The sequence below is a fragment of the Xiphophorus couchianus genome, chromosome 7, assembly GCF_001444195.1.
Source record: "Xiphophorus couchianus chromosome 7, X_couchianus-1.0, whole genome shotgun sequence".
Taxonomy (NCBI): domain Eukaryota; kingdom Metazoa; phylum Chordata; class Actinopteri; order Cyprinodontiformes; family Poeciliidae; genus Xiphophorus; species Xiphophorus couchianus.
In genome coordinates, this window is record NC_040234.1 from 5590324 (window position 1) to 5662412 (window position 72089).

Sequence of the window (72089 nt, forward strand, 5' to 3'; positions counted from 1 at the left end):
ATTCCCATCAGAAAACTCCCTTGAAGTGCTTAAATAGTCATTTTTAAAAGCCCAATTAGACAGTAGACATTAGTGGTTACTAAGTGAAGACTGATTTGCATTTGAAGAGTTGATATTTTTCTTCACAGTCCGTTTAATAGAACTGTGCTCAAACATGCAGCAACAAGTTATTTGAGGAAATTCAAAGGAAATACGTGACGATGCATATGGACATAGATGTGTGCTTTTAATTTTAGTGGAGAAAATCATTGAATGCTTAAAGATAATCAAGAGCAACATTCAAAAAGGAAACCAGAGTGAGTTCATTAGAATTGGTGCATGAAGTAGCTCAAATTTGCTTCGTTTAATTCGTACTGAATCTCTCAAACGTCTCAAAGGCCTTCTTTGAGTTGTGACAGGTGTCTCTTGACCCGGAGAGCCGGTCGTTTGAGAATAAACGGCATGCAGTCACCTCTGTGGCGTGTTGTTCGGTTAAATGTTACCCTGAATAAAAACGTTGGCCTACATTACGATGCTCTTCACCTCGTATTTAGCCGTTTTAAGCTTCGTTTACGACGACAAATATAAGCCAAAGCTGTGCGCTGACTCATAGTGAGGGCGACCGGGAGTTTTCCTGAAGAATTTTTAATTTTGCTAGGTGTGATGTTTACAGCTTCATCATTAAATCCAGCCTAATAAAGAGCTGCTGCCCACATTTCTGTTTTACAGCCCTTTAAAATACAGAGTTAATTTGGTTTTTTTGTTGGCAGTGACATTAAAACATGAACACGGGTTTTTTTAAAGGCCTCCATTTCATTGTTCGTTCAAATGCCCCGCGGTCAAGAATTAAACACACGGCGGAGGATGAAGTTTATGATGTGGCACCTGAATCCTTGTTGAAGGTCAGCCGTTGGGCTTTGCAGGAACATTTCTGTTCAGCACCTCCAGCAGGCCTCACTGTCATAAATCCACAGTCTCCCTCCCCAGGACAGGGTGGGAACTACCAGGAACGTCAGGACAGGAACGTCGACGGCTTCCCAAACTGCCGCCACATCCCAGACCGTCTCTTGGCTCGGGACCTGAACGCCTCCCTTTAGGCTTGTGAAGCGGAACCAGCCTAAATCAAACGTGTCCTCTGTGCGTGGTGATCACGGACGCAGCGCGGCTTTAAACGTGACATGAATCTATGAAAAACCTGACCGCACATTACTGCGTTTTATAGCGGCTGCAGTATGCACACGGATGGCTCGCTCAGCCACACAGGATTTATTTGTTACAAATGAAGCTGTGTGAGAAAACTTCAGACTCTGTTTATTTGGGGAATAAAGCATGTCACCGCTTACCACTGAGTTACATCCTGTCGGGGTTTCACGACATATAAAAGTAATCCACCTGGTCCGGGTCGGAATTAAAGCGGGGAGGAAATTTGTATCGAAACACCAAAAATGTTCTTTATAAATTTAAGCGATGGTCAGAACAGCGCGCTCCCTCTTCCTCCTTTTCTTCTTCTTCCCCTCCAGTTGGCCTGTGGCATCGGCGAAGAACATCACATCCTCTTTGCTCTCGATCTCCCGTTGGAGGAACTGGAGGGCGGCGCTGTTAAAGCCCAGCACATCCTGAAGCAACAGGATTAGAAAATCAAACATGTTGCAGAGAGAAAAAAAACGATTGGTTTTGGTGCCGATCAAAACCAATCGACCTGCTCTCTATGCAGACGATATGTTGAATTATATTGTAGTTGTAAAATCATAATCTGCCTTCAACTTCAAGGTTCTTTTTTGGAGTTAGAAAAGCTGAAAACTTTAAATTCAGACTTCAATGACTGATTTTAAATTCTGGAAACTGGTCATTACCCATTAAAAATCAAATTCCTTCTGGAAGGCCTGTTAAAGTTTGACCTTTTTAGACATAGAGAGGTAAAACTCTAAAGACATAAAACTCTTTTATGTCTTTAGAAGACATAAAAGACAAAGCGTAAAGTCTTTGTGCCGTTAAAGGTACGTTGTTTCTTGATTAATTTCAATCTAAATTATTCACAATTAAGTGCTAAAATAGTCTCTGTAATGTCTGTTGCTGCACTTGATGTAAAGGACTAAGATGTATGATAAATACAAGTAAAAGATTGGGCTGTGATCACTTTTCATGTCTTACAATTTTAACAAAATATCTTAAAGTTAAATTAAAGGTAATTTCATGAAACCAAAGGAAAACAGGGAGGTAAAAAAAACCAAACCATGTAGCTTTAAAGCCACAGGATGCGTCTCTACGCAGATGATGACGTACTCTGATTTGGCAGACTTTGGAGAGCGTATTGGTCTTCAGCTCGTCGATGATGGACACCAACATCTGGTTACTGGTGATCTGACCAAAATGGATCCTGAAAGCAAACAATCAACTGTAGCTGCAATTGCAATTAAAACGAAAATTCAGAAATGTTGATATGAAAAATGTGGAATATAGCAATATTGGGGCAATACGTGGATTTGATTGAAATATAAAAAGATTTTGTCTCTGTAGAAGTGTTTTCTGGTTTTTTTTAAAGTGCATTTCAAAGACTCACATTTGAAAAGGTTGATGGAAACGGCAAAAATTCAAAATAACTTCCTCAATTTCACAAAAAAAACAGTTAACTTAAGAAAAAGTTAAGTTAAAAGACCATGTCTTAGGAACATACATTTTTTTTGTATTACTCTGTTTTGTCCTTGGATGCCTAAAAATAAATAAATAATTAAAGAAAGACTTAACGACCTTCAGAAAGCCTGTAATGAAGGTTACTATCTGCTTAAAGTGATTCCAAGAATGTCTCAAAAGCTGGAGGCAAACATGTCTACAAGTTACTGCATCTGCTGGGTAGATAAAGTTAGTAATTACAACAAAACAAGAAGATTACTCAAAATTAGACTACATGTGAAATCAGCAAGGTAGTGAAATGTCACACAAATCCACCGTAAATTGACACATTTGTTGTTTTCTCGGTCAAACGGCTCGGTCTCACTTGAGAAGGAAGAACAGGCAGCGGCAGACGAGCTCCACCTCCAGGCCCTGCTGGATGTAGGTGTTGAAAAGCTTCAGCAGCTCAGGGACGTAAGGAAACGGCAGCACCAGCAGAGAAATCTCCAGCTCACTGGTGATCACCACAGAGGAAAAACTGATAGTAATAGTGTAAATAAACGAGAGGAATGGTTCTGTTCATTTATTTTTATTTTGTTTTACCTGGATCTGACTTTTCTTATGACATCTAAAACGTAGCGGGACGGCTGCAAGAGAGGAAAGAGTGAGACATCAAGGTTACTATCTGCATAAATTCATTGTTCTTCCTTTTGCATTTAGAAATTTACTTACAGTAACGTTTCCAAAGGCAACGAGGATAGGGTTGGCTTCCGGAGGAGGCAACTGAAAAACGAGCCAGTCAGATGTTTTTAGTATCGGTCACAACTTGGCTCAGCTGTTCTGGAACAGGATATGTGAGCATCTGACACAAAAAGGAGGAAACAAGTTCTTACCTCTTTCCCAGCCTTCTCGCAGAAATACTTGTGCTCCTCCGACTTCCTGGTTTCTTCTCGGTAAAGCTCCAGAGCCTCCATGATTCGCTCCGCCTGTAGGCAAGTGGTCCCCGGTTACCGTCCCCGTTTAGATTTAGAGATGCTAACGGAGCAGAAGGCGACTTACAGCTTTCACCGTCTCGATGCTCTTCTTCCCAGCTGGTGCCGCCTCGCCCTCCGTCTCTCCTGGTACCTGCAGACGGAGCGGCGTTAATCCACGGCTCGCTGCCCTCAGACAGCAACAAACGGCCTTTCTTTATGAAAAGGCCGTTTGAAAAGGCTGACTTGAGAGGAAATCGGTACTACAGCCCTGATTAGCATTCGGCAGAGAGCAAGATTACACTGAACATCAGGAAAAGAGAAACTGTTTTACTTATGGTTAATATTAAATTAACTATACCCGGATTTTTAGCTGTTTGAGCTAAAACTAGAGATGCAAGTTATCGACTGAGTTAATCTAATGTTGATTTATCTTATCGATTGACAAACAATTTATTGATAAAACCCCCCTGAGTTTTCTGTTTTTTCAAGAGGGCCGGCCGTCTTTTCATAACATACAGGGCTAAATTTTTCATAAAAAGCTGATGCTGCTCTGTCATGCAGCAGTTTGGCTGAATCAGAGCTACTAAGTTGATAACTTAATAGAATAGAATAGAAGTACTTTATTCATCCCAGCAGGGAAATTACTTTGCAGTTACAGCATAGAGACAAGACACAATAACAACTACCACTGAGTAGTAGAAAATGCTGTTAATATAAAAAACAACTTAAGAGCAGTCCTTGCAAAGATTCAAAAAAATGCAGATATGTATATGTAAATATATGTACAGCAAGTGTGCCACAGTGCAGTTGCGCAAAATTGGACTGATTAGTGCAGAACAATGATTTAGCTTTTATTGTACAGTGAGATGGCATGTGGCAGGAAGGATTTCCTGTATCTGTCCCTACAACAGCGGAGCTGGAGCAGCCTATGTGAGAAGGTGCTCCGCTGTCTGTCCACTATGTGGTGGAGAGGATGCTGTTTATTGTCCATAACAGACAGAACCTTCTTCAGGAGCTCGTTGAGTGTTTATATTTCAAAACAAAACCGCATAAAGTGCATTTTGCTTCCATACTGGACTCTGTTTGGACCATTTGTCTTTCCTGTTCTGGTATGGCCCCGCCATCTTTATTTCTTATCAACTGGCTCCACTGAAGGATGACCATTGGCGCCCTCTTCTGGATGGCAGCTAAACTACAACGCTAAGAACATGTCTAAGTTGTTAGTTAATGAATTGGAACTAGTTTTAGTCTAATAAACCATTAATTGTCAATTAATTGTAAGTTGATGAATAGCAATATAATGTTATTTTAGCTAAGGGGAGATGAAAAAAAAACAATCAAGTTTGGAAACTTAAAAACGGTGGCGCTCACCACAGGTGCATTTCCTTTGGCCAAGCTCTCTTCAAATTCAGCTTCTCTCTCCTGTAAACGCAAACAGAGTAAATACAGACGCAGAGACGCTGAATGCCGGGCAGGCCCCATCGGCGCTCCCAGCTCACCGTCTCCCGCTCCTCCTCCAGGATGATGGGCTCCCTGGTCCGCTCCCACAGACGCAGGGACTTGTCGTGAGACGAAGACACCAGGTGATCTCCGTTGGGGCTGATGGCCAGACACCAGACCTCACGATGGTGACCCTGAAACCCAAACGGAGCAGGTCAGAGTCGGGGCCGTTAAGCGGAGCCGCCGCTTCGGAGGACAGAGTCACCTCCAGGGTCTGGATGTGCTCAAACTTGTCAGCGTCCCACTGCTTGATCTTCTTGTCCTTCCCGGCAGTGAAGAACAAATGAGTCTTGGGGACGAACTGGAGAAACATGACACTGGGGAGAGCAGAGAGGACACGGAGATGAGCAAATCTTTGAAATCTGCAACGCTTCGATTAAAGGCGAGGAAAAAACGAGACGATCGAGAAGGAAGAGCGCTGCTGTTCCAGTGAACTTGTGCTTGGTTTCCTACTGCGTGTGTCGGTCCGTACCTGTCGTCATGAGCGAACAAAGATCTGTGACAGTCGCCGAAATCCAAACCCCAGATCTTTACGTTCCTGTCTGCAGAGCCGGTGGCGATCAGAGCGCTGTCCTAGTTAAAGAAAGCAGAGTCAAGGGTCCAGCAACGAAAGCAGGAACAGATCAAACTGGAGTTAACGTTAGTAATGTTCTTGCGCTAAAAGCCCTTCGATGATTGGCTAAAAGTTTGCCAGAATTTTTACCATCTGGAGTGATTTGGGATTTTAAGTTTTATTTCCTTTGGATTTTTATTCTGTCAGATCTTTAACTCAACATCTAGTTGTTGTTGTTTTCTTTACTTGCTGTGTGTATGGCGCCACCCTCTGACCCGAGGTTAAGCCTGTGGCAAAAAGCACTCAACCAATTAACTGGATGATAAATTAAAATGAGCTCGATCATTTCCACCCAGATTATTAATATTTTTAAAGGGTAATTTGGTTTACAGAGACGTCATAATCCATTTTATTTATGGTTCTGGTTGTGTGTGTTCTCCATTTCCGTTTTATTTCTTGTTTTTCTTTGTGTTTTATTTTGGATATTTAATATTTGTCATCGTTCCAGTGGTAAGTGTTCATCACAAAATTCAAGTTTATTGGTCTTTCAGGAGGCGGCACTTGTTTTATCGATTATTGCCATTATTGATATATTACCTGAAAATGGTCTTATAACAATATTATCGTTTAGCGCATTAATTACTGGAATAATTTATCACCCAGCAAAGTTTGTTATCATGACAGACCTACTGTAACTGAGCTGTTTATTGACAATAGAGAGTTTTACTAAGCTGCATTAGCGTTGATGTTTATCAAGAAACATTACTTACTACTTCTCTACTGCAGGTTGGATATAATCACCATATCCATAAAAATAAAAATAAAAAACGCAACAAAAACAGATTGCTTTCACATTCACAGAGCTTCTGCAGCCTCACTCACTCACATGTGTGATGTCCAAACAAAGGACAGGCAGCTTGTGTCCATACAGAGACAAGAAGAACTGAAAGAGAAACAAGGACAACAGGCGGTTTGGTTGGTAAACACAATTTCCTCGTTTCTGGCGTATCAAACGCTCGTTGATGTGATCTCTTATGAATAAGAGAGGCCTACCTTCAGGGTGTCTGTGTAGAAGACCTTGACGGTGCAGTCCAACAAAGAGACGGCCAGCAGTCTGTCATCAGGAGAAAACTTCACACACAGAACGTCTTCCTCCAGCTGCAGCGTGCGAGTGTGTTTCACCGTCAGCCGCCTGGCAAAGAATTACAGAATAATCGCCGTCTTTAAAAGTCGCATCAGCCGAAAAACTGCAACTGGTGCAAAAGCCTATTAATAAGATCAAAAACATCTTCTCTAGTTAACTTTAATTCAGCTACTTATTTATTCTTTGTTCTGACATGTTTTTCTTCTCTCTTTCCCACTTTCTCGGTGGGAAGGAGACCCTGGAATAAACAAGGAATATCAGAAAGAAATGACAAATTAAATCAATCCAAGATTAAAAGTCAAAAAACTATCCTAACCCACAAATGTTTAGTGGGCTAGGATGTGTTCTGTCTTTGTCTTAAATGTATCCATTTTAATTTGTACAGCTTTATTTTATTGTTGTTTGTTCTTGTATCTAATTGGTTATTTTGTAGGTCAATACCTCAGTTTGCTAGTCTGTAAAGTTTGGATTTTATGCACCAATTTATAAAAGAAAGAACCTAATCTGCTGATTCCAAGTTTGGCCGAACCCAATTTATTTTTTTTTACCAAAAAAAAAAAAAAAAAAAAAGAATAAAAAAATCAGCAATAATGGAGTAACTATTGGAAACCGAGGCATGTGCAGAAGTGACCTGGTGAAGTGCATCCTTAAAACAAAAAGAAAAATAAAATGAAACATAATATCACCCAAGTCCCTTAAATTGTTTTATGCAAAGTGTATGTTGTTATTCAACATGGAACTCACTTCTGGTCCGTTCCTTTGTCTTTGACGAGCTCAAACTCCCAGAACTTTACCGTCTTATCAGCACTTCCGGAGATAATTCCCCTCTGCAAGACACACAGAAAAAAACAAATTACAGTAATTTACTATCAAGTAATCCGGACTCATACGGTGGCGCCCGAAGCAGAGTTCTCGCGGCGGTCCGGTTTACCTGATCCGGTGCCAGGCACAGTGACCACACAGCTCCACTGTGGGCGTCCACAGTTTCCAGAAGGCTTCCTGAGGCCAGCTCAAAGATCTGCAGCTTCCCATTCTGACGTGAGAGGAACAGAATCGCAGAGTTGAAGGAAAGGGACGAACTTTGGGGAGGCGTTGACGCTGGCCACGACCCACATGGAGTTCAAATACCTTCGTTCCCAGGATTATCTGTCTGTCTCCGGGCACAAAGAGCGAGCAGAGCGCGTATTCACACGCCATGGTGCGAATCACCTGCAGAGTTGACCTGTGACAAGAACCTCCAGTTTAGGGCAGAAACGATTAATTGGACTAATCGTGATCAATCGATTAGTGAAATAATCGTCAACTAATTTAGTAATCGATTAATCACTTGAGTATACAGACTCAGAAAAAGTCCATTTGCTTGAAAGAAACTCCTCTTTTAATGTATTTCTAATATAAAAAAGGTAGGGATGCAAGATATATCGTCAATGACGTCGGTATCAGCTGATATTAGTCATTTTTTAACATATTCAATAAATCAAACTGGGCCGATATGAACAACTGAGATTTTGTTCATCTTGTTGCCGTCTGATTCTGGTCTTTTTATTTCAAAGGTTTTGAAACACTAGAGAAATATTTGTAATATATACATATAATATAATATTGGTGAATATCGTTATCAGCTGTAATAACAATATTAATATTAAATATCAATATCTGCCCAAGTTTTCATATCAGTGCATCAAAAAAAAGCTAACGGTGCTAAATGAACAATCTGAATAACGTGCTAACGTTTCTTATCCGATTAGTCAACTATTCTGACGATTAATCGATGTAACTTTTTTCTTTAATTTGATTAATTGATTATTCTGACAATTTATACAATTTTTAAAAGTTGGCAAGTAGTTGGCAATAATAGATTACTACAATTAGACGTTAATCAGAGTCCTCCTCCAGTTAGAAGACTGATCCATAGAAATGAGAACTAGTTCCCGGGTTCTGCTTTCCAGTCGGAACCGTCACCTGTTCCAGACTTTGACCGTGTCTCCGGAGGCCGACAGGACGGCCAGGTTGTCGGAGCTGAAGGCCAGCGTGCGGACGTCGGTGCGGTGACCGCCCAGCGTGAGCCGGGCCGTCTTATTGGCCGCTGGGTTCTTGTCGGAAGTCTTCAGGCTGTAAGTCTCGACGGTGTTGTTCTGAAGCAGCAGCGCCACCTTCAGCTCTCCGCCGGCACACGACAGGACATCCACCCACCTGAGGAGAAAACACGGAAGTAACCGTAGCAATAAACGTGTAAATCCGGTCTAAACACTGTGATCGACATCATTTCCTCTCTTTGTGTCTCACCTGATCTTTGCAGAAGCCTTGATGTTCGTCAGTCTAATAATCTCGTCCTTCAGCGTTCTCTCCACCACCGGCTCTGCTGTCTGATCGCCTGCATCTTCCTGCGTTCTGCAGCAGGGGGCAGCAGCACACCGACAATCAGCATCTGATCTCAGATATCACATCCAAACCACCAAACTCACAGAAACTGACAGCAGCTTTTAAGCAAATAAAAAGATGAAAGATCAGTGAAAGTAGAACAAAGTACACAACTTTAATAATAAACCCTTTAACTACTTGTACATAAGTGTTATTTTGGTTAAACTGTATAATAGAAGGTAAGATAATGCAGTAAAGAGGTCACAAGACAAAGTATCTAGTTTTCCCACAATAAAATACCAAGCTCTGTATCTAAATCATCCTGTCTTTTTAATACTTTAGACAGGTCAGCCCAGGACTGTCCGTCACATCAATGGGTTTGTCTATGCAGAAATGTGTGGATTATCTGCTATGAAGTTGTACAGGTGTTCCTCAGGGATCCATCCTCACATCCCTGTTGTTTACCCCTCCAGATTCCACCTGTATGTTTTAATTGTAGCATTCACATTTGTACCTTGTTACTGTAATTTATACACATTGTTGATGCTCACTGAAAAATTATTTGGGTTAGCCTGCATTTATCGTAAAAGCTGCACAAGTCTGGAACTCCTTTTTGGCCGGACACTTATTTATTTAAATCTATCCATTATTTTGTTTTATTATTATTGTTATTATTATATTCAGTGTTTCCCCCAGTGTATTTAAATCTATCCATTATCTATCCCTGCTTGTCCGTGAAGAGACAAAGCGGGAGGAGAGCTGCAACCTAAACTATACCTTAGACATAATGTTAAAGTCTAAAATTAATCCATCAGCATCATCTGAGTTCCAGTCTTCTGACGTTAAACTTCCACATATTTACATGTCAGCCGTTCAAAGGAACGAGTCACAGCAGCATGTCTGATTGGAGCTCACTTGGCTGCTTTCTTCTTGGCTTTCTTCAGCTTCTTGTTCATTTTTCTCTGCACTTCCTCCTCAGACAGCACCGTGAACACTTCCAGTACCGCATCGTTTCCCTGGTCCAGAAGGGAGAGACACGTTGGTCATCGTCAACACAGGACGATGAAACCGTAAACACACCAACGGGCCGTTTGCCTAAACATTTTACAGCTTAAAATCTCAGACTTCTCCAGACTCAACTTTCCAGAGCTACCACTCCGTACATTCTAATAAATAAATAAAACAGTATAGAGTAATGGTAAATACATCGACAGCAGGCAAAAGGACGAGGGAGGAAGGATATGAGGAGATGGAGAGAAGAAAGGGAGGATGGAAGGCAACAAAAAATATTTAAAAGAGGAAGGACACAAGGAAGGGACAGAGGACAAAATAAAAGGAAGGATAGCGGTAAGGAAAGACAGATGGGCTCAATGAAGGGGAGTAACAAACAAAAGACAGATAAAGTAGAAAGGAATGAGAGACACGATGAAAAGAAGCGACAAATGAAAGAAGGGATGTAGGGGAAAAGTCTGCATGGACATAGAAATCTTTTTCCAAGCCTTTTTTCACACTTTTCCAGACGGGGATGTTATTGAAATCAAATAACATCATGTAAAATCACATAAAAGACATTGTTAAGAACGTCTTTTATAAAGACATCATTAAGAATAGGGTAACAGCATCACAGCTTCCTCTGATATTTCCCGCCAAAGCATTTTATTAAAATCAGAGAACAGAAGATCAAATAGTTAAAAAGAAGAAAAGAACATAATGAGTCCATTAGGATCAAAGCAAACAGCTTACAGACACTTTAAAGATGGAAGGAGCGTCCAGAGAATCCTTTACTCACATGGCAGGCGATGACTCTGGCCTTGGAGTCTGCTGTCAGCGAAACGACCCGATCTCTGGCTTCTCTCAGGATGGAGCCGGCCTTCTTACAGCTCAGGATGCGCTGAAGAGGAAACCGGAGCAAGACGGCACAATTACAAACAACGACTTCCTGTTTTTAAACCACAGGAACATTTAGGTATCTAACATGTAATACCGTCAGATGGACACGCTTTTACATATTTAACTAGGAATCCAGTATTTTCACTTCCAATATGGATCTGATACAGAATAACAGAGCTGAAGTGACTTAAAACATCATTTCTTTCTTTCTTATTTTTTTTTACGCAGACATAAATGGACTGAATTACAAATTTACGTGGTAACTGCATCCGTACAGCATGCTTACATAGCTTCACAAACCGGGTCAAACATGTAAAAACAAATCTTTCATTTGTTCAAGCAGAGAAATTATAACAATGCAATGCAAAATAAATAATAAGGAAACGGACAAAAACAATAGGTTGACATGTAAAAAAATAAACCGAATAAATAATAATAATAAAACATGACATCGCTCAGAGCACAAAACGTAGAATTAGAATGAGTAGATCTGCCCTTATGGATCGGGCACATTGTGACCAATACCAACATATGAACCGATACGGATATTAATATTGGATCGGTGCATGTTTTTTTTTTCACATTAAGAACAAATTAGAGTGTAAATATGTGAATATTTTCTTCCTTTTGTCGGGTTCCAAACACAAACTTCAATGTATTTGACAAGGATTTCCTGGGACAAATCGACTCAAAACGACCTCCGTACCTCTTCCACGCTCTCCGCCTCCTCCTCTTCTTCTTTACCATCATCATCCTCATCATCTTCCAGCAGAGTTTTCCCCTTCTTCACTCTGGGCTCACCCTCAGCCTTTCCCTAAGCGGGACATAAAGAGACGGAATGAGCGGATGAGGAACGAGGCTAATGGGCTGTTAAACGGCGCTCTGTTGGTTTTCGCTTATGCGCCGATGCGGGAAAGCTGGCGGGCGAAAGCAAATATGGCCTAAAACGTGGCATCTTCAGAGAAAAGACGGGTCCACAACATGTCACAGCTGCAGAGGCTCTGAGAAAAGATCCAGAGTGCTGTTTTTCCTTCTCATCAGTCAAACATTCAGCGGGTGGAAGGCTGCGTTCGTATCTGTTTCTAGGGGATAAAACCTCACCTCCTCCAGGCGGCGGATGTCCCAGGCACGGAGCTCGCTGTCGGCCGACCCCGTCAGCAGCCTGTTGTCCCGGTCCAACAGAACCATTCCCCACACCTGAGAGGAAGTCCACACCGTTACACTCACTCAGTGTTCAGGGATAACACAGCAGAGCCTCACCAACTAGATCCAGCTAGGATTGGTTAACGGTAATTGGTGCCTTCATTCAGACGCTTACATGAATTTCTTGAGTATTTTGGCTGCATTGCCTTTGAACTTCTCCCAGCAGTTTGACCCATTTGTGTCCAAGCCTTCAGTTCAGCTCTGATGTCTTATGATGCTGCTACAATATCTCCAAATGACGTTCTTTCCTCATGATGCCGTCTGCTTTCTGCAGCTAACACAACGAAGCTGCCACCCTCCATACTTCACACTTAGGATGAAGCAGACTTGCTAGTTTCTTTCCTCCACTGAAATGGTTGTTAAGGCTAAATTTAAGTTCTGTGCTTTGTGTGCGCATTTCCAAAACACAATTCAGTTTTTCAGCTGGTTTTGTACTAATGGCTTCTTCCCCTCAGAGCGGCTTTCCAGTCTGTGACTGTACACCAACAATTTCACTGTGGATAATCTCTCACCAGCCTCAACTAATATCTTCTCAATGTATTTTAGGGTCAATTTGCACATTTCATACCACGGCATGACGGCGTGACATTCACACGTTATTCATGCTTAAATTACAATTCAAGACGTGAACACTGGAATTTTCACGCATCTGGAAATTGTTGCCAAAGACGATCCAGATTTCTCGTCCTGATATCTGGGCTGCTTTTTCCCTGATGTCACACAATGGAAGTGTTTAAGGTGCTGCCGCCATTTAAGTTGAATATTGTGAATTAATCTACTAGAAGCTACCCTGGCTTTGGCAAATTGTTTAAAGTTCAGTATAAGTAAACTTCCGACTACGAAGAAAGTAACGGAAATTTACCGCCGACTAATTTCTGTTAACACAATCTTTTCTTGTGTCTCTTGTAAAATGCAAGTTATATTAATTTTACTATACTGTGAAACGTTTAAGTTGAAATACTGGAGGCAGAAGAAGAAGCGCTCACCTCGCTGCGATGGCCCACCATGGTCTTAAAGCAGTGCTGCGTGTCCAGATCCCACCACTTCACAAAGCTGTCCTTGGAGCTGGACGGCAGCACAGGTCACACGGAAACACAGTTTTACAAAGACTGTCGCACTTTTTCTAACATCATTACAACTCATTTCACTGGGAAGTGAAACCCTGACAGAAGTCAAATCCAGCATCCGTGTTTGAAAAAAGCTCAGTTTGTATCTGACTCAAGTGGAAATTCTTTGTCCACATGTTGTACGTTTACTTTTTAAAATCACTTGACTCTGTTACACATTTCTTTGAATCTGTGCATTCTGTTTTTAATAACTGCACAGCAGGGGTGGGTACTTATCTTAGTATTTATCATTATTGTGAAAAATTCCTTATAAGAGTTTTGATTTTATCATTAGAAATTGATACATTTCAACCAACGATGCTTTAGAAACTACTTAAGATTTTGAAAATTGACAGAAAATTTGAAAATATGACTAATTATTTGTAAATGTGTTATTGGAAGACATTAACAAAACCCAAACAGCAGCTAGAAGATCTTAAAAAAGGCAAACATAAAACCCCCCAGAGATAAACAATGCTTAGCGTGGTGGGTCACAAGTAAAGCCTGGTGGCCTGCCAGGCTTATAATACACTGGGGAAACCTTGGATTGAATACAGTTACCAAAACAAGTCTGTAACGAAGCAAAGAGTACATTTCTCTATCATCACTTCTATCGTAATCATGATAAAATAAAACAGTTACCATATCACCCCTGAGGGAGAATAACATTTATTTCTTTTTTCTATTCTATTCTAAAGAATCCATTTCTTTTAATATGGATTAAATTTTTGATAACTGTAATTCTAACTGGACAAAGTCAATAAGACTTTTATACGTTTACAGAACAAACTCCAACAGTTGTTTAAGCTCAGATTGACCAATGGGAGACATTTTGTTCCACCTGCAGCAGCAGCTAATGGCCGTTACCTTGACACCAGGAGGTTCTTATCTTTAAGGAACAAGGCCTGCGTGATGAAGTCCTTATGTCCCCTCAGCCGGTACAGTCCACACTCGTTGATGATGTCCCACACAATCACATCTGTGTCCTGAAGAGGCAAACGGGAAGCAGAGAGAAAAGCTGCAACCAATCAGCGAGAACCAGAATTCGACCTTGAAGCGCAAGCGAGACGAAAGCGGTTGCTGTGACTTGAGAAAGTCTTCGCTCTTCTTGAACGTCTTCACATGTCGTCAGGTTACAACCACAGACCTTACTGTGTTTCATTAGGACTTTATTGGACAGACCAACACAAAGTGCCTGTGACGTGGAAGTATAACGATACAGCTCTGAACACCGACTTCTGTGAACAGCATTTCAAATCTAGCAGAAGATTCTTACATTTATTTTCTTTGACTAGAGGGGGAGAGGGCTGCTGATTGAATACCATAATCAGGGAGCTTTCAAAACATATCTGAAATATTACAAAAGAATTTCATTCATTTAGTAATTACCTAAGTTACTGTTGTTCAAATGCAACATGCATTAACATTAAGGTCGTTTTAATAGGCCTGAACTAAAAATATATTCACCTTAACCTTCCTTATGTATCTTTCTTTTGCCTTTTCGCTTCCTCTACTTTTGACTAACCTATCCAGTTTTGCTTCACTCCCGAAAGCAGCGCAGCGCACAGTAGCTCGCTTCACAGGCAGGAGGTGGCAGTACTGGCTTTTCAAAAGAAAGTGAATTTTAACATTTCATGAGATGTATGTGAATTTCAAGCTGCTTATGATTATTACAGAGACTTCATCATTCATTTCACTTGTTGTTTCTGTTGTTTTGTTTATTTATTTTGGATATTTCAAATGTCTTCCAGTTCCAGAGTTAAATGTTCATTACAAATGTAATATTTATTGATCTTTGAGAATGTGTCCTTGCATTATAATACCATTATTACCATTATATGACTTGAAAATGGTCTCAAAACAACAATATTATCGCAAGAACTTTTGGGACAATTTATCGTCCAGCAACATTTGCTAGCGTCACAGGCCTAGGACATATTTATACATATATATTTATATATCATACGCTTGACATTGATTTAGCATAAATTAAAGAAGAAACTTCATTCTGAAGGTGTGTCGGCCTTTATTTTTTGCCGTGACAGTGCAAAAAAAAAAAAAAATTACATGCAAACATCACTAGATCAAATAAAAACAAGTCATTGTAGGCACCTCCGCCCAGTCTTTGTGATGACCCGTCATGTTAAATTACCATGAAATTTGACAAAATGTGACAAAAAGTGTCAAGTGTGACTCCACTGCAGCTTTCTGGTGTTAATCGTGTCAATGTTACCTTGGAGCCGGTGACGAGTCGCGCGCCCAGAGCGTCGTAGTTCATCGCCGTGACACCGGACTTGTGTCCGTTGAAGGAAATGTTGCTCTCCCCGCTCAGCAGGTTGAAGATCCGCACCATGCCGTCCTCGTAACCCACGGCAACGTGAACGCCGTCTGGAGACGGGCAGAGGAAGCTCACCTCGTGCTTCTGGCCCTGCAGGATCAGGACCTGGACAAGAAAGACGGCAAATTCTGTCTGAGTCGGCTGCGGACAATTTGTCAAATCCGAGCCACCGCCCAGAAGTCTCACCTTCTCTCCTTTTCGGACGTCCCAGATGAAGACGTGTTCGCACGCGGCCACGGCAACGTAGCGGCCCTTTTCCCCGCCACGAAGCGTGACGTAGGCGATGTTGGCCCGCTGGCTGCCGATGACGCCAAACACGGCGCTGGCGGCGTAGCGCAGGTACTGTTTGGTCAAACCCATGACCAGCAGCCAGAGACGGTGCTGGATCCTGCAGCACAGCAACACAGGAATCTTTATTTACTCACAGTCCAAAGACAACGACTCGGTGAGATCAGCATGGCTTCCACAGGTGGGTAACGTTAATGTTCTAACACCTAAAGCTAAGAAACACAAAAATAGAGCACTGTTCAATCCATTGTTTAAAAAAAATGGAAAGCTATGGCAAACTGACAGAAAAATGGCCACCCCATTAAACTGACAGGACATTACAAAAACATGCCACACTATTCAGATAACTTTTTGGCCCAAAAAAAAAAAAGAAGGTCAAAATCATTTATTATTCATTTAATAAGAATTAAATACTCTGTGTTGGTTTAAAATCCCCAAAACACACAATGAAGTTTAGGTTGTACTGTGAAGCCTGTTGATGCTGTGCTATGGGCAAGTTAGAAAACATTCAAGGGGTCTGAATACTTATTGTAAGCAATTTTCTAAATTGCCTGGAGTCATTTCAAATGACTTTATTTTGCAGTTAAGGTATCACTAACTTGTTTTAGGAGCCCTATTGTGGCTTTTAATATAATAAACACACAACATAAACCACACGCGTTTGCTTCACATGCTGAATCCTGTCTGTGGAAACTATTCCTCCACTGAGCGTTTCATGCTTTAGTTTCGGGCTACACAGTTCAGGCTTTTCCTGCTATGATATATTTATTTTTTATGTACATCCCTGTACATGATTTCAGTCGCCATGGTATGGGGGAGGGGGGCTTGTTTTGTTTCATGGGACACAGTACGTGTGGAGTTTGACCTTTTCCTTGCTTTAAACAACCAAAGGCCCGTTAAACTCCGCTCGCGCAAATGTATGGAGTACTATAAATCGAGTGCACCCTTACGGAGCCGTCTGTGCTTCTACACGCACGTGGCCGTGTTCAGTTTAAATGAGCTTATTAGAAACAACAGAAACATATAATTATGTATTTTAAAGCCTCAGACAACATTCATATCTCGCTATAGTACTTTTACGACGTGTCAGTCTGTGTTCTTACCTCTGAAATGCGGCGTAGAGCTGCTAACTTGTGTTTTTTTTTCCTCGACCCGCTGTTTCTGAGTCAGACCTAACGCATCAATCACAGATCGATTTCAAAACCTCTAAATGCTAATTTTTAGAACCACTTCTTTACTTATCTGGTACAGTAATTACACACAAATATTACAGTACACGAGGATTGATGATTCTAGACATACTGTGATGCAGAGGTTACCGTATTCGTGTGTGCTTTTATGGTTGTCAATTATGCTCGATCTTTTGCTTTTGCCTGCGACACCGGGACAAACTTTATGACGTCACCGTTGTGAGAAAATAAAGGAAATATATTTATCGCATGCTAGTTTTTGAGGACATATTTTATTCGTGAGTAGTTCTTGGCTTGGATTCGTAGCTATGCTGTGAAAAAAGTTACATTGTTTTCCCCACAAGTTCCAGTACAACTACAACGGAAGTGCTTGTGTGTACTGGTCAGCTGATTCACAACTGACTAACAAACGAGTCAAACACACGACAAATAAACACGATCTGTACCGGAAAGCGCATTGGTAATGTGAACAAAATAAAACACAGCGTTGATCAGCTATCAGTTTGTCACAAAATTCATGTCAATCCACTCTCTGTCTGCAATTCCTTATTAATCTCTGCTGCCCTACATGTCTTATTCTCCCTGTTTTTCACACACATTTATTTTTTCTTGCTTAAACTGAACTATCTTCTCCCATTCTTTAATGCAATGTATGTTTCTTTCCTGAGGTACCAAGGGGGAAAAAAACAAAAAGAAAACCTTTGCTGCATACTGCATACTTCTTTCTTCATATTCGTCTGCTTAGAAATATCTCCAGATATGAAAAGTCATAATACAAGAACTATAAAGTCAATCCAAATGCTTTTAAAGGGACAAGTTGAAGTTCAAAAGATCAAATTAAATGTTATAAATTACATTTCTGTAGAAATTATATGTTACAATAATTTAGCAGTATGGGAAATAGCTTTATTACAAAAAAATAAGATGATCTTTTTCTGTTTTTTTCCCCACAACCCTTGATGTTCTATGTATTTTCCAGACAGAAAATGTATTTGTTGAAAATATATTTCAACATAAACATATTGAAATATATTTATAGACGGAAAATATATTTAGACCGACAAATTTCACGGGGGAAATAAAAAAAAAAGATTGGAAATCAAAAATGAAAACAAACTCACTGGTTCTTTTTTGCGATTTGATCACTTTTAATTTGAAATTTCCAAACCGGATGTTATTGGTACGCTGCGGCTTCGCTGTACGTCGTAGCGTCATTCTGCTACTAACATGATTGCTAAGTGAGTGAACCATGGTGAAGGGGACTTTTTAGCTCAGTTTCTCTTGCTGTTGGAGTCAATTTCTTTAATAAAATGACGACTCAACGTAAAAACAGTCCCGCCTGAGCTTTTAAGGTATTGGTTAAATATTTCTATGCATTTTTATTATATATACTTTTTTTTTTTAGCGTGGACACGGTGTCTGCTGATTCAGCTGGACAGCAATGCTAAATGTTTCAGAAATATTGCTTTTTATCTCTGAATAATTAAGTGTAAACTACAGCATTTTGAGACAGTAATTAATTATTAATATTTACTAATATAGAGAGTTCTGATTGGTTCATTTACTTCGAGGCCTGCTCTCTCAAAAATTCATTACAGAAAATGGACACGAAGCTATAACCTTTTAGAAATGTAAGGATAAATTCCTGCTTTTTTGTTGTTGTTTTGTTTTTTTGGCTAATTTCTTTGGTATTGTATTAGCCTAGATTTAATTAGCTGTAATTGCAAAGTAACGTTGCAAATTAAATTTGATTGTAACCTAAAACCTTCCCTAATTGTAACTATTTTAAAAGACGCAAAACGACGACAACAATTAAAATGATAAAAATCTAGTAAAAAAAAAAAAAAATTAACCATAGCCTTTTGAATCCTCTCACATTTGTAACTTTTAAATATCAGGATGCGACGATGTGTATCAAAGTGAAAACGATCGGTGCTTTTCAACAAGTATTGCAAGTAAAATCCCCAAAAATAGTCGAATAAATTGGTGTTCGGCCTTCCCGGATCTTTAGGGATGTGCCTATACCAGAAATACTCGTCTAGTTTTCTTCTTCGCAATAATAGCTCAGGCTCCGTCAGGCTGGAAGGAGAGCTTCTTTAAAATCTATTTTCAAGTCCTCAGATTTTCAGTTGGGTTTATGGTCTGTGATCGATGCCATCACGCATCAGCTCTGTTTGGGTTGTTATTCTGATAAAAGGTGGACCTCCACCTCAGGCACAAATCATTTGTAATCTGTTAAGTGAGACTAGTCAACCCCGCAGCCATGTTTTTGGACTGTGGAAGGAAGCCGGAGTACCCAGAGAGAAATCAGCCATGCACACGGAGAATCGACCCCACAGCATGCCTTTTTCTTTCTTCTCGTCTTATAATAATCGGACGAGGCAGAAACTGAAAATAGTTTCTGATTTTCCAGCAACAAAATGCGCATCTCCCTCCTCCCTCCATTGTTTATGTTTCTGTTCAGCTGATAAATGTAGAAATGGCGGTCACTCCCCAAGGAGAGGAAATAAAATTACTAAAATAGTAACGCACAGTGATTTGGATAAGGCTGATTACTGGATTTGGAATGGTAACGTGTTAGATTACTCGTTACTGAAGGAAGTGGCCAGATGAGACAAAAGTGACGAGGCAGCACAGATGTGTACATGTAGAATTATTTTGAATGCAATTGCTGCTTTGCTTCATGCTTCAGTGCAACAAAACGGTGAAGGTCTTTGTTTTTTGTAAAGTAAGGATGAAAGGAAATTATTTTTATTGTTACAAAGATATTCCAAAATACCAGCACACTCACGGATATTTTTAAATCGCACAACTAAGAACAAAACTCGCAACAAAAGCGTCTCAAGTCACTTGAGTAGAAAACAGAGTCCACTTGTTGTGCAGTTTAATACGATTTTATATACAGAAACTCTGTAAAGCTCATCTGAGGCAAACAAATACAGACGATGCTTCAGTAGTTTGGATTATATTAATAAGTAGAGTCGTCCTTTAGATTTAGCAGATCAACAGAACTTGATCTGAGCAACACCTGCCCAGTGGTTACTGACGTCGGACCACTTTTTTCAGTAAGGAGTAATCTGACGCGTTGCTATTTCAAATCCAGTAGTCAGACTACAACTACTTATCGAAATCACTTTGCGTTACTATTTTCTTTTGTAATTTATTTCTATTTCCTCTGGGGGAGGGGAGAGAGGAGGGAGGGGGGGGTCTAAAATCCTATTTAGAGTTTTCCAGACAAAATCACGCACAAATTACAAAAGTTTTTTTTTGTATTGTTGTAACCTTTAAACAATCTCCTCTTCAGTTCAACCTTATAAGTGGAGACACTTTGTTGATGTTAACATTATAAAATAACTTACAATGAAGTTTTGTAAGATCAATGTAATTTTCACAGCGTTGTTGTTAGCAGCTGCTGAAAGTAACTAAAAAAGTTACTTTCAATGTAACTTAGTTACTTTCCAAATCAAGTTATCATTAATCTAACTAAGTTACTTTTTCAAGGAGTAATTAGTAATCCGATTAAAGTTACTTTTCCAAAGTAACTACGCCATCACTGGTCACACCAGATCACATTCTTCCAATTGCTTCAAGCTAGTCTTCTATCACTTTAATAAACAAGCATTCCCTCCCCACTCATATCAAACTTCATTTGACTATTTTCTTCTTTTTCTTGGTGCTGCGCCGTCAGGGTCAGGCATGCTCCACATTTTGGATCTGCTCTTATAAGATTTAATGCAGATCTTGGTTTAGAGTAGAAACATGTGTCCAATTGGTAAAATTAACAGTAACTACGTTTACATTCTTATTCCATATGACTCGTATTTAGGTTGTAATTTTTCATTCTTTTTAGTTTGATGGAGTGATAGAAATAGGGAAAAAAAAGAAGCACACGCAAACATTTTTAGCAAAAATGGATAGTTTAGGCCTTAAGGTAAAAGTTCTGGCAGTACAGGTGAAGATAAACGATTTAAGACTTATTTTAATGGACTTTGACGTTTAACAAAACAGGCATGTGGATCATAAGTCACTGAGCGGCGTGGTTAGCACTACGGTGACCGCTCCATGTGCTTCGCAGCTCCTCTGAGACGCCGCGCGAGCTTCTAGCGCCGGTCGGTGGGATGGATCCTCTGGGGGCTCGCTCCCAGTTTGTGGATATCCAGTCCCTTCCGGTGTGGCAACAGCAGCCGAGTGAGGAAGCCAAGGAGACGCCGCTGGACCAGGGGGACGGCCCGCTCGGCCACGAGGCCTTTCCCTCGCCCTTCCCTTTCAGACCGGACATCAACCGCAAGATCATCCTCTAGTGAGTCACTCCTGTGTTTCTTCACGCTCTCGCTGCAGAGTGCAGAAATACAAAAAATTCTTCTTCTTCTTTTTCCTTTAATATGAGCTGTTATGTTTTCCAGCCTCAGTTTAGGTCATTCTGTAAGAGCGAAAATACTCTTTATGGAGTTGTTGCTTCTATTTCTGAATCTGTTTACAGAGTAAAGTAAAAATATTCGTCCCCATAAACTTTTTCACCAGAGGCGCAGAAAGAAACAGATTCTATAGAGAATCACATTTCCATCTTAATGGGAATTCTGAATTCATTCAAAATACTCCGAAATCGATTTTTGTCCGCCTCATTTTTTGTAAAATTATATTTAGAATAATTTTTTGATAGTTGTTTTTTTATTATTGTTATTTAAGGAAAACAGACGGCTAAGTTAGCCTCATACTGATCATTTAAGTTACTGATGGAATTCGACACATAATGGAGCTATGTAAAATGATTTTAAATTAATGTTCTGTTTGTTTACGTCATCTTTTCCTCTGGTCAGTTAAAGACAAGAGGAAAAGAAACAGAATCTCTAAACTGTTGGAGAAGAAAAATTGGTTCCTGAATTAAAAGTCGTTTCTGGATAAAAAAATTTCAGAATCAAAAATCGTTGTAATCGAATCGTGACCCTAGATATCATAATCGAATCCAATCGAATAGCTAGACACCGAAAGATTCACATTAATATTTTTCACACTTTGTCATATTATAGACTCAATTTCTTTTATGAACTTATTAGTATTGTATAACAAAGGGAAACATAAAGCAAGACATCAGTATGAGATAGAAGAAAATGGAAGCATACATTTCAAAAATAAATTGGCAATAAAATGTTTTCTAGGTGTTTCTTCGATGACAAATTGTGAGAAGATATTTCAACCAGGCACTACGCAGTTGTTGTCGTTGGCCTGAATAATCTTGGAGACCAACACCAGCCACATCATCTGTCCTGTCAGCACTTTGATCCTGGGTCACGATTAGGCTTTTTTCACACTGACGTTATTGTTCAACCATCTCAATCCAGGCCTTTGTGATTGGACACAACGGAGCAGAAATCCTCACAAGAGGTTGATAGAGACATGCTTTTAACAGATTGGACTCGTCACGGTCGCTGAGCCACATTGCAAATGCAGATAACAGAAGTATCTGTATTGTCGCCATGTCTCTGGTAATGCTTAATATTAGCATTGTTTTAAAAGTGTTTTAGCATTTATATGCTGTATCAAAGAACAAATAATTAAGCAATTCATAAGGTTGAAAGATTTTCAGAAGCAAATGCAACAAATTCATAGGACCATTTCTACTGTTAATCTTGTTTTTGCATAACTCCTGCAGTTCTCTGTGACATGCTGAATACAAACTACTGGACCAAATTGTTTTCGTACCATGCACCTAGCGGATGTTTCGAAGTCAGTTCCAGCTTTTAAATCTTTGACAGGAAGACGCAGCATTTCGCAATCATTTGTAGCACTGCTCCAAAAATATTTTAGTCTTCCTGCCATGAACGGTCGCAGGGCTGATGTCACACTGAGTGTGAGAGAGGGATCTCTATAAACATGACTTCCTATTTTAAAAGCAAGGACAAGATGGTAGCAGTCAGGGCCGAGTGACATGGATTTTAAAATTTCATCATATTTTGTGGTATTTTTTAATTGTGATAAAAGTGACAATGAGCTGCTTACGACTTCTTTCTCAGTCCTGTTTAGGTAACGGTGTGGCTGCGGCTGCATGTCACAGCAAACTTAGCCCCATAAACAAAAATGGTGCTCTTTAAAAAAAGGAAAATAATTAAAAAGGTTTATTCAGGATACTTGTTACATAAGGAACTGATATTGTTTTCACTAAATTTGCAATATTGTATGAAATAAGTTTAAGTGGTTAAATAAAAAATCTGCAGAATGTGACATTTTTTATACTTGATTCATCATCAGAATAATCAGTATAATACTTGATTACTAAAATAATCATTAGCTGCAGTCGTTCATGTTATATTTTTGCTGCCAACGTGAGCGCACCGGGACCGATCTACGCAGCTTGCAGTGAGACTGATCTGGGCGCACAAGTCTATGTGGGTGAACAATAATTTGAGGCGTGTGCTTTGAAAGCTCTGGCTCAAAATGGGGATGTGTACTCGGCTCCGTTTGGGAGCGCGGAAACAACGCTGCTGCTCTGAGCGTCAGCAAGCCGGGTTCTGGCCAAAACATGAGATTAAATCAAACGGACCACTGGGACGGGCGTCACCAAGGAGAAACGGGAGATTCATCTTTTCCTCAAGTAAAAAAAAAGAAAAGAAGAAAAAACTACTTTTGTATTGAATCCATTGACAGGGTTTGGATACATTTATGATGATTTTTCACAAGCCTGACATTTTTGGTGGCCCCTGCGTGTACTGCGTGTGTGATTCCCCCATGGGCAGAACAACGGCGCCGTTTACCTTCAGACTTTCCTGGGATGTCCTGGAAATCTCGCTCTCTTGCTTGAGGTGCTTCCAAAGAAAACAATATTTCCTTTTCTGCAGCTGTTGCAGCTTTTGTGATTTATCGGATTTCATCGGAAATGGCTAACTTTGAGCTTTGGTAGCAACTTCCACACCAAAGAGTGTTGTCCTTAGTGCAATCCGACGACCTTGTCTACGTCGTTATCTGAAAAAAGACAGAAGAAATGTATAAGGGGCCAAACATTTTCCCACACTCCTACAGTTTGAGGCAGCCATTTCACCAATACTAACTCGATTAGATTATGCCAGAGTGTGTGTGAGAAGTGTAAAGTACCTCTCCATGTTTCACACAGACCGGTTTAGAATCAATGGACGATTCTAAACTTTAAAGACTTTAAGGACGACCGCATCATGTCCCCGGGGCCTGACTGACTTGCTGCCTGTTGCAGCAGCTTGTCTGTAGGAGCCTTGTTGTTGCAGCGGCCCCCACCAGGAGGAGGCACATTCCTGCTCCAGTAACATGACCAGAGTTCAGCAACCAGCGGCCCGCGGGCGGTGGCACCTTTTAGCTTGTGACCGCTTAAGATGAGCTTATGTGTCGCGGCTCTTTGTGAGGTCAACGGGACGGATTCCTCCTGCTGCTTACAACGACCGTTTGGAGAACACAGGGGGCCAGAGTGTGATTAGAAAACTGCAACATTTACACAAACGCTTAATCTCCACTGCTGTATTTGCAGGGTCTGTCAGCTCAATAGGTTTTCTCTATATGTTTGCCCCTGATTTACAAAGTAAGCAGTTAAATGAGGAATAGTTTACCTAATGAACTGTGTAGATGGTTGAATGCGACGTCATTAGTGATGACATTTGGCCTGTATGACACTTAACCTCTTTGGGGGGGTTTCTCTCTTTGGAGCTATTTACTGCTCAGAGTCAACACAGACCCACTGATTAATAATAAACGGGTCAGTTGTTCTCATACCTGTTTCTGTTAACTACTGTTCTCCTTTTGAGTAGCACCACTTTTTGAAGCCTGTTCTACCATTCCACGCTACAAAACAAGTAATAAAAGTATGTATGATTTGTGCTGATATCGTATCGGGTCAATATTGGTTAAAGATTTGTATCGGGACACCCCTAATAAAGTCATCATTGTGAGTGTACACATATATTTGAGCCTTGTAGTGTTTGTGGATTAGAGAAAGAAACACAATAAATGTGACATTGTGAACCTAACTTTAGACTGGAAAAATCAGTGAAAGTGTGTCTTTCACAGTCATCACTCGGTGGAAAAATAGCTGGGAAAATGCACCATTAAAAGCCCATACTTAACGTTGAGTTCATGTCCACTACGAAGGTGTGCAATCATTAAATCAGAACTGTTTGTACCTCTTGAAATCAATTTAGTATACCCCAGGCAAACTTGTTTTTTCTCCCTCTGCAATCATTTTTCAATCATGTTTAATAATCCTTTGGTCAGGATAGACTAAATCTTCACGCCTTGACTGTCTAAAGGAAGTCTAAACGACTGTTTCATTTTTTTTTCTTCTCTTCTCTGCGACAGCACCGGGGACGTTGCCCTGCTGAACTGCACTGCCATTGTGAACACCAGCAACGAGTCGCTGAACGACAAGAATCCAGTGTCGGACGGCATCCATCAGCTCGCCGGGCCTGAACTGAGGGAAGAACTCGTGAAACTCAAAGGTAGAGCCGAAGGGAAGAGCAACAGAGAGGATAAAAATAAATCAAGAGCCAGGAGACAAAGAGGCAAAAGTTTCATATGGAGATTTGTACCTATAGAGGCCAGGAGAGCTTATTTTAGTCATGTTAAGGTTTCATGTGATAGACCAACACAAAATAGATGCACTGATCTGATATTAATATTGTTATCGATCCCGATATTTTTAAAAATTCCAGATCAGGTATCGTTGAAAATGTGACTGATCCCTAAGGGCCGATCTATTCAGTCTAATTCTATGCTTTGTGCTCTGAGCGACGGCATGCTTTATTATTTATTTTACATTGGGTGTTATACTCCTAATTGCAGTGACTGAACAGATTAAAGTTGTGTTATTTTTACATGTTTCACCAGGCTTGTGAAGCTATTGGTGTATTTAATTGTGTTGTACTGGTGCAGAGTTATCAAATAGTAAGAATAATTATTTATTTCTGTGTATTTTTTTAAAAAAAAGAACCTTTTAAGCCAATTTAGCACTGCTTTCCTGTATCAGATCGTTATCGGCCGATACCAAACCTCAGATATCGGTGTCGGTATCAGAAGTGAGAACAGTGAATCCCTGTATTTTTGTGAAGCAGAAGTTCTACCTGGTGTATTTTGTGTGCAGGATGTCGGACAGGCGAGGCCAAGCTGACCAAAGGCTTCAACCTGGCGGCACGGTTCATCATCCACACGGTGGGACCGAAGTACAAAGCCAAATACAGGACTGCAGCGGAGAGCTCTCTGTTCAGCTGCTACAGGAACGTCATGCAGCTGGCAGCGTAAGACCCAGCAGTTAAATCGGCCACTCAGTCCGTCTGATCCGGACCAGCTTCTTCACACCCGCAAACACACTCTCTGGTTCCATCTGGCTGGGAAACAACCCTGAGTGATGTCCAGTTCTTCACTTTTGTTGAACATTTCTTTCCTTACAGATGTGACCTGGTGCGATAAACATGCTTTTTTTCTTTCTTTTTTTTAAAGAAAGCAAATCTAGTTCTTCCAGAAACAATATAATTAAAGTGTTGGATCATTAATCAAATCTGCAGCTGTTTTGGCTTTTAAAGTCAAAGTGAAAGGACAATAAACTTAGAAAGTTTAGAAATTAGAACGTTAGAAAGTAAAAAGCTACTCAGACGTTTCCTCTTTTCAGAAAAACACAACCTTTTAAACTTAGCTAGTTTTAAAATCCCTTTAGTTTTTACTAAATGAGAATCTTAGGCTTTCTACACATGTAGCTGGATATTTATAAAAGTGAATATGTCTGCCACATTGTTTGAAAAAATAACATCATACACACTGGATTGGTTTAGGAAAAGTGTTCATCCACACAAACCCACTGAATTACACAACCGAACGTTGTTTTAAACATGCCAAACCCATAGGGGGCGGTGTAGTGCAAAGCTAAAACCTGTGCCAGTCAATCACAATCCTCCAAAACAACCACAACTTCCTGTTAGGAATGAAACATGGCGCCAGGAGATTAATTTGTGTGTCCAGACAGAGAGGTTAAACGACATTTTATTATTCTAACATTAGTAAAAGTCAAGACGGTGTCGATTTGGACGCCATCGATTGGGATATATGGAGGTTGAACAGCAGTGCGCCTCCATGTTGGGCCTGTAAAAACAGGCAAAAAGCATCTGGAGTGTCATGCAGCCTCTGAGTCTGCGGTTTCCAGTGTCCATGCAAATAAGGAGGATTTTCAAATTTCCACTTCAGTCGCAGTTTTTATGAACAATCGTTTTTATGACGGTAAACAGAGTTTACATGTGGATGAAAGGCCAAATCCCATAAAAATCATAAGACTTCCCAGATATCCAGCTGTGTGGACTAAGTCCCAAGTCTAACCATGCTGTATTCCTAATATTTGCCTGCTTACATTACATATCACTATCTTGAATTAAACATGTCCCTGAGGTTTGATTGCAATTCGATTTTTTTCTTTTGCAAACAAACCCATGAAAATGTTTTTGTTCTTTTCTTCTATCCCTCTCAGAGAACAGTCGATGGCGTCTGTCGGCTTCTGTGTGCTGACCACAACCAAAAGAGGCTATCCACTGGAGGACGCTGCACACATCGCTTTCAGTAAGGCCCATCAAGAGGCGTTTGTCTCTTAAGGCTCTGAGGAAAACGCAGACTCTTCTCTTCTTTTACTCTGTGCTAGCGTAACAGACATGTTGCGACAGAGGAAATGGAAAGTAAAAGTTTAAAAGGAACCACACCCAAGAACTACAACCACTACCTGCCAGCAGCAACAATACATTCCTCACTGGATTGAGTGAATCGGTGACAAGCTGCTGGTATTAGTTCTGTTAGCTGTCAAGGAAAGAAGTCATGTGACTTTGAGCTCAGTGGAAAGGAAAGAAAACATCTGGGTGCTAAAAGCTAACATGCTAGTCAACTCCACAATGAATGTTTTGTCTGCTTGTGGGGATCTAAATTAACTCAGACTGAAAATGTTCACAGCAGTGAAACACTGTTAGCTTAACGTTAGCAGTGTTTTCGTCAACAGTTTTTATGTCATTTTGAAGTATTGCATTAAAAAAGGTTGATTTAAAATGGTAAAATTCAAAATAACTTCCTCAATTTCACAAAAAACGTTTTTAACGCTAACTTGAGGTGGTTTTTTGGCTTTTCTGAAAAAGATTTGATTCGCTTAATGGGAGATGGAAACACATTTACCAAATAACCAAACGCTCCCTTTCACTGGTGAGCCTCTGCCTTACCAGGGGCACAAAACTCAGAGATGTGTGGTCATGCTAGCTTGTAACTGCTACCGTTATTACCGCGATGCATAGAGTCTACATTTGACAAAATCACGCCTTGTGCAGCCCAGTTGATTCGCTCCTAACCAGTAGATAGAAACACACCTTCTTTTTTCTTCTCAAAATTCTCATGAGAATTGGACAAAGAATTGGATGGGAACAGCAATTAGCAGTCTAGTTTCAGCCGAACAACATCTATGTTCCTAAGTAAAGCTAATGTTAGTTCACCTTGTTGGCAGTATTAATCTGGTAATTCAACTGCGACTCCTCAGGCCTCTCTAACCCCAACAAGAATGGCAGAAACTTTTAGATTTCATATCAGACTTTTGGACCGATTCCAAAAAAACATGTCGGCAAGTAACACAGTTTTCCTCAAAGCCTCTCTCTCCACTTCTAGTTGTGGTTTTTTGCAATTCTTCTAGGCGTTGCTTGGTCTGACCTCTAGGTATATTTGTCCAAACATCCATTACAACCAGAATTACTGATAGACTTTGTAACAGTTTCACTTTAAAACACCTATGTGAACAAGTATCAATGTATGTTGTGATGGGTATTTAACGATGGTGACCCAAGCTGCAACAAATGTTAAGTTTTGATGCGGGAGCTTCGTTTGGTGTACCGATCTCATCAATACGTCCAGTAACAACCGTGTTCTTTTGGTTTGCCGTGTTTACAGGAACAGTGCGCCGTTTCCTGGAGATCCATGGAAACAGCATCGACACGGTGGTGTTCGCAGTGTCGGACACAGAGGAGGTCGGTATCACACCGATACTTACCAACGCTACAGAATTATTCACTAACACTAGAAGAAAGTGCATTCAATAAAAATCTGTGTCAGAAATTGTGTTTGGTTTACGTTTAAATGTTCAAACACGGTGTCAGCATGTTGGAGTGACTCTGTAAATTATTGTTCATCGTTTTTGTTTTGGTTGAGGCAATGCTGCTGTTTTTTTTTTTTGACAATTATTCCTTCCATTTTTGGATGCTGTGCAGATGGTGGGATATTTGCTTTGTCTTTACCTTTTATATGATGCGTTTCCGTATCAACAAGGTGTTGGTTTTACAACTCGGAGTAGCAAATTAGCATGTCAAAAGCTGAAATAGTACCTGAACTTTGACCCCAAATCCAGGAAGAGTTGAAAAAGGAGGCTTCATGGAGGAAGTTTAAACCATCTCTTCCACTGATCATATCCTCAACTCCAACATCTCTCTGTTTGGTTTTTTAACCACACAGCCAGAAAGGAGCAGCAAAAGCAAATGAGGGGGATTAGCAGTTCAACTGACAGTGTCATCCAGGACAGTGTTTTTCAAAGTGGTCGTTCAGAGAACTGGAGGGAAGTTGAGAAAAGAAAATGCATCTGATAATTTTTATTATAAAATGTAATGTTTTTGAGTCATTATTATCAAATATTATGAAATGCTCCTCAAGCTAGCGTAGGAAGCGGAAAATGGAAAAGTTTCTGACAAGATAAAGATTCAGTCCCGACTGCTAGTCAGGGCCGACTGAAATCAGAAGATATGAGGCAAAATTTATGCTAAACAAATGCGATAATTGTTGAATTGCGAATGAAGGCGAGAAAAGCTCTCAGAAAGTTGTTTTGTACAGTTGTCTTCTACGTACTACTGTGTGATATTGTTTGGAAATTGAGCAGTTTGCAGGTCTTAATAGTCTTCAGTCAGAAGCCGCTTCAGATTTGATGTGAGACTGACTGCTACTGGTTCTCCTTCCTGTCCACGGCGTCACCATCTACGTTAACTCTCTAAAAATACTTGGATTATAAGAGTTACAACAACATTTAATTGCCCTTTTGGGATAAATCAAGTATTTTTGAATTGAAGCACTTTGTTAGAATCATCTTTTTTTCTAAAGGTGGTGAATAACATTAGACGATCTTACGAAAAACTCTTAACGGTTCTCTCTGAAATGTCTGTAAATACCTGAAAAAACTAAACAAAAAGCACTGAGATGAATGTGTTGTGTTTTTTAGTCTGTGCACAAGAAGCTTCTCCCGCTGTACTACCCTCGCTCCGAGGAAGAGGAGAGGCGCTGCCTTCCTCTCATCCCGGCTGACATTGGCAACTCGGAGGGCGAGCCCGTGGTTCCAGAGAGACAGATCCGCATCGCGGAGAAGCCAGGCAGCCTGGAAGGTACGTTCTCCCATCGTTGGAGGAGAACAATCCGCTTGGAAAAAAAACCAAAAAAAACGTTATTTTTCAGGCGGCCGGTATCAAGTTTGGGGAAACGAAATCAGATTAAACATTCGTTTCCTTTTGGCTTAAAAGTCAGCAAAACAAGCAGACGCATGCACCATTTGATATTTTTCTCGCTTCCAGTCTTCCCTCTCAAGAGAAACATTTTTTTTTTTATGTTACAGATGTAGGCTTTTTTTTATTTTGGGTTAAAAAAAACAACAAAAAAAAAACAGAAATTAGTGACAACATCAACAGCTAATGGGTTAGAAATGTTAGATGAAGTGTGGAAGCAATTTGTTGTCAGTCAGACAGTGGCAACAAATCTCACGCAGATGCAGCTGGAACCAAACCTCCTGTTTCCTGCATGAAGCCGAGTGAGCAGAAGTGAAGTCAGAACTGCGTTCATCGAAAACCGTAATTATCAGTAAGAGTCTAACTTTAGAAACCTGCATTTATGAAACTTTGAGGTTGAATATCCAGATCATTTGTGACCTTTGGACTTTTTTTTTTTTGTGGCTAAAAACCAAAATGTAGTCCAGTTCTTTTGGGCTCATCATCTTGTTCTTATAATCTCCTGAAGATAAAGTTCTGAGAAAGAGAACTCGGTTCTAAAATAGCTTTAATGATGGTTTAGCAGACAAGTGGAGATTATTTAAAGACAAGAAGCGCATAAGAGAGATATCTGAAAATGAGGATGTGTTTTTAGATACTCTATTCTAAAAATAAAAAAAAGTTCAATGAAAAGATGGAGAGATTCACTGATGGGGCTTTTTCTGGTTGGTAGCGTTTTCTGGTTGGTTTTTTTTGAGTAACGAGCCGCTAGTTCTGGATGAATTTCAACTTTTTTCTCCCAAGTCTTACCGCACACAGAAGAATAAATCTGCCGCAGATTTTTGGGTAGTTTGAGGTTTTTGAATCCAATAAAAATAAATCACAAGATTATACTCATCCATGAAAGCAACTCTATCTGGTTTTTATTAAAATAAAATATAAAAAAAAGTGCTTTAAAGTCTGTGTTGTTGGGTTATGGGTTTCTACACATAAAATTGTGGAGGTTTTAAGCTTTAATGCATTTAGTGATTGGAGGAAAAATATCAGATTATTCTGTATTATTCTGCAAATCACTGGTCAAAAGTGATCAAGATGAAACAGGCTGAATATTCTTTTAATTTCCTTTTGGGATCAATAAAGTTCTTTTGAATTTGAGCCTCTGACGTCGTCCTCCACTCACATAATTAACAGCATTTTATTGTTATTAGTAAAACATACAAATTTATTGGTATTAACAAAAGTTTTCTTACTGCAAACATTTTAAGATATTAAAGTTTTAAAAAAAGAGTTGATCCAAGGTTCTAGCGCCCCCTGTGGTCATAAACAAATACATGTCACAATTTTAGATTCTTCTTTCTTCTATGCTTTTATCTGTGAAACTATGCCAACATGAAAAATGTAGCAAAAACAACAGAAACAGAGCACATATATTTAGTTTAAGTACTAGATCCTTCACTTGCTTTATCTATAAGCAGAAAATAAGATAGAAATATAAACTTTAGCAACCAGGAATGTGGTGCGTTACAAATTTCAATGTTACATCATTTAGGACCCATCGCTAGACGGTTCTGATGCTACTAGCATCTTTGTTTTGTGGCAAATTGAATCTCACTGGTTAGCATTATTATTTACAAAGATTAAGGCGAAATATGACTTTGATTTTGATATGAGTTGTTTTTATGCAACGAGTCTGACTGGAGTAGATGTTGCGGGTTTGATTTGAGGGAGAGCAGAGCATGTTTGTAGCCGTGTAAGGTTTCTTTATGGGAGCAGCATCACAGTGGAATGAAACCCTCCTGCTCCTACTGAAACATTAGTTTTCAATTTTTCTCGACAGAATAGATCCCGATTATCCCAGGAAAAGTGCATATGCAGCTGTTTGCTCCTGACAGAAGCGAGTCAAAGAAGCACAAAATATCAGCCAAGCCCCCCGCTCCGCTCCGGCCTTCAAAGCTCCATGTACTCGGTAATCTGCGTGACCTCTGGAGCTGCACGCGCTCTAAATGTTAGGTTTCTGGGAGCTGGACTGTGAAAGCCAAAGCCATTGTGTCAGTCAGTGAGCTGGTGCGTTTTCCAACTTGAGTCTGTTGTCTCGATTGACCTGAGCTGTGATGTCTTCTGGCGCAGAGCTTCAAAGTTGGGAGATGTGGCTTCAGAAGATGGATCCAAAGCAAGCAGGCTTGCTGCAGAGGAAGCCCAACAACAGCCGCACACACACGCGCACACACACACACGGCTCTGTCAGCGCTGATCAAATGTTCGCATCACATGTGGCTGTGGGGGGAGGAGGGATTGAAGCGGTGCCTGGATGCTGTCAGCTGAGGTCATGACTCCGATGGCACACAAATAATGTCATGTGCATCTGTGTCTGTGTACTGCAATAAATGAGAACACACAAATATTCTGACATGAGTGAGGTAAGCAGGTTTGTGTTTTAGAAATAAACGGAAAACAGACTCTAGGTGGAAAGGAGTTTTGTTTCTGTGAGGAGCCTCATTTAGGTCCAACACAGGATCTGCGCATTCTTAAAAGACTTAAATAAAGTAAGAGCTTAAAATGTCTTAAATTTATTTATTTTTTTAAGTAAGATGGCTCTTGATGTGTTAATCACAGGTCTTAGATTTAATTTAGTATATTCTGTGCATTTTTTTTTTCTCATGGGAGTTTCCTGTCCGGCAAAACTTTGAGTCGCACTCAGTATGTCTCGAGATGATTGAGGCTACCGCTAACTCACTGCTAACATACGAAGTTTGTACATTTCTATGGAAATATAGGTCTTAAATTACATTCATAATGGTTCTTTAAAAGTATTAAATCCAGTTATCTAAAATTAAGGCCTTAAAATGTACTAAATTTTATTTTTTTAAAAAGGTGAATTTTGTCTTGATATGACTACTTAATCTGGTATATTCTATATTTATTAATTGTCATGTTACTTGTCTGTCAGGGAAAAGTTTGAGTTGCACTCTGACTGTGCGGTTGAGGCTATTGCTAACTTGCTGCTAACACACCCTCGCTAGCTAGATAGCAAATTTATCAGAAGTTGTCTGGACAAAGTTTGTACATTTCTGTGGAGATATGGGTCTTAAATGGCTGTTAAGTCTTGAATTTGAGTTGGTGAAACCTGCAGAAACCCTGCAATAGAACGGAGTATGACCTGTTTTTGTCCAGATGAGTATGAAGAGGAGAGCCTGGAGCTGGATTTGGGTCAGGTGGGGAATCACGCCTTCGCTCGGATGGAGGGCGACGTGGACAAGCAGAGGAAGCTGATCCTCCAGGGCCAGATGTCTGAGGCAGCCGTACAGAAACAGCACCAGAGAAAGTAAGAGTCCCAGCAAAGGAAACATTTTTGAAAAGCATGGCTCCAGCTAAACATATCCCATTAGGTAATAATGTAATAATAGAGATTTATGATCAATCTCTAGTTCTTGTAAATCTTAAGTCTGTCGATAACACAGATTATTCAGATTTCTTTGAAAAACTATAAATACCAGCTTTTCATAGTTTGGCTCGTCTTCTTGCCTTGACTGGTCATTAATCATTTGTATTATAATTGGAGGTGATGTCACACTGTGTGTGTAAGAAAGCATTTACTGTGAAACAGGTTGTTACTAATTTAAAACAGTGCTTGGTTAGCATTACTGTCTCTGTTCTCTTGAAATGCAACTCTTGTCTTAATTGTGAGATTTCCAAAAAGCTGCCAATATTCCCAAATTCAGACAGAGGTTGGAAACGCAAAAGAGTAAATTGGATAAACTTTGCTGTAATTTACACTGGCGGTTTTCTAGTAAGCTTTTCTCGCAGTCACTTTGCCTCTTCGCCACTCTGACAGAAGGTACCAAGTCGAGTACAAAGTGCCCAGCGGTGAAGAACGGCCGACAAGCTTCCTACTGTAGCAGCAACAACAAACCGTTGACGAGCTTTCACAGAAAAAGTTTCCCTTAAAATAGCTCCTTACACTGTTTGTAGTTTCTGTGACTTATTTGTAAGCACCTCTCGGATATCCTCCCACAATAACAACCTCCGCACTGAAGACTGTTATAGATGCGTGTGATGTATTTATGTGTGATGCGGAAAAAGCATTTCTGTTGCAGTTTGTGAAATACACCAATTTTGGTACGAGTGAAAACTCAGAAAAACTTTTTCTGCAAAACACAAGTTCTTTCAAAACTGCCATGTTTCCATTAAGCAAATCTATTTTTGTAATTTCAGTTCTATGGTTAATGGGAACAGAGCTATTAATGCACCAATCAGAAGAATCTTGGAGATTGGTTAAATACCAAGTAAAGCCTCTGATACTCAAAAATGAATTCGCACAAACAAACAGTTTGTTCTTTAATGTACGGTAGTAATATTAAGGGCCTACGCTTTACAGGACTGACAGAGATGATCATCTTTCATCTAGTGAAGTTTTTATTTCATGGCAAGTTTTTTGGGATATTTAATTGTTGAAATAAAACAAGGTTTATACTAAGTTAGCATGCTTTATAACCCTTGTAAAGAAATTGGCAAACAGAAAACTGGAAAATTGGCCTAAAAAAAAAAAAGTAAAAACAGATTGGTGCATTTCTCTACACATCTATACTTGTATTTTTTGCTACCATTACTTTACTGAGTGCAAAAGCAGGTGTAGAAAAGAAAGAATGCCTCAGAAGGAATCCCAGATGGACTTCCAGAGTTTTCAGCGTAACGTAGAACCATCAAACTGAGTGACCTGCCGCGTGGAGAGCTTTGATTTCCTCCAAACCGCAGCAGAGATGATTTGAAGCCGTCCAGCTTCAGCCACCGCTTCACAGAGAGCCTCAGTTTTACCAGATGTGACAGGAGGCTTATGTTTCTGTACAGGTGTTTAGTTGCATTACATTCGCTGTGTAACAAAAAGCAACCTTTTTTTCTTTCTGTCTGTCTGTGTGTGTGTGTTTGGGTCCTGCAGCTACAGTCGCTGGCTATGTCGAGCGAGAGCAGAGGATCTGTCAGACGTCGCTGCGCTGAAAGCCTTATATCAGACTGGTAGGTGGGGGAGGGCTACGTACAGCAGCAAAAATATCTACTGTGCAACATCCTTAGGCAGCCAATTATTATTTCATGTTTTGCATTTGAAGACTATTTAAACTGCTTCACGTTACAACTTCAAACCTCCATGTATTTTACCCAAATTGTATGTCGTAGACTAACACAAAGATGCCAAGTTTCTTGATTTGATGGGTGCTTTATCTTGGATTTTACAAACTGCACCCTGATTTTAACATTCCCACACATCAGTAAAGGGTTGTTTTTCTGCATGCTCTTTCTATAAACAGCTTTACATTCAGGTTGAACTGTTTGTGAGGTTCTTAAACTGGGGTCTAAAATGCCAAACAAGCTCTCAGATCGCTACTTATTTCAGAGTTTCACACAAAACACCTTCAGAAGTTTCCAACCTGAGAGAAGAATCACGTTTGGTGTAGATCCCTGAATATTTGATTGGGAAAAATTCAAGAGTTCTGGATTTTGAAACAAACGATTGAAGCTAAAACCTTAAATTGTCTCAGTATTGTGTGACTTAATGGTAGCAGGACTGGGCATGTCACGATAACACTGTTGTTTTTAGACCATTTTTAAAAATAATATATGGCATAATAATGAAAGACGAGTCAACTTTAATTCTGTACAGAACATTTAGCTGGGAGATATTTTACATATCCAAAATAAAACACGACAACAATAAGAAGGAAATAGAAACTACTTGCAACCAAAACCATACACAAAATGTATTATGGAGTCTCTGTAAATGGAATTACAAAGTAATACTAATAATCACAATGGAAATTATTAATCAGTTGATGAATTGCTTATTGTGACAGCCATAAGTAGGACCTGACGGGTCGACCTCAATTCAAATGGAAAGTTATCAAAAATACTGGAAGAGGATCTAGAAATGTAAGTTAATAGAAATATTGAATTTAGATATGTAAAATATAGGAGCCCTGAAAAAAACCCAAAAAACTAACACAAACATGATCCTTCTGCTTAAATTAAAATCATCTTGTTTGACATTTTTGTTGAATGGAAACGGAGCTCCGAATCCAGACAAAACCTCAGTTACTAAAGTGTCTTTCCTCTGCATGCTGTCAGTGAGCGGAGCGTCAGAAACCTGAGTGTGTGTTGAGTGTGTGTTCAGTGTGTGTTGTGGTCCAGAGCCTCTAATGTGGTTTTGTTAGAGATCGGCCGAGTTTGTTGTTTCTTCAGCTGTAAGGTGCAGCTGCTGTTCGTCACCAGGAGGAGGCAGTGTTGTTGTTGTTGTTGTACAGTCCTGCATCTGCTTGTAGGATTTCCTTTTCGACATGACATCTTTATTTACTTATTATTTTTGAACGAGGAAACATTTTAAATAAATATTTAATGGTTATAGTAGAAGCTGAATTTCTTTCACTTTTTATTGAGAAAGCAACCAAACAGCATAAAACGTTGCATTTCTGTGACATTTCAAAGAGCAGGAAGTCCAACTAGATGAAAACCAAATGATTGGAGGCATGTTGCTTCATCACGCTCTGTTTTTACTTTTCTAAGTGTCTTTTGTTTCGTTTCTTTTTTGTCGTCAAACCAGACTGACTTGTGGCGAATTCAGTGAGACTGCAGACGCGGTCGCTCTGCGACCCGAGAACAGAAAGCATGCATTCAAATTGGATTTAAGCAAACTCTGCTCTCCGAACAGTTTCAGATGTGTCATGAAGTTCAAGCATGAGGTCGGCGGTTTGATGTGCCTGATAACCGGGCCGGCCTGTTTTCGCGCTGACCGACTCTTGGCTTTTCCGCAGCGATGTTGTTACAGGCGCAGAACTTTTAATGTTCGCTCTTCTCTGGTTTAAAAAAAAAAGGGGGAAAAAAAGCCACATCCTATTATATTTTCTTGCCTCGTCTGTTTTCCTCTTCAGGAAAAAAACCCCAAACAAAAACAAAACGATCTAATAAATTACTTGAAATGCACCACATCAGGGATTTGGTGGCCAGTTTCTGATAACGTATTTCAGGAACGCTCTGAGCTGCTCATCCTGATTTCACTCAATTCTGAATCCTGTTAAAGAACTTCAAATAGCAAAATATTTGTTTATACCTTCTGGTTTAATGAATCCAGGAAGAGATAATACTATGAAATATAATACAAATGAATAGCCTGCTTCTCTCTGCTTCACTGAGAAGAGGTATTGGCACAAATAAATCTAACTATAGAGAAGCATGCAGTAGAGCTTGTTAACTCGTTTATTCCTTTTTGATAATATTAATCTTTTACAAGATATTAATCCTGTTTGTGCTAGATTCTTTTAAAATAAATCAGAGTTGTGTCTGATTTACCACCAGCCTGTGGTTTGAGAGAAAAAGGCTTCAATGTTTTATTATTGGTTGTAGTGCTAAATGATCTATTCATTTATTGAATTTATATAGAAGACTTAAAAAGCAAATGTTAACAGTTGACATAAATGTTAATTGTTTACCTTATAGACTGTGTTCAGCGTTATTATGTTAGCAATTAGCACAATTAGAGCATTTAGTATTTCTGATCTGTGCGTATTTCCTGTAAAGATCGTAGAACTTTAACGTGAACTGTGAGATCTCTATGGAAGAAATACAACCTTACTGGAATGATTGTGCATAGTGTGTAATTTGTTTTACTGTAAACTTGCTGTCCAAAGTATGCCTGCAGACAAACCAATCTGACGTCCTGATTGGTCTGAACGGCTCACCAGGAACTCGCCACATTTCCGGGCGAATTCTTGAAGGTAAAAACTTTACCAGCAAATTTCTTTAACATTTCTGTTTGTCTGTTAGGTGTGGACATATGCGGCAGGACGGTGATGGTGGTGGTTGGACGAAACATCCCAGTGACCCTCATTGACCTCGAAAAGGTTTCTTTAAAAGTCTTCTAAGCATTTTTGGGTCAGACTGGCCCAAACGTCTCTTCACTTCATGTTTTACAGAGCAGGGCTTTAAAAAATCCGTTTGTGTTTCCCGTTCAGGCCTTGCTGTACTTCATCCATGTGATGGATCACATCACAGTGAAGGAGTATGTGATCGTTTACTTCCACACGCTGACCGGAGAGCACAACCATCTGGACTCGGACTTCCTCAAAAACCTCTACGACGTCGTCGACATCAAGTCAGTCTGAACTTTTACTCTCCTGAGTCAAACTGAACTCAAGAGTTTCGATTCTTATTTTTTCTTGAGTCCTTGCTGGATCTGATCCGTCAACAGTTAGTAATGGCGTGATTATTCGTGGCTTTATAAACTAACTAGCTTCCAATCGAAGATGCTGGAGTTAAAACTGATCAATGAGTTTCTAGAGGTACATTTTTTGGCAGCAGTGCTACATTTTAAAGCACACAAACCTCATTAAGCTGAAAATAGTAGATGATTAAAACCACCAACAGACTTCAAAGACGTGGTAGCTGAGCCAGGCTGAGTTATGGAGACTGTAGCCAACTAGCTAACAGCTGTAATAAAAGAGATGCAGACTTTCCTTTAAGGGGTGTCTCACATAGAGCCAACAGTGCGTTTAACAGACTGAAATTTAAAGAGGAGTGGCAAAAACAAATGAGCTGGATTAGAGCTGCTTGCCAGAAACCGATGAAATGCTACTTTGAAACGCCGTCTCTGAAAATGTAACGGTTAGCATGTCATGACAGTCATGTATGACTAGAGCTGGACAATAAATCAATAACTATATATGTCACCATACACATGTAGTCAGTATCAATAGATAGAATATTCACTCAACTCCAATCCAGAACCGCGCTGCATTCTGGGAGACGTAGGCTGAGGAATAAGAAAGGTTTTAACGACATCAACTCACTCACTCCAACTCACTCACTCACTCTTTGGTTGCCTAGCAACAACCTGTTGAGTAACTGGCACGGCAGCCGTTTCAGGTTTCGCCGCCGTGCCTCGTAACTGCTGAAAAATAATTATCAATATTGATACGGAACCTTTAAATCGTGATGTGTTCGTCAGCCATATTGTGATATGTTTACAGACTGTTGCTGTCTTCAGTCAGAGGCTTTTTCTGATTTTTTGCAAAACTGACTGCTACTGGAGGTCCTTCCTGCCCACACTGTCACCATCCACAGGATCTGTAAATGAGTTGTGACAAAATGTGATTTTCCTTCGTTAAACTGAACTGATTTGATTAGTGTTGAACTGTTTCGTTTGAGAAGAACGACTTACTCTAAATTAAATGCACTTTTTGTTTTAAGACACCAAGCACAGCAAATGTTTCTCTTGGCTTTAATGATTTCTAGTTTTTTTTTTCTCTCTCTTACTTTCTGTCTTCATACTGAAGATCAGCTAAAAACAGTCAGAAAGTCTTAAATTATTCAGACTCTCCGAACGTGATTTGTTCTTTTTTTTCTGACATGTTGGGTTACAGACGTCTGAAATTCTGACTGACGGTGAGTTTTTGTTATTCTCACTGCTGCTCAGAGTTCATCACATGTGATTGACTTCTGTTTATCCACGTTTTTTTTTTTTTTTCAGCATTGGCCACTGTGCGCTTCCTTTTAATCTCAGTCACTCTGGCTTTTCAAGTTGTCTGTCAGAGTCTTTCTACTTCCTGATCTGGATTTGAGCCTCAGGATTTGGATGCTGTATTTTTTTTTTAAAGATATCGGTTCTGTTTAGCTGAATACTTCCAGCAATAATTGTGCTTGTCCCTTTGTTTAGTCCACATAATTAAAATGGTCTGTTTTATTCTTTAACTAAAATTAGGCTTATATTTACTCAAGATTTACCAGCGAAGTACCATTACTTTGGGTGGGGTCTTTTCTCTTTCTTCCTTTTCTAACACAAACTACCTTCACAGAAGTAAAATATGTACTCATATCCACACACAAACAAACTTCCTGCCATGATAACTTCAAGACGGCAACCTGTGGGAATCTCCATGCAGCCATTACACCTTCAGACACAACATGTTGCTGTCCTCTCAGCTTTCTATAAATGTTCGTTCGTTTGGTTTCACCAAATCTTTCTCATTCATTTTCTATCTGGCAACTTTTTTCCACTAGTTTCACTTGACGCTGCGCAACAAATTCACACGACGGACGACAGTTTTGTTTTTGTTTTGCCTTTTTTGTTTTATGCGAGCGGTCCATTCACACGGTGGAGAATTACGATGGCGGACGGGCCGGGTGCAGCTTTTGAGGCAGCCGTCACAGAGCACGAATGAAAACTCCTCCGTCCCACTTCCCCTTTCGGTGGAACGGGGAAAGCCCAGGCAGTCATTCACAATAACGACGAGAGTCGTCACGCCCTTTGCTGGTTCATCACGGACCTTGTTGAATGCAGGTGGAATGCAAATTATGAATATCTCCTGACATTTCTTTGCAACTTGTATTTATACATCCTACATGGCCGCACATAAGCTTCAGGTAGAGCTTATTTTGCTGTTTGAAAGTTTTTTTGAATGACAGAATGTAACATTTAGCTAGGAAAGCTACTTTCTTTTGGAGGTATTTTCATGATTCCCAGTTACCTAGCAGGCAGCAGACACATTTTAGCTTAACGTGACTTAAAGTAACTTATGTAACTTTGACATATTTGCTAAAACTCACTATGTCATGACAGGATAGTATGAGTGAAATCCCCTCACCTGAAAGGACGTGAACCTCTGACAAAGTGTCTGGGTTTATCATTACGAATGCGCTGCGGTCTTGGAGATTTGGCAAAAACTAATAGTGGAAAAGAGTTAAAAATAGTCAGTGGGGAAGCTGAAATGATGACACGCTTTATACAAAACATTTAGAATAGAGCCAAAACTCAAACAGAGTCTGGAAAAATATAAAAGATGGATAAATGCCTGTGGCCGACATCATAAGCAGTTGAATGCCACAGTGATCGACGGTATAACGACAACATGTTCGTCTGTATGGAGGGTTTTGTCAGCGTTACATAATACACTTTGTGGTTAAATCAGAAATTAAGGCATCGAGCCGGATCCAAAGCAATAAACGTGTGCTGTGGCTACAAATGGGTGCAGTGTCTTTGTAAAGCAGCAACTTCAGGCATGTGGCGCAAATATCCATGCACAGCCTGACATATGTGATCAAAACCGTCCAGATTTGCTCTTTTACGTACATAAAGTAACATTCACCTGCTTTTTACAAGCACACATCTACGCAGAGGAGGAGGCTTGGATACAGTGACAGAAAACATAGCTGGTCAAATATTTGGAAGATTAAAAATAATAATGAAATGGATGGCAAATATTGTCCAGCAATGCCAATTTTTGAGTAGCAGGACAACCTAATATTTCCAGCCAAAATCTTGTTATGGCGCAACACCGTTATGTCTGGATGCTCTGGGTCTAAAGGCCGGAAAATGAGCTGCAGATTATTGCCGCATGTTCCACAAATTTACGGCCTCACATGAAACGCGTTTTATTTTTGGCAAAACCAAATCAGTGCTCTTTATATGGAGTCTTTCAAGATCAGGCTCCTGGGCTTTAATGTCAATTTCTCCATGGTTTCCTGCAAAATAACTTTACGGACCCGATGCGTGGCTCATTCGGTTTCTCCCCCCTCCCATCTCCTTTGCCTTGTTGTTGACTGATGAGGCAAAAACGCCTCACCAAACAACAACGTGAGCTTCACTACCTTCACCGTACAACTTTGTTTTTCTGTCAGAGGTTTGCTCTACCCGGGTAGCGCTTCCGCATGGGTGGCGCGATCTTGCCTTGGCGCCATTTCAATTCTGTTAGCAGTTTTCTTTGGACCATAGAACAAGCGATTACATTCACTTTGTTCAGTGAGAACTGATGTGTAATGGGCAGAGCAGAAAAAGGTTTTGAGTCCTGGACTCCCGGTCACACAGGGAGAGTCCCTGTCCAGTCAATGACTTTCACACTGAGTGGTAGAGATCAGTGTGTGCCAGGGAATACACCCTCCTACATACCTGAGGGCTCGTTCCACCAGAGGGATTGTATTCCTCTTGGGTATTTCTTTGCTACTTCTACTTGGGCATCCCCACATACATCTGTAAGGCTCTACTGTCTGTCCCCGACTCATTCCCGTTGGTTCACTAAGAAGTTATTGTGGGGTCTTATCTCCGTTGCAGTCCTTGTGGTGATCGTGTGGTTTCGACTTTTCATCCCTCAGTCAACCCTCATGTTATCAGTTTGGTTCAAGAAATCTGGGAGTGGGCTGTTTCTCCTGTAGAGAGGGTTGAAAGAGATCGTGAGGTTAGCAGGTTAACCTGGTTCTCTGAAAACTGAATGAGATATCCTACGGCACTGACCTGCTTGTATTTGTCATGTAGACTAAGTAGGTAGAACTGGTGGTAGTTGAGTCTCCTTGATCGGTCACACCAGAAGTTATCTCCAATAGTAAGATATAAATTGGGGTTATTCTGGTTTATATAAATTCATCCATCATTTTACTTCCACTTTACAGTTACACAACAACTTTACCTTTGTGCATCACATGAAACGCTGCAAAATATGTTCAAGTTTGAGGTTTAATGTGACGCTTGAAAAGATCTTGAAGTATTTTTGCCAGGCATAGTAAGTGCAGATGTTTAATTGTTCAATTTTGCCCAATTTCAGTGAACACAAAGAGATAAACAATAAACACAGATGAACATTCAGCAGCTGAGCTCTGGGCACTGTCAGGTGTCAGATGTTGATTGTTAAACTTCTGGCATATCAGCGATTTCAAAGCCCCAGTTGTTGAGAGGAAGTCAAGAATGGTGCCTGTGTGTTGGTTTAATCTTAAAACGAAAACATGATTTTTTTCTCCCAACACCGAGGTAGCTACCACCTTAGCATCGGTTTGTGACCTCAGCGGTGCGTCTCTGCTGTTTGCAGACTCGGATACTGCAGAGAGTTATGCTTATCTCTGAAGGAAGATTAGAGCTCAGGGTCAACCTCCTGATTCCAGCGAATGGCTCAAGATGTCATGAAATGATGAATCAAGGCCAGCTAGGCGGAACAAAGGAATTCACCAAAGAGCTGTCTTGTGAGTCACGTTAATGAGAAAGATGTATGAGATTTTGGCTGATTGTCATTATGTTTGAGGGTTTTTACCAACTTTTCAGCAATTCAGCCTCAACGGCGGCCATGTTTGTTCTGTATCTGTTCTTATTGCTGCATTTGTCGATGACTGATCACTTTCTCTGACTCTTTCCCCTCCCTAAGTGCCCATGGTTACAAAAACATCGGCTGAGCTCACACGGCTGATTCCTGTTCTGGCCCGATATGTGGACACTTTTTGACTAAACATGTGTCTCTAATTGCTGGGAGAATTGGGAAGTCGCTTTAATTTTAAAATGACATAACTTGGTATTCGGACCTTGGCCAGAGGCTGTTATGTGGCGAAGCCTATTTTATATCCGTCTTTACTCATTTGTCACGCTTTTTTAACGAGCTATTGTACATTTTCAGTGAGTAACACAGACACTGTGGTCTCTGTGGGAAGGCTGCCGTTTTTCTACGACTGTGTGGTAATTGTTTCATCGCTGATGGACAGGTTGGAGCTGACTGTTGGGAAAATTTGTGGTTTTTGGACCTCGAACCCACACTTTTAGAAGTGCAGCTACAGTGACTTCACTTTGCACATGTTGTTTTCTTAATATATTAGTCATTATCTCATCCTTTCCACAGTCTCCAAGTTCACACTGATTCCTTTTCTCTTTTTTTTTCTTTAAAAGCGAGATACGTTATGCTGAATGAGACGGATTCTGTCTCATCTCTGCTGTTTTTTTTGCTGTGTTGCAGGTACAAAAAGAATCTGAGGGCCTTTTATTTTGTACATCCAACGTTTCGCTCAAAGGTAGGAGTCGTCGCCTTCATGGCACTTTTTCTTTAGCAGTTTGAACTTTCTGCAAAGCTTTCTAATTTGTCGATGCCTTACGGTGGAGGTGGTGTTGATTTGGAGGAAAGAATCTACAACGGTGTGATTTAAAAAAAACAACAACAAAAAGACAGATCATCTGTTACATTCATTAGTGCCAGGTTAAGATAGTTTTAAAGGTATGCAGGTTTTCTCTTTTAATAAACACTTAAATCACAACTACTAGAGCAACATTTTTAGTGACTGAAACACTGTTGTGTTTCTGCCCTGATGCTCAGACATGATGCCACTCGTAGCCTAGCAACGGTAGTTTTACTAAAAGAGACGGATGACACTTATTTAGTTTCTGCACAGTAACATCTTTTACTTTGCAGTGAAAAATATTTCCTATTTGTCATATTATTATAATTCTTGTATTATTTCAACCTTATTCTTGTAATACTATGATTTTATTCTCAAAATATTGACCTTATTCTGATGTTACTTCAACTTTATCCTCGTATTAGGACTTTATTTTTGTACAAGTTTATTCTTGTAAATATATAACTTTATTCTCATACTTTTATTTCATTTGATTTTTTTTTGTATGACCCTAATACGATGTCGTAATTTGGTCCAAGTCTGAGAAACAAACTTGAATCGTATAACATCTGCTTAAAAAAGTCTTCAAAGATTCTGCGCATTCAGAAGTTTTTCAGTTTAAGCTCAAGCGTAAAACAAAACTAAGTTTATTTAATTAATCAACACAATGGCAACAGCTAAATTTCACCTGTAATCCTGATATTGAGGAGCTGATATCGACCTTTATTAACTTAAATCATCTCTAAGTTGTGAGTAATGTCGTTCTTGAACAAAGTTTCACCTTTTTGCCAAATGTAGTTTTATTAGACAATCTGCACTACTTCCATTGCAATTAGATGCTTACCGCAGTCAACACACAAAATTTTATACTTCTAAATATTTGCCTTTTTGGCAAGAAACGTTCCAGTTTGAGTGGGTTCTGGTTTATGTTCGCTTCTTCATTGTTTAGAAGAACCGCAGTGCTTTTGCAGACGGCTAGGCTTTTGTTAGGATCATTAAAGGGTCATTAGATTTAATCGACTTCTGCTGTTTTCTTTAGAAAGCTGTATTTACTTTATCTTCTGTTATGGCGGGCTAACAATCTCAGTAGCTCCACAGAAACACGAATCCGTGACGCTGTTGTTGTCGTTGTGTCCACACACCGCGCAGGTCTCCACTTGGTTCTTCACCACCTTCAGCGTGTCGGGCCTGAAGGAGAAGGTCCGTTACCTGGACAACCTGCCGCAGCTCTTCACCTGCATCAAACCCGAGCAGATTGACATTCCTCCGTTCGTCCTGGAGTACGACGCACGAGTAAGAACGCGCGCCAAGACCGCTTCACACGGAGAAATGTGAATGTGGTCTTTATAAACTGTGTTAGAGGAAAACTCTATGGGTAATATTTTAAATATTAGTGCAGTCGTGTGAAAATCTATCTGCAACCTGTTTTTAATTTTTTCCCCAACACTTAAAACTGCAGTATGTAGATAATGTCAAAAAATGTTCTTGCATCTCTGTCAGTATGGTATTTTTGTAAAAAAAAAAAAAAAAAAAAAAGAGCTCCTCCATCATCTCCCACTAACAAGAAACAACCAATAAGAGCCAGGAGGCGGGTCTTAGCGCTGTCAATCACCCTTTTACTTCCTGCTCTCTGCTACACTGCTGCTAGCCTGTCTTGTTGTGAATGCTAAGGCTAGCTAGCATGACCACAGATAATGGCGGAAAAAACTGTTTTAAGTTGTTTCTCCGCCATTAGCACATTTAGCAGCTTACATTAGCTTGATTGACAGCACTAAGACCCGCCTCCTGGCTCTGATTGGTTGTTTTTGGTGCATTTCCTCAGACGGCAGTAGTATCCATCAGGAAGGAGGTGGAGGAGATTGATCTTTTCACAGATTATCTGTCTTATATCTTATTGTGATGAAATGGTGACAGTTTTAATAAATATGTTAAAAGAAACAACTTTTACTTTAAATAAAAGTTATATAGTTATATACTGTAGCTTTAAATAATTTTCAGATTAAATAAAAGTTTCATGTCAGACTGGCATTATTCAGTTAAATATTTTCAAAATGATGTTGTAATTATTATTATTTATTAAGGGGCAAAAAGCTATTCAAATCAACCTGGACCTCTGTGAAAAAATAAATACTTTGACTAGGACACAGTTTATTTTCCTATCCATTCAGAGGTGGACTACCTGATGTGCTTCAGATCATTGTCCTAATCCATAACCCAAATTAAGAAACAATGTTTTCATTATTTATAGCTGGTTGCTCCCCATCCATCATACTGCCACCACCGTGCTTGACTGTAGGCCTTCTGTTCTTTCCTGAAATGCTTGGTGGGTGATGACTGTTTGTACAAAGGGCCAGGTTGGTTTGGATAGAGTTCTCACCAATAAAAGTACATTTTGTGTTTGATTTAGCTCAATGACCTGAAATATTTAAACATGCTCAGAAATGTGGAAATCTGTACATTTACCAGCTCTTGTTGGTGTCTTACATCACCTTCAAAGCTTCTTTCTTTTCCTCCTCTCCGTTCTGTCCACATTCCTTCGGCTTGAAAATACAAACCACATTTTTTTTTTTTTTTTTTTTTCCTAAATGACCGATGATGGTAGTCAGAACTGGATCTGGTGATCGTCTGAACTGTTCAGAGGCTGCAAACTGAAACGCTTCGCATTCTAACCTGAAGTGATGAGACTGCTGCCCTGCTATCCTCCTCTCTGGTTATGAATTTACACAAACTGTAAACCCTGACACAGCCACGCTGGGTGAGTCGGGTTCAGTCAGAGAAATGTGTAGTTGGAGCCCAGTTCTTACGTTGGAACAGGTTCACTTCCTTGGTTTTCCAAATGGAACGAGGCAAGGGAAGTCCACAATTTATAGTACGTTCTAATTTAATAACATTAAAACAAGCCTGTGCTTTGAGTCACTCAGGGCGAACATCCGCTCTCCATTTACTGTAATTTAATGCAACCCTAATTCGACACTGATTTTTCTGCGGGGTCTCCAAGGCCGAGCTCTGTAATGTGTTTACACCCATGTGCGTTTAATTCCAGGCACTTCTGAGCGCCGCGCTTTCATCTCAGTTTGATATTCCTCCGAGATGACGGGGGAGGGAATCAGCGATTGATTGGAGTAACACGTGCTTGCTTTTCTAAAAATGTCACCTATTAATCAGCTTGCCTCTACATCCAATTAGGATGACAAAGTCCAGAGCGTTCTGCGTCGGTTCCCGAACCGCATCAAATCAAGTCCTTAAACAGGAATCCGCTGGATATCTGAGTTTGATGTAGACAAAGTAATTTCTTGTTATTTTTGACCAAAAAGGAAAAAGAAATTGTGTGTTTATGTTCCTTTGTGTTTATCCTTCATTGAGATGTTGTGATGTCTGCTGACGTGACATCTGATCCAGTTTAGCAAAAAAAAAAAAAAAAAAGCTTCCTCTACTACTCGCGTCTTATTTCTTCATTAAAAACATTTTGATTGTGCGACAAAAAATATATTCTTTAAATGTCTAGAACAATTATAACAAGTCTTATAAGGAGGATTTAATATCAGAACGTATAAAAGAGTCAACATGCTCAGTTTCAGAGTCTTACAAATAGGAGCGCATCATGTGTAAAAAAAAAAAAAAAAAAGCTAACGTGCAGTCATGAACCAATCCTGCCCTTCACCATCGTCCTTCAATCTGAGCACAGACTCGGCTTTGAAGAGAACCAGAACACATCTGTAGGTAAACAAGACATTTTTTCAGAGTTTTAAGCCAGAGTAGATGGATCTTGAGCTCCTTTATCCCCTGCGAATGTCTAAAACAAACACAAGCAGCCGTACAACCGCAATCTGAGTTCAGCCGTCACTCCAGCGGGGGAGTGGATAGTGGATCCTGCAGTGGGAAGTTGATCCAGATGCTGTGAGCAGTGCGAGTTCATGATTTTAGAGGGTCAACACATGTTGAATTGTAAGCAGCACCGAAACTAGGCCGCATTTTGACATCCAGAGCTCAAAGGAGAACTGAAAAGTGTGCTTGAGCTAACATCAGTTGAAAGAAAATCATAAAATATGCTTGTTGTAAAACAGTATCCCTCAAAAAACAAAAACAAAATATTCATACAGTTATTTTTTAACACTCGATATTGCCAAAACTAAAAAGTCTTCCTGATCATCCAGGATCACTTGATTCTGGACATCCAGCCGTCGGTTCAGATCCATACTGGTCTGGTTGTGTATCATTTGCGCCCAGGAAGTCTTCCAGCATTTCTTCATATATGAAACAGATTCCACCTTCCATGCCCACTGATAAACCTCCGGACAGAAGCATGTTTTTGGTTTTTCATCAATGTTTAATGCTTGGCCGAGGCACAGTGAACGTCATGAACCCAGGCAGAGGACGGTAACTCCGCCCCCCAAAATCACGCCGCTTAGACATTTACTGATAAAAACTAGCTATTTATTATTTTCTCCTTTAATCTCAGCTGATATTTCACCAGTCACGCCTCAATCCAGAGTGAAAGGATTACAAGTAATTCTGTTAACCCCTGGTCGCTGTTGTTTTCCTGGAAAGCAACCTGAGAAGCTGGAACCATTTAGAAAATAGCTTAAAGTCACTGAAGATCCTCTATTAGTGATACAAAGGCTTGGGACAGTGTTTCATAAAAACAAAAAACATTTTTTTTAAAAGAAACCCAACCCCAACACTTTGATCATCATTGTTGCAAAGAAATAAAAGAAAAGCTAAGGATGATCTTAGCTTGTTTTTTTTTTTAGCTTGTGCGCTACGGCCCTGCGTTTGGTGTCAGAGCTCAGAGCTCCTCCTGCGGCTCCACAGCTCAGATGTCCTGCTGCACAGATTTGTGACACTTATCTTAATATTAATAATTACAATGGCGTTTAGTTGCACAACTTTACGGACTCGTTCATTCGTGACTGTTTTCACGTTTATTGCGCTGTTCATAATAGTCTCGATGTTTGCAGTTTTCAGGAGCGCAACGTGAAGCTCGACATATATTAACTTGACATTAACAAAGACACAGCGGGACAGATCATCCGGGAAGTGATGGACAGGTAGAGCCTGACGTAAACGACCTGGATGTCGTTTACAACGTCTGGGGTTTATGTCTGCTTATTTCCGAGCCCAAAAACTGCAACCCGCGACTCATTAAATCTGCAAGCAACTTTAGAAACGAAACAAGCCCCAAGCCGCTCATAATAATCGGACTTGGCGACCAAAACCCAAAATAGTTCCTGTTTTTCCAGGAACAAAATGCACATCTCTCTCTTCCCTCCGTTGTTTCTGTTTCTGTCGCTGCTGATACTGTCACATAGAGACGGCGATCACTCCCCAAGACGCATAGAGGAAATAGAAATAAATTACAAAAGAAAATAGTAACGCAAAGTGATTTCGATAAGTAACTGTAGCCCGACTACTGAATTTGAAATAGCAACGCGTCAGATTACTCCTTACTGAAAAAAGTGGTCCGACGTCAGTAACGCGTTAGTGACATCACTGCCCAGTGGTCACTTTAGAACCTGCTCAGGTTGTCTAGCAATCTCCTTTGTCTCTCCACACTTAGCAGGAAGCATCTAATTGGGTTGTCCTCGATAGTGAATTGTGAAATTGATCAACAGACCTTCCCACCTGGGTTGTGTACCTCTGAAGTTCCTCCAAAGCTACCGTGAACCTTTCAGCTGCTTCTCTTATCAATGCTCTTTTTGCCTCCCTGTTGGTTTAGAGTCTTCGAGGGCCAGAGTTATCCAACCTTTAGATGTTTCTTGTCCTACGCACTTTGGTTGAATGGTGAAACTGCCTCAGTAGATTGCAGTCAAGCTCTGCAGAGCTCTGCTAACAAGCTAATATTGTAGCCAGGTGTGCTGAAGCAGAGAAACACCGGAAGGTCGGCCCTAGAGGACTGGAGTTTGAGACCCCTGATTTAGATAGACGGCCATGTCTTGGTAGGTTTGTAGCTGTGCCGTACTGGTGGCCCGCTGTCACGCCCTAATGGGCCAGGACTACTTGCATGATTACAGGAATTCATGTCTGCAGAAATATTTTTCAGTTTCTTGGGGTGAGTTGTAGAATTTGTGTTTGTACGCTGCACCCCACGCTGACTAACTGCATCTTAACACCTAAAATAAAATTATTATTTATGGCGGGCTTTCCTCGGCCTGAAAGAAATGTTTTATGTCTCCTAAAGCAACTCAAGTTTGTTTTCTTTAATCATGAGAAACTGTGCGCTAAGGAAATGGCAGAACAGCTCTTGCTTCTCATGCTAACCGTGCACTGAGTCTGTCTTCTCTCCTCTCTCAGGTAAACGGACCGAACCATCCCAACGAGGCTTCTGGTCTGTGACAGGACGCCGGCTGGACCTCTTTGCTAGGCGGGCGCCGTGAATTCAGCCCCTCTAAGAGAAGCGATTAATGGACGTCAAACTGCCTGAGCGGTCTGAACTCGAACTCCGTCAGGTTGTGAACCGCGGTGGGGAAAATCTACCTGTTGACGTTTCCCACCAAAATCGTATGAAGAGAGTCGTCTCAGGTCAGCAGTAGCGACCGTTTGTCGGTCCGGGATAGTTCCTGGATTATTCCTCGCATAAATCTTTTTATATATATATATATATATATATATATATATATATATGTATTTTCTCCAAAGCAAATAAAGAGTCAAGTCACAAAACCTTTGACTTCACGTAAAATCACACACCTTATCCAGCTAGTAGCTGAATGTAGCGGCTGCAAGTTTTACACAAGAGGAGCTTAAATCTGGGGGGCAGAAAGCAACATAAAGTTAAGAGTAGTGCAAACCAATGAATACGAGGATAAAGAGGACGTTTGCTGCCCTTATTGCAGACGTTAACATGCATATTTTCATGGTAGACGTAAGTCCAAAAGAAAATTAACTTTTTTTTTTTTTTTACTTCGTTCCCATTCATACATCATGTTTTTTAATTCATTTAACATCCTGGTCACTAATCAGAGCTGATCAATGGAAAATAAGCTAAATCTCTAGCTGAAGTAATTGATGCAAAGCTAAAACAGGATGTTATCAGGAGTGATATTTGCAGAAAAGAAACTTATCAAGAATAAACAGTTTCCTTGAGGGAACACTGAGACTGATTATGTCCTGAATTGTAAATCCTGTTTATATCTTACAAACTGAATCAGGTTTGTAAAAGAAGTCCCATAAAACTACCTATTTATTTAACACGTGATTTTTCCTTTTTTTTTTTTTTTCTTTTCCAAATAAGTGATTTTATTTGTAGAAATTCAACTTTGTCTCTTGATGTACCCACCAACCATAAGAAAGGTTCAGTTCACTATTGTTTTCTTGTGTGTAAAACTAACTTCGGGCAATAATTTCTCCGGTTTTCTCAGTTTTCGTCCTCCACTGATAAAACCATTTGGGTTCCATGTTTTCTGTTCGTTCGGTTAAGAAACCTTTGTAGATTTTCAGACACGAGGCTTTGTGACTGCATCGTCAGTAATAGTTTTCTAACACTGCAAAAACACAAAATCCTGCCAAGTATTTTTGGTCTAGTTTCTATTTGGTCAACATCTTAGGACACTTGAAATGTAACAAAATTAACATTTAAGTAACTTTTCAGCAAGATACAGGAGCTTGTTTTACGTCAGTAATTCCTTGACCTGGATGAAGAAGTGCTAGTCCCACTGGCAGATCTTATACTTATAACAAGACATTTTCCATGTTTTAAGTAGAAGAAAAGTGGAGCTACTGTAGTTCTTCTTATCAATATTAAGGAATTACTGACTTAAATAACTCCTATATCTTGCTGAAAACTTACCTGTAAGGTAGTTTTGTCTTATTTCAGGTCTACTAAGATATTAGCACTAAGATATTAGCACTAGACCAAAATGACTCGGTAAGATTTAGTTTCTTCAGTGTCCCTGTGTTTGCAGCAAACCGAGTAAATCAGAGCTGTGAAAGCCAACAGCTAGTAAAAAAATCACAACCTGTTTTAGCTCCTTTCATTCAGCTAAAAGTGAAAATGTTTGTCTTTATGGAACATACCGCTGGAGCTTTTACAAGAAGCCATTAAGTTTGTTGCCGCTTTAACGGCCAACTCTGCTCCGCGTTGCTGCGAGGAATTGGAAAAGCGGAGGAGCTGCGCTGCCTTCTGATGCTGTTGTGCAAATGAAAACTTGTTACAGAATACAAACGTCCTCCATCCCGTTGGCGGATGAATCTCAGCTCATCAAACGGATTGATATCGGCTACAACGTCAACACAAGATTGAGAACGATTACTGATGATCACTTCCCAGAGCCTCTGTTTAAAGTAAAAATCTAAACTCTCCCTTTATTATTGTGGAGTTTTTTTTAGGGTCCCTGCTTCGGTGTGAATATTTATCGCCGTCTGTTGGACTAGCAGCTGATTTCTCCCTGCCGAGTTCGCCATCCAGGTGTTTCCATTTTGTTTCAACTCCGTTGGAAAGGCTCAAGCCTCTCAGGGTGATTCTCCTTCCTGTCAAAGTCCTCATTTCAGAACAGATGAAACTCGGCAAGCGATTCAGCATAGGAAACGACGCTCGCCTGCTCATTTACGAACCGAAGATTTACAACAAAAACGTAGCCTTCTAGCTGAAGTATTTGTGCGTATGGAAGGAAAAATAAACCGTGACTATGCTGAGGTCAATGAGAAGAAGTGCAGGTGTTGGAGGAAGATCCGCTTTACAATCACTCGTTTCACAAACTGTCGGCAGAACCGGGATTTTCTCACACGATGTTTAGCTGAGGCCATTTTTGACTTTACGGAAATGTGATCTTTTTGTTTTCAGAAATATATCTGTCATTTTATCGTTGTTGATTCAGACTGTCCAAAGCTTTCAGGGTCTGAAGGAAGTCTCTTCTTTTCTGTTTGGATCTTGTTTTTCTTCTGATTAAAAATTCTTGACTTTCATCAAAGCGTGTGGTCTCTTCTATCGTGATAATTGGAGGCAAAACACAGAGCCAATGGTAACTTAAAAAATAATACGATTTTTGAGATGCTGATGTTTGTTTTCTTCTTTTTGTTTTCTGTAAAACAAAAATAACCTGATTCTTGGCTTAACTTTAAATATTTGATTTTTAAATGCGCTGTGACAAACATTGGGGACCCAAAAACAATGCATGTTTCTGTCTTTAGAGTGAAAGCACTGCATTCAAGTCAAACAGTGAGCTTCCACTGTTTCCTATTTGGCCGATGCATTTCAAAAAGTGAAGTACTCCATCATTAGTAAAGCACTCTGGTGATGTGAACTATGTACAGTATGCTATGTGGTAATTTGACCAATTACAGAACATCATTTTTCATTTTCATTTTCTGGAACACTCTAGAAACCGCTGGGTAAAAACTGGCACCAGTTTTAACGCTTAAAAGTGACAACTGTGTACTAATGCTAAAGCTGGCATGTAGTGGGTTTGAAAAGAATAATTCATATTAAATATTTAACAAAGCTGTTGACATCTATCTAGGTAACCAGGATTTATACTGACTTTATAACACTATAAAACTCAGCCCGTCTAACAGAGTAGTTTTGATGGAAATGCTAACGACTCTGCAGCTAGCACTAGCTTGCAGGAATGAAGCTAAAGCCGCTGCTTCCTGTCTCGTCCGTTATGCTCACATTTTTGAAAAACAGTGACTCTAGACTTAAAAGCTTCCGTATATATATATTTTTATAACTTTTATAAAAATATATATTTCTTAACATACTTGTTGAAACTGTCACTATGTAGTGACAGCAAAATTTGACAATCTGGGGGAAAATCAAGCTCCTCTCTGCCGTCAGTAGATTTTATTTAATTTTTTTGTAAAATTTTATTTGACCTCGGCTCTACCTGATTATTAGTAATTAATTGAAAATACACAAAGCAAATTTCCAGCCATTTCTTTACTAGGCACTCTTTGAAGTTCTAAAACATAATAACATCTATTAGTAATCTGATAAAAACTGTATTCACCAAAAGAATTGATTGAAGCCAAAAACACATCAAACTTTGCACTTTAAAACTGATCCGTGTACTTCTCTGGGAGTTTAGTGCTGGTTTATATTTGTAATCATTTTGTCTCTTTTTAAAAAAAAATTAGTAAAACCATGTTTTACAGTAAGTGTGCAGTCTCTGCTCCCAATATGAATAATTAATGACTGCTTAAAAAGCATTTTCAATGCCGATGTTTTCTCTGTTAAAGATTCATCAGGATCTTACAAAACCCAAAGATTTAAAAGAAAATCTGACTGCTGCTGTGCTTAGTTCATGGGACTTCGAGGAGCTTTGATTCAGACGGGAAAAAAGTAACAGCAGATTTAAAGGATACACTTACTATGTGAAGACTGCAGGACGTTTTGATGTAAAGTAAAACACTGCTCCAGTTCTTCTCCAGTTCTCGTCTGTTGTGGCTGGAAACGGAGGCACACTCAGTTCTACGCTCAAAGAGTGACTCACTGGAAGAAATGAAGACGAGTTTTAATGATGGCCGTCTTCTGAACAGTTCTTGGAAGCCCGAGTGTTACGGTTGGAAACAACAACAATCCACGGCTACAAAACCTCAACGCACGAGTCCTACCGTTGAAACCAGAAGTTTGCATACGCAGGATCAAAATGCATTCACACTCTTTTTTTCCTTCTCACTGAGTGAATCTAAGTCAGACCAAACTACCCTTGTTTTAGGTTGGATAAAATGAACCAAATCATTTCTATTTGCTGAATGCCAGAAAACTTAGCGAGAACATTTTTTAAGAAATTTATTTTTTGGCGACTTTCCTTAAAATTTAACATTTACATACATGTGGTGGGTATGAGGGATAACTGTCTTTTAAACTGTATGACTTGCGTCAAACCTTTTGGGTTTCCTTTCTCAAGCGTCTCGGTTTACTGGAGTTCTGCTCTGTTCCTCCTGACAGAACCGGTGGAACTGACTCCATTTTGAAGGCCATCGCACTCACACACACATCTCTTCAGATCTTCCCACAACGTCTCCATAGCACTGACATCAAGACTTTGCAATGGTCACACCAAAACATTGACTCTGTTGACCTGAAGCCGCTTTGAAACCAGTTTGGCTGTCAGCTTGGAGCTGCTGTCCAGTCTGTGCCCAGGCTTTTACTTCCTGGCTGATGTCTTTAGACGTTGCTTCAGCGTTCCCACATAATGAACCAGTTCCTCCTGTAGAAACACAATCTGCCATGGTGCTGCCATCACCGGGCTTCGCAGTTAGGATGGTACAAAATGTTACATTTTCCTCCAAATGGTCACTACTGCCAAATGGTTCCACTTTGGTTTCATCAAACCACAGGACATGTCTCCAGAAATGAAGATCTTTGTCCCTGTGTGTGTGTGTGTGTCTGCAGACTGCAATCTGGATCTTTGTTTATTTTGGAGTAACGTCTTCTTCCTTGCTTAGCGGCATTTCAGCCCACATCAGTCCAGGACACGCTTGAGCGTGGATGTTGATGGCTTCAGCAGCATCTACACAGACTGTATGGTTTTTGTTCTGGGGTCAATCTGCACATTTTGGGCCAAAACCTGTTTGGGACACAGAACCCGTCTCCTTCCTGAGCGGTATGATGGTGGGACATTCCCGTAATGTCTACACTTGTATAGAATGTTTTGAACAGATGAACGCGACACCTTCAGGCATTGGTAAAGTTGTTCTGATTTATTTTGACTTCGTGTCTCGCAAGAAAGCAGCAGATATGTTTCCGTTGACCGTGGCACAATTTGACATCTTGAAAATAAATTTGCTTAACGGAAACAAAGAAATATGGCACAAAGCTGAGTTTTTTTGGGGCGGGGGTTGTGTCCGTATTGAAACCTTTTTTATTTTTTTTGCAAAACTGGACTAGCGGCGCTTTTCATATCACACGAGTCACATGATCAACAACCGGATGTTACAACCAGAGGAAAAGATGAAGACGACGACAGGAAGTAGTTGGAGGACGACGACTCGGCATGTTTTTAAATGACGTAACAAGGTCATTCACGAGTGATTTTTTAAAAACTTGCGTTGTGTTGTTTAACAGAAACGCTGCAATTGTGAAATTGTGGGAGGCTTTTTTTTGCCGACATTAGCGGAACATCAACAGATTTTTGCACACATCTGTAATGGAAACACAGACGGTGTGTTTCAGGTGTGGCCTGAAAATACACACACAGGTGTCTCTGTGTTCGTCAACCTGTTGGAGGTTTCCAAGTTGTGATTGATTAATTCTAACTGACCTACGAGCAAGAGAAGTTTGCGCTAATTTAACTTTAGATGGATTTTTTTTTAAAGCAGAAATCACAACGACTACAAATATTTGCTCATGTAAATCTCTAACGACTCGTTCCTCACTGCTCCGTCCAGCTGCCGCTGAATATCGAAATCCGAAGCATCTTTTAGTTCACGGCTTGTTTGTATCGTCCATCACTTCCGTTGCAGAGAGTTTCCTCCCTCTGTCCACGCCCACAGCCAATCAGTGAACAGGAGCGATGCTTGCGTCACCCACCAAAGCAGGCAGGGCCGAAAAAAAGCCGGTGGAAAAACTCCGAGCCGAGCCGAACCGAGCCGAACCGAGCAGTTGGGAAAGGGGCATAACGTAAAGAGATGCTGGATGTTGTGACTAATGTACATTTTGAAAATTAGCAGCTAAATGTCAACATTTCTTTGTTTACATCTGTTTTATTTACATTGTACTTAAAAAAAAAAAAAAAAAATCATTAATGTGACGAAGATATTTGTGAGGAAAAACAAAAAACCCGAGAGCACCGCGGCGGTGGAGACATGGCGGCGTCTGCATTAGCGGGACAAACAGCAGGTGTTGCATTCAGAGGTTTTTCCACTGGTCTCACCTTCGCTTTGCAGAAAACTGAGTCATGTTCCGGGAAGGGAAGAAGAAGTGCTGATTAAAGCCGCTCCCTCCTCCTCCTGCTGACCACGGTGACCCTCCTCGGCGGCTCCTTTTCAGCCATTTTTAATCTTCGCTCGGATTAATTAAGTGAGGGAGGACGAGCGAGTCCATCTTTAGTGGTGTGACGGGCAGAGACTAACAACAGAGAGGCAAACATGTCTTCAGTCAGTTTCATTCACACTGAGGAGCGAGAAAAAAAGTTATTTTTAACTGTAATCCAGCACACTGGATGGATTAAAATTTTACGCCTTACAAAATTATTCAATTTATTTATCTAGCGCCACTTCACAATAAATTTCACCTCAAAGCATTTTACAAAAATGTTAATTCAGGCATACATGCGTTCTAATAACTTATAAAACATTATTCATTCTTAAAAAGGTTTTCCATCCAAGGAAACGCAGCAGACTGCATTGACGTACATCCTTCAACGTGTTGCGACGGCAGACGACAGCTGCTTTTCCGTTGACCGTAAAATGCACAAAGTGGAACAGAAAAAATGTATTTTCTTAATGGAAAGATGCCAATTTTAGATGGAAAAAAAACCTTTTTTCGCATCACACGAGTCACGCGATCATCAACCAGAAGTTACTACTGGCAAAAACCACAAAGAAGACGACAGGAAGTGGTAGGAGGATGATGGCGCAGAATGATTTTTTTCTCCACGAAGTACTGTGTGAACACACTGATTCACGTGTGACTTTAGTTGCCTTTCTTGTTCAATTTAAGTACCACAGTTGCTAAATAGTTTATTTTTCAAACATTAGCAGAATATGGACAAAGCCTAGCTGACATTTGTTATGGAAACGCAGTTTATTGTTTCTTGCGTTGTCATTAACTTCACAGAATTTAAACATACCAAAAATGCATGTAGCGACCGTGGACAGCAAAAAAAACCCAGGAAGAAACATGAAGACGACGTCTAATAGTTGGCAGCATCATCACAGCCGATGAACTCTGCTAGCAAGGAGAACAACAGACCAGGAGAAAAAAAGAACTGAAAAAAAAACTAAATGCATCAAATAATGCAAATTGGGGATTAGTAGCAGAAGAAAGTGAGGAAAAGTAGTTGGTATATCTAAGAAAAATGGCTTGTAACATGTTTGTTTTTTAATCTGTGACATTCACTGGTGTTCAGCCTTTTTTACTCTGACACCACTAAATAAAAATAAGGGCTTGACAATAATGGTGTGCGTGAAACCTTTTGAGCACAAAAGTGGCTGAGAAACATCAAGCCGAGCACATAGGTCTGCTGCTGAGTTTGGAAAACGAAACGGCTTTGAAGAGCTCATTCTGCGGCCATGTGTGGACGCAGAACGGCCGACGGATCGTCAGGGACGTTCGGGTTCAACTCTTCCTTTGAAGCCCAAACTTACAGTTTGGCTCAATAGAAGCAGGTCTGATCTCCAGATGACACACAAAAAAAGTAAAAACCGTCCACATTAGTAATTAATAACAGGACACGATGCAAATAAGTCTGTCAGAGTGCGGGTCTGGAGAGCGGTGCGATGACGTGTCTCCTCCGCTGAGCGTGTGTGTGTGAGTGTGTGTGTTCACTCATCCTGAGGGTCAAACCCAGAGCCGGGCACTCTGATGAGGCTGCAGCTGGAATGCTGTTTCGGCTTCCAACGTCCACATTTCCTGCCCCGTATCAAGATCTGAACGCTGATGTACAGCTGATGCTGTAGTTCTGTATTTCTTCAGGATCTTTGGCCAGAGTGGAACCTTTTAATCTTCTGCCCATTAATGAGTAAAAGTCAGCTTAAATAAACAGGAGGAGGACAAATTCAATCGGTTAGAAAAACATATCCCCCCAAAAAACATATGTTGGGCTTTTGGATTCCATGAGAAACATATGGAAGTAAAAAAACGAGCCGATCTGACTTTGATCGTTATTGCGTATTTTATTACATTTATGTTTCAGATGCAATATTTCAGCATTGTTGGATTTTGGAAGTAAAACAACTTATTATAGTAAATGCAGTACAGCATGTCTTTAACAAACCGTTTTATGGGAACCGTGATGCAGCAATGGAGGCCTTCATTAACCAGCTGCCTGGTGAGACTGTGGATGTGGACAAATTAATGACGAAGATCTGAAACGACAACCTGGATACCTTCTGTCACAAAACATTTTCATGATAATACCGACCTCTGTGTTTCTGAGAATTCATAAATCTCAAGGTCGACGTTGACAGAGTTTGAGGAACGTGATTTTTGATTTGTTCAACAGATAAATTCAAGGTACATCGTGGGTGTTAGCACAATTAGCAAGGAGCGTCTTGTCTTCTGTTTTCTTCAACAGGTAATATTTCTTTTTTTTTTTTATCTGTATGACTGGTTTTGCAGTAATTAGAATAAAAGAAATTATTATTGTTACTAACTACGTTGTTTCTATATCTATTTCAAAAAGCCTTGTAGTCTTATTTTAGTAGATACTTTTCAAACATCATTTAGCAGCTAGCTTTTCTTAAGCGCTAATGCTAGCTAGCATGTAAACACCATGAGATGTGGAGATTTGCTTTTAGCTGCGTTTAAAAAAAAACCCAACTGTTTTCACATCACATTGCTACAGCTAGCAGGGTCTCTGTTAGCATGTCCACTTCTGGAAAAAAATGTTTCTTTTCTTGTGTTTGTCTAAAGTTACTGCTGTCAACGGTTTCCGTGTCCGTCACAGTAGAGGCTGATGAGACCGCAGTAAATATTTAATGTGAAAACCGTTAAACAGACATTCAGCTAACACCGTCTTTTCAAACGAAACAGTTAAATCTCGAAATCAAGATGCAGTTACTTTTTTTTTCAATTTTCAATGGGATTTGAATCTTGCCTATGCCAATTAGGCTCATGCTCGCATATCCAAGACGGTGAATTTTGGAGTACAAGTCCTCAAAAAATATGTAGAGACTAAATGGATTGACTCAAAAGATTCTAGTCATTTTCAGGCACATGAAACAAGTTTTCATTTTGAGAAAACCCGCAGCAGTAAGCTTTGGTCATGTGGCTAAGAGGAGTGAAAAAGAAATAGTTAACGAGTCATATTCTACTTGTTTCGTTATCATCTATCTCTGACTACAACCTGCAACAACAGCTGTTTCTGAGGGAGGGGGCAGCTAGCAACATACCAACTTCAAGCAGAAATAGCAAGAAAAAAGTTGATCTTTCTGCCTGTTTCCATAGACGTGGTGCAGAATGATGGCAGCTAACGATAAATCAACTCAAAGGCAAGACAGCACCAGAGGTCATTGGGTTCAACCTCTAGTAATAAGCGCCTGCAGGCTGACCGTGCTTGATTTGCAAAATGATTCTGGGATCTGGGATCAGCAGGTCTTTCGACCAGTCGGCGATTAAATTTTATACATAAAAGACCCAAATTATCTGATGAAGTTGTCATGCTAGTTTAAACAATTATAAACACAATATTTTCTCCTGCAGCACAAATGCTGCCCACATGTTTCTAAGACCCTTTCCAATGAGCCATAATGCTTAATGACGTCTGTCCATCTCTAAAACTACATGCCGTCTGAGAATCAAAAAGCATTTTTGCAGGGATAACGAGCGCAGCTGACTGTGTGCTGGTCAGCCGAGGTTGTCTGTGCCGTGTCAGATAAAAAAAAGAGCATGCGCTGATGAATTTTCTGCCGACGCGTGCTGTGAGATGGATTCAGGAAAACAGTGTCAACGGAAACAAATCCAGATGTTAGGAAACGGGAAGGATCCAATCGCGTTTCCTTCATGAAGCTCAATCAACGTGGAGCTGAACGCGCCAGAGGGACCCCAAACAGCAAGCCTCCATTAAAACATGCAAATATATGTAAACATGCCTCTGCGTGAATGAAAAATACGGATGAATCCGGCCACTTCACCACAATATCCTCCTGTTAAATTTCAGCATCACATTGCAACGAGCAATTAATCAATAACTCGCATGATCAATTAAAATGAGCTTAACGTTTTCAAACCTGATGATTAATACTTTTTGAAGGCGGATTTGGTTTACAGAGACGCCATAATCCATTTTATTTATGGTTTCGGTTGTGTGAGGTTTTCGTTGTGTTTTATTTTGGATATTTAATGTCACAAAGTGTTTGTCAGAAAATTAAAATTTATTACTCTTTCAGAAGGCGAACTTGCATTATCATATCACTATGGATATATTAGTTGAAAGCGGTCTCAAAACTACAATATTATCGTTTTATCGCGATAATTACTGGAACAATTTATCGCCCAGTGAAGTTGGTCAAGACCAAGTAAGATTTTTTTTCTTCCTTTTCATTCAAAACTTTGCATCTGCCTTCATCTGACATGTTCAGTTTAAACTGTAAATGAATGAAATGAATAATAATGAATGAATATTTAACATGTCTTCCTACGTTAACCTTATTAACGCCATGCAAAGGGTTACGTTATTGTTTGTTTGTGATGTGTCAGGATGCTGAGGCTTTTCTGCATCTGCACACATGCAGCAGCTGCAGCAGCTGCAGCAGCAGCATGAATGGAGCAGATAAGCTGCTGCCATGATAAGAAACTCAGCAGCACAATGTCTGGTGTGTGCTGATACCGACAGAGACACGTAAACACTTTATCCCTGCTAATCGGCCGCGACTTTTCAGAAATCATGCAGCCAAGTCCATACTTCCTGCTTCTGTGGACCTTCTTCTTCTGTAAGAAAGTGAAATTTAAAAACCAAAAGATAAAACAGCTCCCAAGTTCATGTATGGGAGCACCGATAAATCGGCACAGATTTCCTTAATTTTGAGAGATCGGTGATCAGCCAATATTTACATGTGAAGCTGATATTATCCACCTCAACAGAGGTCTAAAGGTCAACCGCGTTCGACCCACCAGGTTATGTCTGCAGTTACCAATATTCACTCCGGTGACCTTCTTGCTACATTTAGCAACATTTCAGACAAAAAAAAATCGGTATCGGCCAAAATCAGAATCGGCAGGTCAGGACTTTCAAAGATCGGCCAGAAAATTGCAATCAGTGCATCCTGCTAGTTGAAAGCAATGAGCAAGATGCTATAAAAGAAGCGGAAAGAAAAGAAAAAGCCCTAAACTATTCTCACAGGACCTACATTTTGAAACAAAAGTCATAGGAAACCTTTTGATTTTCCAAGAATGCCAAAAAAATCCACGTCAGAGCAAACAGAGACAAACCCGAGGCCGTCTTCTCGAAAAGATGCGTCCAAAACGGAATAATTTGAGCACCAAAAACAAAAGACATGTTTGGCATAAACCAAATACAGTGACATGATCGATGGTGATCTCAGCCTATTTTGCAGAAATGGAACCAGAAACATTAAAGTCACTGAATTATGTCCTCAGAGTTACTGAGGACATCAGAAAAACAACCGGAGTTACTGCAGCCAAAAGCAGCGACAGAAGAAGGATTTATTTTTATGCACACTGTTCCACACGTTTGTTCAATTTATTTTATTCACCTGATTTTCAGACATGGTGAGGATAAAATGATTAATTAGCGTGTGCCTTCATATTAGTTTACTGTAAAACTTCAGATACCAGGTAACCGTTTGCTTAAGCCGAATAATGTTAATATTAGTATTTTTCCCATCGACATATATATATATATATATATATATATATATATATGCATCCCATGAATTAGGAATCAACACCGGACTGATTATGAATCAGCAGAAAAATACATCTGCAGCTTCACAACAACAACAGACCAGCAGAGATGGAAAACAAAGAATAAAGCAACTCAACCCTGCAGCCGATAATTCATATGATTTCAGAGGATTAACTTGATATAATCATTATACGCAACATTAGGAGTCTGTACTGTTGTTTCTATGTTCACAAAGGGACTGTGCTACACTGCTCAGGTCCTGCCCAGCACCTTTTGTTTAGTTACTTCTCACTGACGGAGACACAAGCAGCCGAGTTCTCACTGTTTTCTACCGTCTGCTGAAACTCTTTCTAAATGTTTCTGCAGTTATTCTGACATTTGGATGATTTTTTGCTTTATTCTCACTGAAACTGTGAACTTCATTTAGGTTAGAATTTCATTGAGAGGTCAAATACTTTACAGTTTGTTTTTGCAACCAGTGGGCCTGATACTTTGTTCTTTAAAGGGGCAGTATCATTCAACGAAGTGTTAACTTCTGTTATATATATATATATTTGACTTAAAATTAATTTCACATCGTAATTTAACGCCTTGAAATCGGGCGTCTGTCTCTTTAAGAAACTCCTGCTCTTTCTGAAACTCCGCCTTCAGGAAGTCATCACAACATGGCTCCTCTATTAACCCTTTAACAACATTTTTACCAGCATTGCACTGAGAAGTAGCTCCTGTAATGAGCTCAGCTGATGCTCAGTCCCACCGGGTGTTTGCTAATTGCTGCTGACTAGTCTGAAGGAGCCGAGTCACGGAGGACGGCTGCTCTGTGTGGCAGAAACTTGGTTAACTGCAGCTTTGTGGAGGAGCTTCTTCCTTGAAGGCAGAGCTAGGTCCAACCAGGTGTTTTTCCACAGCTGAATGGTTACCGTGGAGATTAAAGGATTTTTTCAGACATGCATGAAAGAGTCAAGGTATGTTTTGATGAGGGACTAACATTATAATATGATGTAAAGCTAAAAAAACTTGATTTTATGTGACACTGCCCCTTTAAGTGAATCATATCATTTATTCTTTTATCTAAAATTTAATTTTTATTGAACATGTTCTCCTGAAATCTGACTTAGTAATGGCACTTCCACATTTAGCATTCATTCTAACACTTTTTTTCGTTTTAAACTCCTAACTAAGCGTCTCCTGTAACTATGGCAGTAACTAAGCTGCTACCATCAGCAGGTTCACTTCTCAGTACTTTAGCTTTTGGTTTCCAGTATGTAAATACTGAAGGTTTTTCTGGGCTCAGGGGACTCATGGCTGTTATTCTCAGTGTGTTTCCCTGCAGCTGGAGTAAAAGATCTGATCTAAATAGATATTTAGCAAATATGATCCAGATAAAAAAAACATGAACACATTTTAGGACTCGTTATAACCCTACACAGTAAAATAAATATAATAAAAATAGTGACATGCATGAAACAAATCCCTCCAGCAACACTGGACGTGTCATCTGACAATCCCAGACTGCATTTATCATGTAGTTATGATTCAGATGCTCCACAGAGAAAAACATCCACTTTTATCTTGAAGCTGAAGGACGTCTCCGCTGCAGTCGATGAACTATCTGCAGCTGTTTAGACTGACCTGGGAGGTCGTCTGTGTCACCAGGTCACCGAGATCAGAAACACTCTTACGGCGAAGCAAAACTGAAATCACGGTGTTGCGTAATGAAGAGCAGTTATTATGTCAAAAAGTTTCTATTCCAAGGAGTTTATGTCAACAGAAATGAAGCATAACGTTTTACCGATTCAAGTGTTTCAGAGCATTAATGAGCATCGTAAATAATTTATGTCGTTTATTTCCAGAGTGAAGCTGATTAGACAGTCTGAGTCAAATGTCTTCCAAAGGTTTTTTTTCGTCAAACTAAAGGTATGAATTCTTAAATATGTGTTAAAAAAAAGACCAAACTTATTTGGGAAAAACTTCAAGATCATTGAGAAAATACAAAATACAGAATACTTACCATACCATGTGCAGCACGTATATTTCAATTAAAATACTTTTTCTCACAAGTTGCGTTTCCATTGACCGTGTAATTGCGCAATTTGACATTTTGAAAATAAATTCTATTAAGGGAAACACAGCAAATAAAAAAACTTAGATAAAAAGTTCTGCAATTAGGATGAGGTTGTGTTTTTTTGTTGGCTGTATCAAAATTGGTTTATTTTGCAAAACTGCATTGGAAACACTTGTGTCACATGACGCGAGTCACATGATCAACAAATCTATTCATGTGTGATTTTAACTGTGCTTCTTATTTAATGGAAACACAGCAATCGCGAAATTTCATTTTCCCACATTAGCAGAATATCGACAGAGTTTTGCACACATTTCTAAAGAAAAGCAGATTTTGCCATTCAGACACTTCCTTTCTCCTGTTCCTGCCTCATCAGAGGCTCAAACCAGTTTGCAGGGGAACTGGAGCTGGAGGTGACAGAAACAGATAAACCATTAAGGGAAAACTCTCACTATCTGTTCAAAAGGAGGAGATATTTTCAACACAAGGACCCAGAAAAAACCTCCAAGGTCCTTCAGTCACCAAAACAGCAGCAGTTTAAAATATCATAAACATGACAGCTGTCAAAATAATCATAACTGTCTGGTCTTTGATGGGTGTTTATTTTTAAATGCTCCAATCTGTTTGTGTAATTTAGCATTTCTGAGGCTTGTAAAGTCAAAAACTGTCCTCAGCTGAACGTGCGTTCCCACCAGCCGTGTTTAGTCCGCTTTAATTTCCACGGGTAGCGCAGATAAACAGAACACCGGTTCGTTTGGGAAGGCGTCGAATGCGTATGTAAATGCCGAGCGGATTGGAGACTGCTCCAAAAGCAGGAAATGGACTGCAGCTCAAGGCATTCTGGGTAAACATAACCCAACCAAACAAGAATCTAGCGCTAGCTGGAGAAATGACTCGTGGACTTTTACCGAAGACAAAAAAGAAACACTACAACCTCTAAAATCTGACGCTACTCCATTTTGTTTACATTTTGTGAAGAAGGAATTTGCGCTCATTGTCTTTTTCTGAGCTTTTTGGTGTCGTTTCCTTCAGTTGTTCTCGGTGCGGCGCCCCCACAGGCGAGGAGGGGAACAGGTTTTTGAAAACGTGTAGTTCGTTCGACACGATGCAGAGTGAAAGTGAACCGCAGCCGCTGGAAATGTAACAAATGTTGCAGTTTTGGTCCCCCATCGGTCACATGCTGCAAAAACTCTGACAAAGAGAAGACGGGCGATCTGCAGAAGGGTTGGTTGGGACAAAATGACCTCACTTTTACCTCACCAGTCCTCAATTTACCAGGTTATGGTTAAGTCTTAAATAGAAAACAGTGTAATAACAAAAGGAACACAAGCAGAGTGGCCTGTTTATGACTGCAGCACAGTTGTCACTGTAAGGCTGTTGAACGGCTGCTGGAAGCAGCAGGCAGTGAAAGGCTGTTGTTGGCGAGGAGCTGAGTCGGGTTTCCTGTTGGTGAACCTGACCCATCAGGTCTCATTAATATGTGAGAATATCTGTGATCAGGATGTTAAGCTAAGGAAGGACTGTGATATTTCTTCCTCTGGCTTATCTTCAAGAGTTCAAAACCCAACACTACAAGGGTCATGTTTTCCTAAGAGCGCAAAGAAAACCATAATTTCTCCCACTTTAATTTCTAACATTTTGTGTATTAGCATATAATAAAAAAATGGCCTGTCTCAACAGAAACGTCATTGTTTATTACATAAAAACAAAGTGGAATTGGAAAGGCTGTGTTTGGAAAGCCAATTACAACCTCGCTGTTTTCACAGGTTTTTAAGATGGAAAGTACAAGTCAGGCCCGACTAATCCAAAACATTTGGATCAGCAACTGTGGCCACCTTGACAAAAGCAGGCAGCTTGCTGGAGTTTACACAATGCCAGGAAATAAAGACGTCAGCAAGAACGACAAGGCCATTTCTGAAACAATATCCAGAGCTGGATAACTTTTTAGTCGTATGGACCACTCAAGGCGCTTTACACTGAGGCCACATCCACACACCAATACACACACGCATCGCTAGACAAGTTAGAGTCAAAGTGCCTGGCCAAGGGGCACGTTGGGGTCTGACAGGAGAAAGCTGGAATTGAACCTACAACCAACACAATCACAAGTCAACTAGTCTACCCATTGACCAGTCGCCCACCTTTCAGTGAAAAATATTCACAGAAAACCTTTAAGCTCTGACCTAAACCTTCAGAGCCACATAAAGACAGTTACAAAGTCGGCCTTCTATTACCTGAAGAACATCTCTAGGATTAAAGGATTAAAATCTAGAGAAATGCATTTATCTTTAGTCGTATTGATTACAGCAACAGTGTCTTCAGCTCTGCCTAAAAGGTTAATTGTCCAGCTGCAGCGGATCCAGAATGCTGCTGCTGGTGTTCTCACTAAATCCAGGAACATGGAGTATCACTCCAGTTCTAAACTCTTTCTACTGAGAGAATAGACTTTAAAATACTGTTGTTGGTTTATAAATCAGTGAGTGACACAGCAACACAATACACTAAAGACCTGTCGTCATCGTATCAGCCTTCCAGACGTTCTGAAACCAAACATGGAGAAGCAGCATTCAGCTTCTATGCACCACAAATCTGGAACTAACTTCCAGAAAACTGCAGAACAGCCAAAACTCTGATTTCCTTTAAATCCAGACTAAAAAGCTCACCTGTTTAGAGTTGCCTTTGATTGATAGTAAGTGGGAAATTGATCAACATTTTTGATGTGTGTTAATGATCTGGACAAAATATAATGTTTATTGCTTGTTTCAGAAATGGCGACTATGTGATGTCTTTATGATGTCAATCAGCTTTTAGATGAGGTATTTGATTAGCATCAAGTTGTATTTTTGTCCTATTTTTTTTATTTCTCTCTTTGTTTTTTTTTTTCTTCCTTTACTTCCCAACTGGGGGTTTTGATATCTGCCGTTTGGATTTGTAATTGTTGGTGTGCTGCTGCCATTGCTGGACAGTCGTCTCAAAAGTTAATTCACACCAAGGTGTGATGGTCAAATATTTTTTTTTACAAATTCATCTAAGTCTTAATGTTGGGTTTCTGTACCTTGCTTGGTTTAAATGACTCATAGGTGTAACGGCAGTGGGCTGACTTTAACCCCCCTGTGTCCTTTTGACAAACACACACAGAGGCACAAAAGTCCCAGTGTTACATGAGTCGCGACAGTAATTATAGGCTTTACTCTCAGTGCTCAGTGTGGACAGTTAGAGTGTCATGACAATCGTTTAGAAAGTGACTAAACAAGTTTGGCTTGTTTGTGAAGGTTGCCATTATAAAGAATTTGCTCTTTTAAAAAAAATGGCAGCATGACTTGCACTAATTCACTGCCAGGTCAATGTTTGGCTGCACTATAAAAACACAAAATCTTACTAAGTCGTTTTGGTCTAGTTTCTTGTGCCATTAATTATCACACTTTAAAATAGGACAAAACTAACTCACAAGTAACTTTTCAGCAAGATATATGAGTTTATTTTAAGTCAATACGTTCTGGCTATTGATGAAAAAGTGCTTGCTGTAAGTGAAATAATCAATATTCATCAACATTAAAGAAATATTGACTTAAAACAAACTCATATATCTTGTTGAAAAGTTACTTTTGCCTTATTTGAAGTGTATTAAGATATTTGCATGAGAAACTAGACCAAAACTACTTGGTAAAGTTTTGTGTTTTTGCAGTGTGTAAACACAAAAACCAGCCAGTGATTTCCAGGACAGTTACCTCCTCCATGTGGTGGAAGGTGGATCATTTGGGATCACTTTGGACCACAAATTAAAGTGACCTTAAGAAAATTCTGCAGAAACAAACAGAAGCGACATTTTAATTAGAGTGGGTCTGAATTTTCCACAGTGACGTTGTTATGAAATGATACCAAAAAAAATATGACAGATCAGCGTTATAACTGCAGCTGAATCATGTTTTTTATGTTTTTTTTCCCCCAACCAGTTTTCTCTAACAATGTGATCAAGCAACAGTTCAGCAGCTGTTATCGCCGCCTCTTGAATCTCTGCTTCACAGCTTGAAGGCCAAATAAATACCTGGGATTGACTGAGTGCTGCTGGAGGGAGATGAGAAAGACCCAAACAGATGGATGTGATAGGAAGGGAATGTTCACTAGGAGTATTTGACAAAAGAAAAATGCACACAGCAGCCATCAGCACTGCTTTACATATTTTATAGGAAACAGACACAAGTAAAACACGGAGGCCGCAGCTCTTCGACTTTTAAGGTCAAGAGTCGCCATGTTAGTTGTTTTCTGGTGGAAATGTGCAGATGCTGTGTGTTATTTCTGATTCTGAAAAGAGATGTCATGAGAATCAGTTGAAATATGGCCGATTGTCAGGCTGTGGGTGAAAAGCGCCAGGCAAGAGTATTTCTTCTTCTTGATCTTTCCACATTTTATCATGTCACAATTATGTAGAGTACAGACCAAAAGTTTGGACACACCTTCTAATTCAATGGGTTTTCTTTATTTTCATGACTATTTATAAGGCAATAAATCCCACTTATTAACCTGACAGGGCAGGTTGACCTATGAAGTGAAAACCATTTCAGGTGACGACCTCTTGAAGCTCATCAAGAAAATGCAGAGTGTGTGCAAAGCAGTAATCACAGCAAAAGGTTGATACTTTGAAGAAACTAGAATATAAGGGGTATTTTCAGTTGTTTTACACTTTTTTGTTTAGTGCATATTTCCACATGTGTTATTCATAGTTTTGATGCCTTCAGTGTGAATCTACAATGTCAATAGTCATGAAAATAAATGAAACTCATTGAATTAAAAGGTGTGTCCAAACTTTTGGTCTGTACTGTATATTTTGGTAATTTTATATGAAGGAGCAGCAGATAGTGGTGCATAATTGGAAAATAGAAAGAACATGGCGTACAATATGTTGGGTAAGTCTTTACAATAAACCCTCGCATCCATTCATCGTCTGTCCCTGCTAATCCTACACTCTAAACTTTGACAAGTTGACTTTATTTAAAAAAATCTTGGAAACCGATTGCCTTGAAAAATTTAAGTAAGTTTAACTACTATTCTTACGTTTTGTTTACTTAACATATACTTGTTCAGTGTACTTCAGACCTTGTTGTATGAACTTAATTGTGTCAAGTTAATTTAACTTAGTTAAGTGAAGTTGTTTCAACTTAGAAATCGTTAGTAAATTCTCATTTTCTCAACTCAACTGCATCAAGTTAATCCAACGTACATGAACAGTACAGTTTAGTTAGCAGAATCTAGGAAACTGATTGCCCTAAATAAATTAAGTAACCACAACAAAAGATTTTAAGTTCACATTTCAACATTTTATTTTAACAAAATGATATACTTAGCATAACATAACAGTCAATAACCTCACAGGAGCCTGGATGAAGTCTGCCATGGCATCTGAATCCTGTGGATAATAAGAAAAGTACACATTAAAAAAAGAATGAGGTGAAAGTTTTGATTTTTTTTCACAACCTCTGACAAACAGAATAGTAACAAATACCAGAGACATTGAAGTCTTTCATCATCCTCGAGGAAAACTGAGAGACATCGCAGGACAGCAGTCCTGTGACAAAGATGTTTCAAACAACATCTCTGGTCTACAAGTAGGAAAAACAATAAAAGTAATAAGCATATTTTGAAGAAACTGAATCACATTTTCTTTGCAATAAGTAGCACAAAATAATTTTTCACCCTTATTTGTTGCCTGACTAAGACTGAATAGTATTTTGATGGTTGTACAGTTAAAGGAGCAACGGCAATTTTATAAACTGTTATCAACTGATTATTATATTAATGCCACAGACATTCTTTTTCCAGTCTCAATCATCCCAATATCATCAATACAAATTCTCCCCCCCAAAAATATGACTCACTGTCCCATTAATGCACCACCAAACTGGCTGGTTACAACACAAACTTTGAATACTTTGGCTTTTTGTTTTTTCTTGTGAGAATCCCGTCAACCCAGCAACCAAGATCTGTTTTTAATTCACTTTTTTACACTTGCTCATATGCTTTTCAATACAAAAATGACATAAATCTTGTTTTGATTGCTCAGAATTGACAAAAACAACAAAAAAATAGTTAGATTATTTGCAGTCGAGACCTTTCAAAATTTGTGAAGTGGACCCGTTTCGTTTTTAACCCAAAACCCACAACTGACAGAAAGTCCCAATAAAATACATAAAAATAGGATGTTTGTATTGACAAAGTGAGTATGAATACTTATGCAAGGCGATGTAAATTGCACCGACAACCAGCCCAGTGGTGTGTGTGTGTGCGTGTGTGTGTTGAGGAAGTTTATTACAGATCTTTCTGGGAAACAAACCAGTGGTGCGTGGAAAGCTCTGAGAACACAGTGAGTTCTCTCTCTCTCTCTCTCTGCTTTGTTTTTCTCTGTTTCAGCCACAGGTCGCTCGCCCGCTGCACACCGCCCCATCACCTGTTTCTCAGGGTCCCGTTCTATAAACGGCACCGTGCCTGCTGGAACCGGTGGCTGTTTGCTCAGCTTGTCTCCGTCCTTTAACAGTTTGCACAAGCAGCTCCACTTCTCACACTTCTTTTCCACGTCTGACTTCTCCACAGGTCAGAGTCCAGGTGCCCTGTTAGATCTTCAGGCGGCTGCTGCTTGCTTGCATGGCCGCAAACACCTCAGTTGTGAAAGCCATTCCAGGTAGATAAGTTAGGAATCATAAAGCGATTGTACAAAGTATGTGTACAGTTTTAAATCTTAAATAAAATTGTCTGAATGGGGGCCGAAATGTGGCAAAAGGGGATTCCAGATCCCAATTATTGGATCAGCGACGCAATTAAGGTAGTTTAAATGAGTTTTATATTCTCATATAGAGAGTAATGAACACTATCTCTTCTATTTCTACTTTGTTTGCAAGCAGACAACCTTTCTTGTTGCGTTGTAAAGCCATTTCTCTCCCACATTAACTCCCTCGACGTTTGTCTGATTTTCACACATTTATCGTTCAGTTTTCAATCAATTCGCCTATGGACATCTTGGACGTCTGACTCCATCCGTCGGTTAAGAGCAGA

At 39.9% G+C, this 72089-nt stretch overlaps 2 protein-coding genes across 3 annotated transcripts; one reads left to right on the plus strand and one right to left on the minus strand.

The window, feature by feature from the left end:
* Positions 1-1269: 1269 nt before the first annotated feature.
* wdr3 (WD repeat domain 3) lies at positions 1270-17200 on the minus strand. Its single transcript, XM_028024058.1, has 27 exons — positions 17050-17200; positions 15845-16046; positions 15554-15763; positions 14188-14306; positions 13201-13279; positions 12113-12208; positions 11718-11825; positions 10911-11012; positions 10037-10137; positions 9047-9151; positions 8723-8953; positions 7889-7982; positions 7692-7793; positions 7505-7587; positions 6670-6808; positions 6503-6559; positions 5536-5636; positions 5269-5380; positions 5063-5197; positions 4935-4985; positions 3649-3714; positions 3483-3575; positions 3322-3372; positions 3193-3236; positions 2975-3103; positions 2263-2356; positions 1270-1595 (listed from the first exon to the last, which is right to left on the minus strand). The coding sequence occupies exons 2-27, from the start codon at positions 16016-16018 to the stop codon at positions 1440-1442; spliced, it is 2832 nt and encodes a 943-aa protein (XP_027879859.1). The 5' UTR covers positions 16019-16046; positions 17050-17200; the 3' UTR covers positions 1270-1439.
* Positions 17201-18347: 1147 nt separating this feature from the next.
* Positions 18348-53414, plus strand: gdap2 (ganglioside induced differentiation associated protein 2). Of its 2 annotated transcripts, XM_028023327.1 has the most exons (14): positions 18348-18488; positions 21212-21436; positions 25450-25589; positions 26231-26384; positions 27602-27690; positions 29047-29123; positions 30359-30518; positions 33786-33936; positions 35548-35624; positions 38421-38497; positions 38609-38748; positions 44357-44411; positions 45663-45806; positions 50805-53414. In XM_028023327.1, the coding sequence occupies exons 2-14, from the start codon at positions 21255-21257 to the stop codon at positions 50844-50846; spliced, it is 1488 nt and encodes a 495-aa protein (XP_027879128.1). In that variant the 5' UTR covers positions 18348-18488; positions 21212-21254; the 3' UTR covers positions 50847-53414. The 2 variants fall into 2 exon arrangements, with proteins under 2 accessions (XP_027879128.1, XP_027879129.1); XM_028023328.1 differs by lacking the exon at positions 18348-18488 and having other exon boundaries at positions 21194-21436.
* Positions 53415-72089: the final 18675 nt, after the last annotated feature.

What these genes read in the sequence shown, in the direction of transcription:
- wdr3 (XM_028024058.1), bottom strand. Translation starts at nt 16,018, where the DNA reads ATGGGTTTGACCAAACAGTACCTGCGCTACGCCGCCAGCGCCGTGTTT. An exon ending in TGGTGGGCCATCGCAGCGAG is followed by an intron (nt 12,209 to 13,200) that starts GTGAGCGCTTCT and finishes ACTTCCTCTCAG; the next exon opens with GTGTGGGGAATGGTTCTGTT. An exon ending in TCTACACAGACACCCTGAAG is followed by an intron (nt 6,560 to 6,669) that starts GTAGGCCTCTCT and finishes TTTCTCTTTCAG; the next exon opens with TTCTTCTTGTCTCTGTATGG.
- gdap2 (XM_028023327.1), top strand. Translation starts at nt 21,255, where the DNA reads ATGGATCCTCTGGGGGCTCGCTCCCAGTTTGTGGATATCCAGTCCCTT. An exon ending in CCCTCATTGACCTCGAAAAG is followed by an intron (nt 38,498 to 38,608) that starts GTTTCTTTAAAA and finishes TTTCCCGTTCAG; the next exon opens with GCCTTGCTGTACTTCATCCA. An exon ending in ATCCAACGTTTCGCTCAAAG is followed by an intron (nt 44,412 to 45,662) that starts GTAGGAGTCGTC and finishes CACACCGCGCAG; the next exon opens with GTCTCCACTTGGTTCTTCAC.